Source organism: Anarhichas minor, unplaced genomic scaffold (assembly GCF_050575085.1).
Source record: "Anarhichas minor isolate MPS153535 unplaced genomic scaffold, ASM5057508v1 ptg000045l, whole genome shotgun sequence".
Lineage (NCBI taxonomy): Eukaryota > Metazoa > Chordata > Actinopteri > Perciformes > Anarhichadidae > Anarhichas > Anarhichas minor.
In genome coordinates this window covers 6195854-6266462 of record NW_027466491.1, presented here as the reverse complement: position 1 = coordinate 6266462, position 70609 = coordinate 6195854, and the positions used below count along the sequence as shown (strand labels likewise).

The 70609-nt window shown below is 43.4% G+C and overlaps 4 protein-coding genes and 1 long non-coding RNA gene across 9 annotated transcripts; 1 reads left to right on the top strand and 4 right to left on the bottom strand.

Moving 5' to 3' along the window:
* Positions 1-15843: 15843 nt before the first annotated feature.
* fam3c (FAM3 metabolism regulating signaling molecule C) lies at positions 15844-20594 on the bottom strand. The gene is made up of 10 exons (XM_076111723.1): positions 20492-20594; positions 20011-20062; positions 19800-19904; positions 19472-19498; positions 19074-19197; positions 18682-18740; positions 18360-18410; positions 18189-18273; positions 17927-18053; positions 15844-17434 (listed from the first exon to the last, which is right to left on the bottom strand). The coding sequence occupies exons 2-10, from the start codon at positions 20024-20026 to the stop codon at positions 17345-17347; spliced, it is 684 nt and encodes a 227-aa protein (XP_075967838.1). The 5' UTR covers positions 20027-20062; positions 20492-20594; the 3' UTR covers positions 15844-17344.
* Positions 20595-21480: 886 nt separating this feature from the next.
* LOC142971232 (sortilin) lies at positions 21481-30709 on the bottom strand. The gene is made up of 21 exons (XM_076111897.1): positions 29896-30709; positions 29468-29530; positions 29088-29164; positions 28886-28982; positions 28449-28616; positions 28184-28257; positions 27892-27938; positions 27358-27494; positions 27123-27206; positions 26512-26572; positions 25125-25277; positions 24800-24897; positions 24581-24680; positions 23961-24135; positions 23665-23858; positions 22963-23155; positions 22682-22798; positions 22453-22597; positions 22247-22353; positions 22025-22142; positions 21481-21922 (listed from the first exon to the last, which is right to left on the bottom strand). Exons 1-21 carry the CDS (start codon positions 30142-30144, stop codon positions 21908-21910), a joined length of 2472 nt encoding a protein of 823 aa, XP_075968012.1. The 5' UTR covers positions 30145-30709; the 3' UTR covers positions 21481-21907.
* A 2685-nt stretch (positions 30710-33394) lies between these two features.
* On the bottom strand, positions 33395-35098 carry LOC142971106 (uncharacterized). The gene is made up of 2 exons (XR_012959333.1): positions 34695-35098; positions 33395-33866 (listed from the first exon to the last, which is right to left on the bottom strand). It is a non-coding gene; the product is annotated as an uncharacterized LOC142971106 (long non-coding RNA).
* A 7680-nt stretch (positions 35099-42778) lies between these two features.
* On the top strand, positions 42779-55425 carry impdh1b (IMP (inosine 5'-monophosphate) dehydrogenase 1b). 5 transcript variants are annotated; one of them, XM_076111523.1, is made up of 16 exons: positions 42779-43046; positions 44840-44939; positions 45111-45188; positions 48132-48180; positions 49569-49670; positions 49773-49847; positions 50163-50369; positions 50469-50556; positions 50656-50879; positions 51172-51262; positions 51385-51480; positions 51914-52057; positions 52179-52323; positions 52420-52563; positions 52652-52735; positions 53266-55425. In XM_076111523.1, exons 2-16 carry the CDS (start codon positions 44842-44844, stop codon positions 53285-53287), a joined length of 1647 nt encoding a protein of 548 aa, XP_075967638.1. In that variant the 5' UTR covers positions 42779-43046; positions 44840-44841; the 3' UTR covers positions 53288-55425. The 5 variants fall into 5 exon arrangements, with proteins under 5 accessions (XP_075967638.1, XP_075967637.1, XP_075967641.1 ...); XM_076111522.1 differs by having other exon boundaries at positions 45108-45188; XM_076111526.1 differs by having other exon boundaries at positions 42782-43048; positions 44841-44939; positions 50656-50855.
* An 804-nt stretch (positions 55426-56229) lies between these two features.
* Positions 56230-68742, bottom strand: prrt4b (proline rich transmembrane protein 4b). Its single transcript, XM_076111927.1, has 3 exons — positions 67722-68742; positions 63357-63500; positions 56230-58280 (listed from the first exon to the last, which is right to left on the bottom strand). The coding sequence occupies exons 1-3, from the start codon at positions 68740-68742 to the stop codon at positions 56230-56232; spliced, it is 3216 nt and encodes a 1071-aa protein (XP_075968042.1).
* Positions 68743-70609: the final 1867 nt, after the last annotated feature.

Sequence of the window (70609 nt, the reverse complement as noted above, 5' to 3'; positions counted from 1 at the left end):
AGACTGCAGCATTTGCCTACGCTGATTGCATCTTCTTGTCCTTTTCCGAAACCAAATCAGTCTAACCCCTTCATGCTGCGACACACACACACACACACATTAAACACTCGAGCAGCCCCTGCGCCGGCATGTGATGTATAAACACTTGAAACAGGGCAGATCTGAACCAGTCCAAACTTCCCCTTTCGGCTGCACTATCGACAAACAGGCCAATTTTGCACATGCAAATTTAAAACCCCAGAGGTAGTTAGATGGAAATCTCGGACAATGATGAACTCATACTTTACAGCGCTCCTGTATGCTAATGAAAGGCTTTGTGTGGATGGCTTGTCAGGGGATTTATAATTACAGGGATAAGGAGGAGGGCTAAGGGGCAGTAATGAGCCGTGCAGCCTGGTAGGTCCTCTGACTGGAGAGCTAGATGCTAACATCCCGTTGTTCCTGGTTCAGGAAATGTGAGTGTGTGTCCATGTCCGTGTGTGTGTGTGGGTGTGTGCGTATAGATGTGCCGGTCTCTGGGTAAAATCTGTAGAGATACTTGTGTGATGTAGGTTTTCGTGTGCTGCAACGTGACAACACAGCAACCAACCTGGAGCCTGCAGGGTACTGGTTGGGCAGCAAAATAAAAGAACAAGCTATTCTTAAATGCAACCACAAGAAGATGATTTATGAGTTGACTATAATTGCGCTTGATTGGTGCATGACCTCTTCCTTAAGGAGTGGCTTCAGTCCTCAACGAATGCAATGTAAACAAATTGGACTCACACATTCGCTGGAAGAGTTTCCCACGGATGCAAAAACAAATAAAGTAGTCTGAGATTAGGATCCTGTAGTTCTGTGTAACGTGTTAGTTTGCTCTGCAGAATTCACTCATGTCAAACATGGCTGTTTTCGCCTATGTGATGAAATCATCGTTCACGTTCGTAAAGTATGGAAGTTAGGCAGTGCTCAAAGTTGGCCGGTATTCCCCTGGTACACAGCACTGGCACTACATTTTACTCTTTGGCGTATCGTGACTTTTCTTGGGCAAATTTTGTCCATAATATGCTTTTTGGCCTTATTTTTATCAATAATAATTGATTTTACACAGGACAGGAACAACGGTATCCTGGGTGAAAGTCCCATCCAAACTCCCCTTCCTAAAGCCCTACACATACTTTCACGCTCTTTATACTATGTCACTGGCTCTGAGCATCCAATAATGACACAAGTGTGTTTACATTTGAGTTTAAGCCCGGTGTGTCTCATACAAACGCTAAAGGGTTTCCAGGTGCATCTGTACCAAACACCCTGCGGGGCACCGACCAAGAGGCCGTCTTTGACGAGTTGGGAGGGAGACCTGGTTGGAAAAAAAGGCTGCTGGTTAAGACTTTTGTTCCACATGTGAGTTGATCCAAATTCAGCTGATCACTGAGACAGACGACAGACGGGGAGGAGGAACACAGGAGCTCATTCACCGCACTCACAGCGGCTTGTGATTTGGCCTGTTGCACAGTGACTGACCTTTGCACTGCAAAAAGAGGTCCGCAGAATGCTCTGTTTGGCTGCCAAACACCTTTTAAAATGACATGAGTTTACTGTTGGAGAGAAAAAAAAAGTCTTAGTAGAAGGCAATAATGAGGATTTGTGAAACTGAAAAGGAAAAAAATATTAGTTTTACATCCCCAAATAAAAGCATTATTTTGTCATAGTGTGAGCAACATGAGAAATTACCCGCTACAAACCCTTTTCTTATTCCCCTTTTGTCTCATCCTCAAACTCCCGTCTTCTTTCTATAAATGTATTTACACCACAAACCATAACGGGTTCCCTGACACAAAAATCCCCGCACCTCCCTGAAAGAGGAAACCAGCTCTGTTTCGACTGCCTTACTGCCACCAGACAGAGAGAACTAGGATTGCACCAGAGATGAAAACAACTAGGCCACATTTTTTCACGCTTACGAAAGGGAAAAATGCATACTTTGATAAGTATGCAACCATCCTCTCATATGTCCGATAGGCGCATATGCCTCCTCAAGGGCCTCTTAAGGTGAGAAATGACAGCACCAGGGTCCTTGGAATTTGACCCTGGGTTATGAGTCATGCAGCAGCAACCGGTGTTTCACTTCCTAAATTGCTGGATTTATATTTGATCTTTCAGACAAAATGTGTCTGATGGTATGTTGTTAGGAATAAGAAAACAGAAAGCACTCGAGCTTTATAACACCTTTCTTTATGCCCCAAATAATGTCACGTTGAAACAGGAATTTGCACTGACGCACCCAGAAATAACTGCACTCGCCAACAAAGCCCATGTGCACATGCACACAATGCCACACATGGAAATGAGCCAGCGGGTCAACATAACCTGATTTGAGATATTCAGATCAGCTTTCTCCGCTCGCACCACACATGTCGCAAATTACATCTGCGATCAATCTCGGCTCCTCTTCACTTGCACTTGGCAATCAGATCCAGGATAGCAGCCCCCTCCAATCTCGATAATAACCTGATTTCGTACAGGCACACCGTAACACAATTTACACATCTTCGCCTCGCTGCAAAGACGCTTTCTGTAAGAACCTGAAAGGTTTTACATACATTAGAATACGAAACGCCTCGTGGCTTAATATCGTGTGGTTAGGAAAGCGGTGAAATGTGATCCTAAGAGAGCAGTGTGTCAGTCAAATGCATTGTCTACGATTGGGTGTGTTGTGTCTCTTTCTGCCTTATAGATTATATTTGCATTTGTCCCCTAAAGATACCATTCATGACCAAAAAGAGAAAAAACCCAGGAGGCTTTTTCGGGGGGGGGGGGGGATGGGGCATATCTTTTGAGAAGTGTGTTGTATACAGATTACTGCATATTTCCATTGTTTCTGTATCTATATGAGGACTGTTTGCAATGATAATGTGCTGTATAACTGGATTCTTCTTTTAGAACACCTCAACCAAATATCTTGATGCAGCTCCAGCATGAACATGGGAGCTCTACAAACGCCTATTGTGTTTTTCCTTTTGTTTTTGGGAATATAAAATTCAGTATAATTAGCCTGGACTGACGATATTATAGCCAGACCTTTTTTCCTCGAAGCCCTGTTTTGGCCAGGCGATGGTTGTACGAGCTGTTAACAAGATGCAGAAGCATCCAGAGGACTTACAATGCCTCCTTTCTTCATTTCTTGTCGTGTCCTCGGTGACAAATATCTCCGGGCTGTAGGCTACAAGTTATGGATGATCAAGATGAAAGACGCAGAGAGGGATATTTCTAAAAACGAAAAATGCATCGCTAACTAGCATGTAAATGTTACATCCAAGGATGAGAGTTAGCATATTAGCTATAGCTACATTGTTATGTGTGGTTCCAGGTTATGCTAGTTGCTTGTCCAAGTCATTTCGGCTGTTAAAAAGTTGGGGAAAAAATGATATAATTCTTATAATACTAAAATAGGACTAATAATTAGCTTCCCTAAAATCACGTCCCTCCACTCAAAGGATAATATATGTGACTGTAAACAGTACGCTGTCATCTACATTCTCCTTGGTCTGCTTGCGGTGTTTGATTGCAAACATTGCTGCAGCAGGTCAAGTTTATGGTTCAAATTGTTGCCATCTGAGCTGGTTGTTACATCTGAAATACAGAGATACTGTACATGCACAATCAATGCTCTCACAAGAGAGGAGGTTCTTTCATGTTAAAATGACAGTGCAGTTGTTAGTATTTGTAGGTGCGATTGAGCTAAATTAACGCTGGGGAATTAAAGCCATGGTTTTTGAGTAAATTGACAACATTTTTGCTTATTCAGTGGCAGCACCTCTCAAATCATCTACCAAAGCTTATGGGTACATTGGGTTAGTTATTTATCTTGCAGATATTGGTAAAGCTCTTTAGTTTGAACTTTCTAACAAGGGAATTTACAGATAATCTTAATATAAACTGCAGCAAATTAATCTTTCCAATATAATTGGGGCCCTAATTAAAATAGGAAAACTACTTTCATCACATATTTTGTGAATTCAAAGTTTTCATTTTTCAGATATCTAGCCCCTTTTCCAGCTGTGTGCCCCTGTGTTTATCATCGTTCAAAACAACACAGTCGTTGTTTTGTATTGAGTTGAGGAGAAAAGCACAAACCTCAATAAAATCAGCATTATCCGTTAAGGTCCGCAAAGAGCGAAGGAAGAAAAAAAAAATTATAATTAACAACGCACTCAATTACAGAGGCAGTGACTGGTGTGAAATAGAAGGCAGGGAGGAGGAAGATGGATAACAGCGGAGTGTTATTGTCAGTGTCATTAATCGTAGTGACTCTGGATTTGATGAATGAAAGGGTACGAGGGCAATTGCAGCAAATGGGAATGGGAGCTTGATGAGAATGGGGAAGAGAAAGATAAAACGCCGTGCATAAACAACTTCAAGCTGAAAATCCTCTTCCCGCACCCTGGTTTAATAAAACAGGAACAATTTAACTATTTCTTCTTTTAAAAAAACATGTTTCAGAGATCTTAAACATTACATAATGTGACTTACACACAAAGCAATGCATTGACAGCTTGCATATGTTTTACTGTCACATTCCATATGTGCATTGCAGTGCGGCTGCTCATGTCTAGACTCAGATAAAACAGTGAGAATAAGCCACCTGGAGTTTTCCACGTCTCCAACACTACAAACAGGATCTACTTTCCAGTCAGGCAATTTTCCCAAAGCAAATTAGATTTGCCATTGTTTGTTCTATCGACATAATCACTGGGAAGCAATCTCACCTGTATATACAATGTATGAAGTGGAGAGGGTGTGAGAAGGGAAAAAAGCAAATGACGTTCATGACTTGATCTACAAAGCTACCTAGCAACATTCTAGGTAATAACGCTGCCTCTCACAAGGACACACACGATAATTATAAAGGGTTGATTATGAATGACCTCATGGTGTTTGGTGTTTTGGAAAATATCACGGCGATTAAAGAAGATAATCACCAATGGAGCTGGATTAGCAAGGAGGCCTTTCCAAATCTGAAGACGCCCACTCATAGCTGTGACAGCAGTGAGGTTTCAAATAGCGTGCGTGTGTTGAGTGAGTGACAGACAGAGGATCTGTGTTCAAGACTCCTGCATCAGCCTGAGTAGCCTGATAACGCAGGCATATCTCTTTGGAAATGGAAACGTGGGTCGGAAAGAGCTGATGAACAAACAAGACCTTATGTGGTCATCCAAAGTACACACCATCAAGAGGACAAAATTAGAAACCACGCACACTCACTCGGGTCAAAGGTCACCGAAATGGGCCCCACAGCTGCTCGTCCGCTGCCATTTGGTCGGACATGCTTCAGCTTTTTATAGAGATTCTGGTCTTTAAAGGGTCACCTTCAAATGAAGTAGTTGGTTCAGTATGTTATGATTCATTACTGCCAATGTTTTGTCCTTCCAAGATATTTTACAGCCAATACATTTTTTTAGGAAACATAATGCTGCCCGGATTATATTTTCTATATATACTGAGAATATGTCTGGCATCATTTGTTTTCTTACAATGTCCTGTACAGTAATGCACTCAAGCATAAATACACTCTGATTAAAAGTTGCAATGTTGGACTCAAGATGTACAGATTTCATTTATTTATTTATTTTTTGTATAAAAATTCGATGCAGCAGAACCAGAGATATCATCTTTTTTATTCCACACATTCTCCTTCCTTATCAACACCTAGCTCTTACATTACCCACAATGCAGCTCAATCGCTAATGGTTTGGTCCGATGCTTCGTCCATTTGAACTGGGAAGTCAGAGTATCCGAGTTCCCAGTCAAAAATTTCAACTGGAGCGCTGCCTGAAGCCGATTTCCGACTCAGAAAGTCAGACAAACCTCACCAACCCCGACCTCAAAATCCAAGATGGCTGCCTGCCCAATAGCTAACCTGGCTGAAGCAAACCCCATTAAGTTTCAACTTGGGTGTGTCATCATTCCCGAACCTCGGACTTACAAGGTAAATGGAATGCAGCATGAGATTGTGTTATACTAGTGGCGGCATAGTAGCCTCAGACTACTAGCATAACTGTCAAAACAAATAATGTATAAATGTAAGAGGCGACGTGTCTTGTTTTTCTGATATTTATTTTTTGCATCCTGTCTGTTCTTCTCTGTTGTCTTCTGTTTCTGTGTTGTTCCTGTGAAGTCTGTTGTAATGTCGTGAGCCAGGATCTGAGGGTTAGTAACAATGAGCTCCTGCTGAGGAAGCTGAGCCTGGGCTTTTTATACGGCCTGTAACGATGCAGTGCTGGCCCGCTGACACCTGATAAACCCCACTCCTTAGGAGACGAAGGTGTGGGCATGATGTGAGGCTGGAGCTATATGGACGTGCTGTATCTGTATATAAATGTGCATTTGTATATGAACTCTACGTGTGGAGAAACACCTACTCACATACTGGAACTCACGCAAAACCACAAACAAATACCGAAATGTATTAGCCCAAATGCTGGTAGGCCCCTCCTCAGTCTAAGCTGTTTTACAACCATAGTGGAGCCGCTCCTCTCCCTGCAGGGTTTGTTAGCTATGTCAACATTTGCTAAACACAATGGTTTCTCTGTCACCAATGTCTAACAACACAGGTTATAGCTTACTGTCAAACAATTATATCGGACACAGTCGGCAGCCCATCCCTTCTTTGATTGTGTCTCTCGCTCTACACTAATGCTACCCACCCCAATCACAGCATAACAATGTTTGCAATGAAGCAATCAGGGATTATATGTCTTGTTCAAGTGGAGTTCGAGATTATTTACTGAAGGACAGGAGAGCATTTTGCTTTCTTCCCCCCACATCCTTTCAGCCTCCCCTAGGATACCAGCTATACACCCCCTTCTTTAACCTCTAGGCTACAGCCGCTCATTTATGACAGAGGAATACTGTATGTGAGCATGCGCAGTCTTGTGCAAATAAGTAAGCAATGTACTTCTCTTCCTCTAAGGCAAGGGAGCTAGAAAGTTAAAAAAATAGAGATATATAGGGGGAGTGTGCACACTGCAACCAAACAGAAAAAGCCTATGCAAAACATTAGGAAAACACTCTATAAGGAGCATGTCCCTGTATATCCTCCACATCATCTGCATCCTCCCTTCATCCCTGAAGTGGATTATGGTTAAAAGTAATTAGAGATCATCAAGTTCCAAATAGTTTAAAATCAGGAATGCACTGTAGCATATACTGTACACACTAATGGCATGTAGAAATCCACTTGCCAATTGTCTAAAATGATAAAGCGGTCGTCCAAGACGAGGCGAGAAGGGCAGGGAGATATGAAGACGAAGAAGGGCTGCTTGGGATTTTAAACTGCCAGACCTTGTTAGGTGAAAGACATGTTATCTCTATGATTAAATCACCCTCTAAGTAACAGTCTCCAGTAATGGAGATGTGTTCCTTTTGTTGCTTCATACAATTCATGTGCATACACTGTGTGCACGCATGCAACATGCTAGTGTGCAAGTGTGTGTGTGTTTCTCATTCTTCCCAGTGTCATCCATCCGTCCCCGGTGATGTGTGTACGCCATTAAAGGACGGCAAGACTGCAGCCATTAGCGTAACAGGATCAGACCATTGAGAGCCTTAGAGACTACACACATGCATATATGTGCTGCAGACATTCGCTCATTATGAAGACGGCAGGCACACACACTGATACTGGAAACCATCGTCACTGTTCCCCTCACAGCAGTTAAGTGGGCAGTTAGTTATTGTGTGTGTGTGTGTGTGTGTGAGAGAGAGAGAGAGCATGTGAAAGCCTGACTGTTTGAGTGAGAAAGAAGAAAGGGGATGACATTATGACAGCATCCACTCCTGCAGCCCACTTTTTTGGCAGGAAGTGAAACCAAGGAAACCAGAGGAGTGAGGAGCAGCATCTGTATTGTTTGCGCCCCAAAGTCACCCTCTCAATCCTATCTCCCAGAAGAGAAGCCTCCTTGTGTTTCATGCTCTTTTTCAAACCCAAGAGACGGCGCTCACGGCCAGCCACATCTCTTCCAGTAAGCTATAATCATCACCAAACTGACGCAGATTACTGGAGGAGGGAGAGAGTGGGAGGTGGTTTTTCTTTTAGGCTTGATATTGAGGTCACATAATAAAGGCAAATAGAGCCTGAATGAGTTGATTCTACGGCTCACAAAACATTCCCCGTGCCTTTAGCCGATAGATACAGAGGGGGTTTTGTCCATGGCTGCCATTAGCAATTTGCACAAGATGTGCTGTTGGTAATTACATTCGCCTGTGAAAAAACAACACTTGAATGGTTTGAAAAGACGGAGACGAGAAAATGAGAACCGTCGTTATCCGTCTCTTGCAATGAAATTCCTGTTGATTGAATTAGGAACATGAACAATTTCTCGTGCTAGCCTTCAAGGCAGGGATAGGCGTGACCGAATGGGCTGCGGGCCATATTTGGTCAGCTTTGGGCCAAATGGTGTTGTGTTTCCACGCGGCTCGTGTGACACGGGAGGCCATTTGCAGCGAGGGGCAAGAGATCAGAGATGTTGTGAAAAATGATCTGAGAGGGATTGTGTCCGTTCTGAAGCACACATGGCCCTGTGGTGGTGGGTGTACACACAGGCGATCGTGCAGACAATGAAACACAAACACAGACTTTATACTTATAGGTCAAACACATAAACACACCCACAAAAAAACACACATGTACACTGCATGCAGAGACTCAACAACATTTGGAACCAGTTTGACCCGACCAGTCAACCATCCAGTCACATTCAGAGAGTGTTTATCTCAATCAATGCTGTTAACTATAGCCTTCCTCCACCACACCCTCTGGCACACACACAATAACAAGACGTTGTTTTGCTGAAGCAAGCGATGCGGCACCTCCTCTGCCCTTCTATCACCAGGTATATCTGGATTCTCATTGGTCACCTGAGGAGAGAGATTGCAACACCATCTGAGGGTTCAGTGACCTCCACTGTTTTTAGCAAAGCTTCACCTAAAGCATACATGTACACACACACACACACACGCACACACACACACACACACACTGCACAGATATGATGCAGCTTGCTCTGTTTTCATACAAGGTTGCATATTCTGCAGCTTCTTTGACTTTCAGTTCTTCAAATCTCATGTGAGCATCATTTCCAAAATAAAGCATGCAGAAGTTAACGTGTGTGTGTGTGTGTGTGTGTATGAATTTTTGCACGCATGTACACTTGAATACTAACACCAACACATGGAGGAGTGAAGATCTGTTGACACTCAAAGGCCCTCCAGGTTGAGAACAGCCTGAAGTTATTTTTTGCCAAGATTCACCTGGGAGTGTGAGTCAACACACCTCTCTTAGGGTGTGTGTGTGTGTGTGTGTGTGTGTGTGTGTGTGTGTGTGTGTGTGTGTGTGTGTGTGTGTGTGTGTGTGTGTGTGTGTGTGTGTGTGTGTGTGTGTGTGTGTGTGTGTGTGTGTGTGTGTGTGTGTGTGTGTGTGTGTGTGTGTGTGTGTGTGTGTGTGTGTGTGTGCAGGTTACACCCGCACACCTGCATCCTTTTTATGGAAGCAAAAACACGCAGCAGACAGTCCAGTGTTTGTACAGCGGGGGAAACTGTGAAATACCGTCACCTACAGCGTATACAGTTGGCTTGGCATGATCTCAAAGTCTGCACGCACAAATGGTAAGGCAACATGGCTGCCATTAGTGGACTTTGTTTTCTCAGTCTGCTCTCGACTCTCGAGGTCTTTTCCAGTCAAAACAGTTCTTGTATGGAAACCATTTATTTTTGTCTGTTTGAAAATAGTTTAAAAAAAAAGTAAAACCACAGGGGAGGCAACACCACATTACAAATATATGTAGCACACACAATATATAATCATATATAACAGAGTATATTTATAACAGTGTATATTTTAACACGTGAGAACATTGGAGGGCAGGAAGCGAATCAAAGCATCTTAAGAGTGGTCTCAAATAGCCACATACCATTACATTTAAGACCGTGTGTGACAATCTGATCCGTGTGCCTCCACCCATATGATACAGAGTAAAGGATTAGAAGACAGTGAGAGGCTCTGTGACCCTACAAAGACAGGCAGTAGTACAATATGAGGACATCCTTCCGGCATACTGATCCGCATGAATCATGTCCCCTTGACTCGAGGCTCCGGTTCGCCGGTTCTAAGGCTATGCCCTGTGCGTTATGTCGCCTTTATGTTTAATGTACGTTGTTTCTCGTTGGTTTCTCGTTGACCTCCGATACACAACCGATAAAGAGGGTCGCAAGGAGTGATTCACTACGCTTTGTTCCAGGAGAAAGAAAACCATGCAGTACAGCGAGAATTCACAATTTTACAAGCCCACAGCTAACGTGATTTTCCATGGCTGTGATAGAAATCTACACCTTGTAGAAAATAGGTTTAAATTCAGTGTAAAACTATTTCACATCTGCCTTACCATGGTGACATGGAATAGGATACATAGCTCAATATGCTGCTAATGTTTCTACGATGCTGCGAAAGGACAATGGGAAATATATCCAGAGAAACAACCACTGTGTGTGTGTGGATGTATAAAACCTCTCTCTCCACATATGGACATCATATAACGCATCTGCACAGCGAAACCACAAAGCAGGGCCGACCCGTGGCAAAGAACCCCTCCCTTGTCTCAGGGCTCCCCTGCACACATCTTGTTGTTCCTGGGGTTGCACGCAAGGCTGGTCGTGCGGAAACTGGTCCAAAGTTGAACAATATCCAGCTCTACAAACTGAGTACCGTGTTTTTATCTTCAGGACTTGTTCAGTCCTCTGGCTCTCATCTGTGGCTGTGCACTTTTGGATTCTTGTTGACCTCTTTATGAGGCGGGTGGGTGATTCTGCCAGACTTGAAAATGTCAGAAATAAATAATTCAACATTATTCTTCCCTGAATTCAGGATTCTACATAAAAGTTTTCGAAAGCAGGAATCCTACCCAAAGCCCACTGCAGTTAAAGGCAAGTTATAAGAATCAGTAGGTAACCAACACACCTGGAAAAAATATCTGATGAGCAATTTATCTTTGCTTTGTGTTTATCTAAGCTTTATAAAATCTTCCTCGAAGGCTAGCTTGCTCTATCTACACCATTATTGTTCCTGTGTTTGCACTGTAATGATCATTTACTGATAAGCTACGATGATTTTGTTGTATTGTTGTTTGGTTTTGGTGCCGTTTTGTTTTCTTGTCGGCACAGCCTTTTGAAAGTAGCTCATGAACACTGCGGTATGTGGCCTTGAATCATTGCTCTATACTTGTCCCTATGAAAATAAACATGAAAAGAAAAACTAAATACATTCTCGACATCATTTTAGAGTTGTGCGCAGCTCAGAGTCTTCGGATGATTATCCTCCACTCACACACACACACAGGGCCAACGTCAGAGACTGATAAACGTCGCCTATAGGGCCGTAAATAGGCCATACGGTCGACCCTGCTATTGTGCAAGAGAAATGCATTTCTTGGCCGCAAATGCACCGTGAGTACACCGTGACGACCTGAGCTCACTGCCATGACTTTCAAGCGGCTCAGAGCGGTGCTGTTTATAATGCCGCAATCGGTTTTCATGGTATGCTGTTCTGAAGTAGCTGTTCTGAAGCGAAGGGCATTGGAGATGCAAATTGATGCAATGAAATTCATGAGGTGGCTGTAGCCTATTTATGGAGAAAGGCATAAAAATATAGAGTGATTTTCTGCTCTCGCTGCTCCCTCACCAGCTGGCATGGTTTTGGCTGTGCGAGTAAGCATGTAATCATTCTGTGACTACTTATGCCACATTTGCTCATATACTTATAGAGTACATATACAACATGACTCTCAAAGTCATTGATTTGGGCAGAACAGATATTCTGTCACACGCTGCACATATCGACTCAAACGGAGTTGTTGACAGGCAAGAAGTCACCCAGCTCTCCCCTAATGACATTAATCTCTCTTCTGCTTTCTTTTATAGCCCTCTAAAATAAGCAGAACATGAATGTATATTGTCATTTCAGCCACTTCATAGTGGTGATGCAAACAGGACGGAATCAGCGGAATGGCAAGTGCCCTGGAGCACTGTGCATTACCCTGTGAAGGAATCACAGGTTACGGAGAGGGAAAGTAGAAGAGGGTGTTGTCTGGACTGGAGACGCACTGTTGCATTATGAATGAAGCAGACTTGGTGGTCACAGGAGTGAAGGTCCATCGCCTGCATTAATAACCATATTCTTCCAGACAGCTTTTATATGCTCTAATGTCTGAATGCATGGCTTAACGACTGGGGTAGATGCTGTAGGCGCGAAAACAAAAGGGCAGAAAATGCACTTTGGTCCAACGTGTAATCGGAAGGAATGCCCTGAAAGTCAAAGTCTACATCTGCTACTTAAACACTGCTAAAAACATTAAGTAGAAAACTTGCGTAAATTCTAAACAGCTGTTTGTAAAGATAATATTCACAATGGCTTCTACATATTATTGCAAAGCCGCTGTTGTTACAAAGCCACAAATGATCCTCTCAATAAGTGCAGCAAAACTTTGCATTGCACATTTTGCACCTAAAGAAACACCAGTTTCCTGGACCCTGAGCTCGAAGGAGCAGAAAGTCAGAACGATGGCAATGAAAGAGACTTTTGTTTTGCAGACAAGACCAGAGGGACCCTGTGTGTGTGTGTGTGTTTGTGTATGAACCATGTCAGCCATTAGGGTGAAAAGGTCAGTGCTGTTTCAGCGCTTAGCATGTAGTGTTAAACTTGATTGACCCAGAAAAGGACTGAGTGGGAAAAAAACAACACATGTACTATCATAACAACAACAGAGAAATTGGCCATCGTCAACTCTTTAGAGATATACTGCCATGCAAAATAGTTCCTCTGTCTGTTTCTTTGTGCAAATCGTTCTGTCAAATTTGAGTCTGATCGTGTGTGTCCATTTAGAAATATCGTGTGAAAAGACTCATATGATCAGCTATCGGTCCAGTTAAGGGTCTGTGGCCGGCGTGGTGTTTGTCTGTATGTGCTGAGGTCAGCAGGAAGTTCCCACAGACCCCTTGAGTGTAAAAACAGCTGTGTGTGTGTGTGTGTGTACGTGTGTGTGTACGTGTGTTGGAGAGGCAATTATAGGATTGGTGGTGGGGCGGAAAACAAGGGCAGTGGGTCATTGCTGAGATTGAGGGGGGGAAGGGGTTGTTGCACCTTTTGCACAACCGCTTCGACGCCGTGACTCTGCTTCCCATGGTGATTTCTGTGAGATTGACAACTTTCTTCCTCCACAAAATTACACTTTGATCTTTTGTGCCCCCTTCTTCTGGAACAAGCTCCAATCCACACTTAAAACTCGTCTTTTAGCCTTAACTTTCACTTAGTTGCATATTCTTTCATTACTTCAGTCCTTGTACCTGTTACCATTAATCTATCAAGCCTTGAACGTGTAGTTTGGTCTGTGGTCTATTCTGTAAGACCACATCCATTGCATGTTTATCCGTCCTCTGCAGCTCGCCCTAAGGTTTTTTGGGGGTAGGTTTTTTTTTAAATTTGAGCTCTGTGATATTTGGCTGTATAACTGACTTGACTTGAGTGTGGGGGGGTTGAGGAACCTGAAAGAAACCGTTGTGGAAACGTTTTTGTGCAGAGCTGGGTGTAAACAAGAGGGCTTGGCTCTGTTTGGGGTCCAGTATCGGATAAGAGACAGATTATGGGAGTGGTTACAACCCTACAGACAATATAGGAGCTCACAAATAGCCATGTTTATGCTGAACAAGGACATTCGTTCATACTAAATGATATGGCCCGGGTGGACATCAGAGAGAGCCTGGAGACAAACTCATGGGAGAGAAAAGCATTCTTTTAAATAAAGTCTTAATCTGTATTGTACAATGTCCATTTTAAGGCATTTCAAATTGTATGTCTTCCAAGGCTTTGGACAAAAGTGTCCAACAAATGAATGTAATACAAAATGTAATTTTCTCACACTTGACAAAGCCACCTCATCAGCCACAGACAAACAACAGTTTGCACAGAAATGACAAGTGAACTGATTTTGACGTGGAAAACCTGTGGATTTCTCCTTTTTAAGTCTGCAACACTTAAAAGAAGCTGCAAAGTTTCCTCCTCAGACTGGAGTGAGGAAGCAGCTTTGTGCTCAGTGCTGCCACTGCTGGCCAGAAAGTATATTGCAAGAATACTCACAGACTGTTGTAATGTCGCCCTTTTGCCACCAGTGGTCATGTATGATGTTCCTAAGTTTTGGGTGTTTGAGTCATGTCAATTTTGGGATGCGGTATACGAGTACGTGGACAGGAAATGCATTTACATCTAAAGGTTCATGCTAAGTTGAGGAGAGGAGTTGTTTTGGAGCAAACACAAGCATGGGAGTGGCCTGGTCAGGGGGTGAAAGGACAGAGGTGCAGGGGTCAGAGGTCACACCGAGGCGAAGGGGGAATGAGTTCGTAAGAGGTTCTTTGAGGGGCAAGCGCTTTTGTTTAGCCTACAGATTTATTTTTGCGAAGCATGCAGAGGTTGTTCTATACGACAACATCAACAAAACCTCTCCTGTTTCGTGGGCGCATGTTATCCTCAGTCCTCCTGAGTTTATACAGCTTTGCCCTCAGGATCCCACGAGATGTCTCATCATTAGAGAGGTTTATATGGGATGGGAGATACTCTACGTTCATACATTATGCATCATATATGGCGTGTCTTATATAAGACGAGCTGGAGAAGATTCACTCCCACACTCTTAGCTATAGCGCAGAAACATGGGCGCTCAAAGGGGGTTCAGCCCACACGAGCGCTGACGAACATACACTTTTAAAGGCCTCCCAGGCACGCATCTCTCCGACTGCACGCAGGCAAACAATAACATGACTTCATATGCGAGGCCCACGTATAGGGGAGCATGCAAGGATCTGTAACGTTAAGCATTAATGATATATATCATTTATCATGGGGATATAACATGTCAACATACATGTATCTGTACCCTTATTTGTGTGAACGAAACGCACACAAATGATAGTGAAAGTACATGGCAGAGTTGTCGGATTAGTGCGTTATGTGTGTATCCAGGTAACAGAGACTGAAGTATCGCAATGTTAATGTACTTTGAGTACAGTCGAGAGGATGGAAACATTTCACAACATCGTGTGAGGTTGATGCGTAGGTCGCATCCACAGACACGGCATTAAGGACACAAACTCTCTCCAATGATGCACGCAGCATATCATTTTGGTCATTTTGTCATGTCTGGCATATGCATCATGCAATAGGCACATGTCAAATGTTTAATTTATACAAAATTCCTATTCAACACAGGCCACACTTAGGCTGATGTTACACTCATGATGGCGCAAGTGGCGCTGATCGAATCTCCTACATAGCACTAGCAGGTGATCATGTTGTTGATTCAGTAAATAGACTTTATTGAGAAGGAGAGAGGCCACCGACGTATACTTACTCTACTGTGTTACTGAAGCACACATCCACTGCACATACTGTAGTACAACCCACAGGGCACATAATGTAATGAGACAATGGCGCCCTCTGCCTGTCAACTTAAAGACAGCAATTCCCTGACAGCAGATGTTGCAACAAGGTATCACTTTGCGCAACATGACAGCGTAATAGAGTGAAATTGGGAGACATGGGCTATTGAGCTTTTCTTTTGAAGCATATTAAAACGAACAGAAGGACTGGGAGGGTAATATGCTGAAGGACGGAAGAGGGTGTTGCGAGACATTTCTTGAGAAGTTTGCTTTAATTGTGTATGATCTACTGGAGCAAATACAGCTCATTCTTTCGTTGCACTAATTGTAAGTCAACAACTAAGAATGAACTAAAATGGAGAAAGTAAGAAAATATCCATAACATAATGGAGCACGCAAGAAAATGTGTTTTCTTTTATTTTATCCCCACCTGAGATCACACCTCTCCTCTGGAAAAGAGCTTACTATTGTAGAAACTACACCACAATTACAAACATAGCTGCACAGGTGTGTACAATTAGATTGATTGCCACAAGCGGCGGTACTAGCAACCTGAACATACTTATTGGAGCTTTGAAATGACATGTTGTGCTATTTCTACACAAACGTGGAGCATACTGCAAAGGTTTACAATTTATACTTATACATGTTAACAATGTATCTCAGATTCATTTAAAACCATATCCTATTGTGACACAGGCCCAAACAATCAGCTGCAAAACCTCTGAAGGCAGCTTGATTGGGGTAAAGTCCTCTCAAGCGGAGATGTAGAGAGTGGCTGTGATTTTGTACAACAATCAGTGATGGCGTCCTTCGCTAGTAGGCGGAGTCAAAGAAAAAGGAAAAGGGGAAAACGCTGACCTGGCTGAATGATGAATGTAGGCAACTGTTAAAAGATAGAGAGACCAGCTGCTTAACAAAGCCTTGAAGTCTGGTCAAACTGGCAAAACATTAACAAACTAATCAAACAAAACTGAATAAAAAAATTATTCAAACTCAAAATGAATAATGAATTAGTGAAATATCTGATTACCCCAACTCCAATACTATACATGCACATACAAAAAAACCTACATAGCAGTACAAATAACATTAGCACAAAGAAATAACTACATAAAACCGCTAAATATAACAGAACACACACTGCTACCAATATCATTTATTTTAAGAAATATTATTGTTACAACGCTCATTAAATTAGGATCTTTGAGATTATTCCCTACACAAATATTTACACATTTCACAGTGAATTTGGTACATTTGGTTACAATATATTAATAAGAAACATCCTCAAACCCTGTTATTATTAATCATTTTCTCAGAAAAAAAATTTCCGTCTGAAAGGAATCACAAAGTCATGTCGGTTTAAAACCAGGAATACGATCATGAGATTAAGGCAGGGAACAGGTAATGGAAACTTAGCCCCCCAAAAATGTGGGCTATGATATCCATTTCTGTCAGCAACAGTGCAATTAGGCAACACTATCACAGCCAAGTCTGTGGGCGTTACAGATAGAAAGTTTGATAGTACGCCGATAACCAAATGGAAGTCCATTTGAATCAGTGCACTCTACCTTTTCCTTCCTTCCCAATAAGCGTCTACATTGCAGAATCCAAACAGGAAATGCGAGCAAACAAAAGGTCCAAGCTTCACATTCCAGCTCAGGTCAGACCGAAGTTTCACAGCATCTCCTCTCCTCTTCTCTTGTAGTATCTTCTGGAAGGTTTTGTTTTTTAATTCTAGTAGGCAAATGTGAATAACAAGCTTGGGGGTGAAAGCTATATTAAAAAAAAAAACGACCTCAGCCCAAAGACGTGTAAACCGCTCAAAAGTCATGCGAGTACAGGAATGTCAGGACGCCGGCAATCACAGCGAGGTCTCGGGTCAGTCCTGCCTCTGAGGCACGCAGCCCTCCATCTCCAGCACGTCGGGCCATCCCTCGAATTTGTTGGTGTCTGCGTTGTTCTTTATATGCTGGGGAGGTAAACACAACACATTGTGTTTGCAATGGTATCCCGGTTGGACGGGAACTAAGAGGCAGAGTGTGTGTGTGCCGTTCTTGTGAAATAAAACGATACGACAGCAACGACAACACACTGCCTCAACAACTGGCGTGAACAGAGTTGAGTAAACTTGTTCTGTGGCTTTAAGAGTAATAGATTTTGCGTATCTTTAAAGATCCGTTTTTTCTCCAACCCCCCCCCGCCGCCCCGCCTACAATGTTTCAACACAGGGCTGTGTTCTGTCTGAATGTGCCCTTTAAGGCCCGAGCGCAACACACCTTTTTAAATCCCCTGGCACTTCCTGAGTGGGAAGGAAAATACTATGCCGACATGATACCAGCTCCACTTTGTGAAAACCTCTAGAGTGGTATAGAGACAAGGATACTGCTGTTGCTTGCGAACTGTGTCATACTTCACTTAAGGGAGGAGATGTAAACATGAACAAATGTGGGGGTCTTGTTACCAGCTCAAATGGACTCTTGGTCTTGATGCCTTTCCCCCCCACAAAGACCCAGTTGTCGCGGAAGCCCAGATTACTGATAGCCGTGCTGCCCAGATCAGCAATTAGCTTCTTGGCTTCATCGTTGAGTCTACGGAACACAGAAGACAGATATTATTTCGTGGCCACACAGACAGTATCAGAGAGAACTAAAGCAATTTATATTCGTCCTGTGGCTCTAAACTGTATCAGTCAGCGAGGGCGCTGTTGTGGAGAAAGTCCTTACTTTGTGGATGGATCATCAAATGAGGCCATCATGACGACGGTCCCTTCCTCGATTACCTTCAGGAATTGAATGAAGGGAGCCACATCTACACAAGGTAACACGTGGTAAACACAATGCCTACATTTTCTTTTAATTTCTAAAACAAAAAAAAAGGTTCTGAAATATTCTCACCTCCTCCCCACATATCAAAAAAATCGGTCTTGATGACTTCTCCTGTTCTCCCTGTGGGGAAAAGAAAATCCAATTTAGAACACGTCTAATCTAGTGTTGAGTAAAAGAGATTGACAGTTTTTAATTTCCGTTAGTACAGAATGTGGGTGGTGGTTCTTTGCTATTCATTCGAGGTTTACCACTAGGAGTGGCACATTCTGGTTTTGAAACAGACAAAGAGGAGCCACACCCTTTGCCTCTGATATGAAAATAGCTGCTGTATTATATCGCCATCATTAATCAAAGCTGAGTTCAAGGTGCGCAATTGGGCTGATAGCGTTACCATTGACCAGGGCGATGTTGACTCCTCTCCCCACGTTGTTCTTCACAGCGCTCATTATTCTAAAACGAGAACAAAAGAGGACAATGAGAACAGAGACGTCTTCACACGTACAGCACATGGGGCTTAAAGACACTTCCTGTACAGCCATGGAGGTCCCGCCATGTAGCATTTAGAAGCTCTAGCACACGGTAGAAGCTAATGTTAATGTATTTGTGAACAACTTAATAAAACACAAGAGCGTGAACATGTTTAACAGTTCTGTGTGCGGCAACATCTCGGCTTGCTGCGTAAGCGACGAACCGCATTACCACAAAAGGTAAACACTTGGTACACAATAATAACAACACGTGCTCCTGTGTTTACTAAAAGTTTTAAGATGTTACTTTAATTACAATTTGTCCTCCAGGCAGATTCTGGGTCCCACCACACTGGCCGCTCCACTCGCCATCCTGAAGGCGAAGTGTCCGAGTGGACATGACTTGGACAGCCCACACTTGTACCTGACTGGCTTCGCTGCTGCGAATAGAAAACGGCATGTTAACCGGCCTGTATTCACCGTTTTGTGTCTTCCTCTTGTTGGCGTTTTGTTTTTTGTCGTGTACAACAATGCTGTTCTGTTACTATTTAGTCTTTTGACTTGCAAATACATTTTGCATACCCACTTTGGTATATTGAGATACAGCAACCAGGAACATGTTTTGATGAGTCACTCATTGAAATATGTCTCACAGGGTTGAAAGAATACCAGCTGTCTCTAAAAATGAAATAACAATAATTTAAATATACTTACAGACTTCATTCGATGGCATAGATCTTGCTGAAAAGCAAAGAAAGTATATATTAAATGGGTTTTTTTCAGTGGACACCTCTATGGCAGTCATTTAAATGAAGCTCTGTCGAAAAACTCACTTCCCTAAACACACACATTGTAAGTACGCTGAGGCAGACAACGAGCATATTTGGTTTCTGTAACGTGAACACAACACACAAAAAGGACAAGGCCCACTAAGCCTACTACACAATAACTCAATGCAGGCGTCGTGTTTCCTTTACAACAGTTAGAAACAGTTGCATCGGAGGCTGTGATGAATTTCATCTTGCAAAGAAACGTCACTCACAAATCATGTTGCCAAGCTTGAAGTCCATGTTTATCTCCAGCAGCTGAAAAGCCATGAAGATGACAAGGAGGAAGGCAAAGATGACCGCTGCCAACTTCAAAATACCTGGATGAGAGACAGATGGGATATTTTAAACATTACACTTATAAAGATTCCCCATGGTGTTATACTGTTGTGTTACAGTGCAAACCTTTAAGAGGGACACTCTTACCTCCAGCCCTGGCCATCTTATCCTCCAGCAACTCGTCCAAACGATTAAAAACCTGCGATGATAAAAAAACGAAGCGTCTGTTAACCATTCATCTGTGACCCCGCCCCGCGGTCTCCGGGAGGTCACGTTATAACGGACAGTGGCAGCCCCAGTGTGACGTCAACATTAGCTGGCTGCCAATAATTGAAATAAGACATTTGTCCCTATGCCACAGAGAGTATTCGGGTATTCCCGAGTCACTTTAGCTCAACTACAGGCGGCGGGAGTCGTGATGACGCGCCTCTCTAGCGTTGGCTACAAATTGCAACATTTTACGTCAAAACAGACGCTGCGTTGACTCGGCTGATGTGTTCACTTCCTCGTCTCTGCCTGCGTTTGCTACCAGACAGGGAAATAGCTCCGGCAGGAATTCAGCAGCAGTAATACTTTGGAAGTAACGTAAGAGTGTCCCTTTTTGGATGAACACTCGCGCCCTGCTTACCTATTCAAATGGCCCCAGGTATCTAGGAGTGATTCACAACACCACTGGACGTTCACTAGTTGATGTGGTGGAGATAGCTGAGATGGTTAGAGAGGCGGAAGGATGCTCCACTCTGTCGAAGAAACCGAAGACGAACAAGCCGGCAGACCGGTAGCTTTTTGTTTTTGTTTGTTTCGAACACTGAGCAGAATCTAACAAACAAGTTATAAAGTTTCAAAATTCTAATCTTGGCACGAGATATCACCTTCATAAGGACCAGATCATTAATGCAACTGTAACAAAGCAAAAACATGAATGTCAACAATGTCTCGTTCATTAAAAATTGGCTTTACTGGTTATTCCAGCTTTTACTCAGTTATCTATTGTAGCTTTGTTTGTTATTTTATTTTTTCATTTGCGTATGAAATACGTAATAACTGTTCATCTCGTTATGCTTCCAGAATTAAGCAAATTATAGATACATGGCCACATTTTCTAGACAATTATACCACTGTGGGAAAAAAAGCATTTCTTGGAGATGTATGTATAGAGAGAGAGATCATTTTCTTTCCATTTGGGGAATGAAGAGATCATACTTAATGGCAATGATCTCTTTATAAGCACAATACAACGATTTTATCCCCACTGCATTTGCATGTGAAATTTGCAAAAACTCCCCCAACACAACATAACATAATAATAGAGTTACGTTACGGACATCTTGCCAGATATCAGACAGTATTGTCAGCTCGTTAAATTCTGCCTCGACTAGAACTCGGTGGATATCAGGTTTTTGGTATGCGCATGGTGCCAATGGTCCCTGTGGCCAAATATTGCATAACATGTATGAGCCGTCTCGCTGTATTTTTCTTTAACCTTGCAAGATTGGGTAGGTTTTCCATGAGTGAGACATCTTATTCATAAATTATCTTTGTGTCCGTCACACCGACTTCCTCCCTTTTCTTCTTCTCTGTTCAGTTCCAAACAAACGGGAGACGTTACAGCGCCACCAGTGTTTGAGTAGTTTATTGCGCGTTCAATCCTTACGATTAATCCGATCATGGCATATTTAAAACTGCAACAGGCACATAATGATGTTCTATATCTTCTTTTTTTTTTACAAATGCACATTTTTAGGATTGTCTTGTTTGTTTTCACATTAAACAGAAAGTAAAAAGGTGGCGCAACACAAAGTAAAATTAAAATAAAAAACTAAATACTGTACAAATAAATCAAAGAGTAAGAAAAGTAACACAATGAAATTAAGATAGCTCAATAAATTAGACATTCACATGCTCGGCCTTCAAATCCTCAGAATTTGCCACAAAGGGTGCTCCCATCAAAAATATCGGTGATAAATCCAACAAAAGCCTTTGGCAGTCTTTTTCAGCACAGCTGGCCCCAATCTTGAATATTCAGTGTATCCATAGAATTGTGTCATTCAATAAGATCCTGGTGATATTAGAAGACAAAAGTATTAGTATACATGGAGAAATGACAGGTTTTGAGTTCAGAACAAAATGTTAAAACTGTGATAATAGTGATAATTCCTACATCATCTGATTCCTGCTGGCAGACCGTGCCATTGCTGCTGGTGGCGCTTTCAAGATCGGTTGTGATGTCGTTATCTTCGTCCTGAATCCGGAGGTTGGAGAAACGATATACTGGTGAACTGTGGAGGGCGACATAAAACCAGAATGATCAGCTACTATTGGGTGCATAAAAGGTCTACATGCAGCACAGACGTGTGTGTGTGTGTGTGTGTGTGTAGCTCACCTGGTTCTGTAAACCACCCTTCTGACAGTAAAGACGGCGGAAACGATAGCTACCAGGACGATGACCCCTGCTCCTGAACACACCAGGATCAACACCAGCCTCTCTCTCTGAGGAACACACGCAACAGCTGTTATAGTCATACATACTTCATGAACAACTGAAAGGACACGCACGCACACACTCATTAGAGCAACGCATCTACTGACCGGTGTGTCAAAGTGCGTGACTGGAGACGAGGACCTGGCAGGTGGACCAGGGCTGGGTTTAACACCACAGGGTCTGATGACTGTCTGTACCGCGAGCTGAGGGCTGAATCCCCCCTCACACCGATCACTCGGGACCTTGCGGTACCTACAAACACAGTCAGACGTGTGTGTGTGTGAGCATGCGCAGCAGGAGCGTCTCTTCATTTTAAAAAGGAGTGCCTGTTATTACCCCGCTGTCAGCAGCTCATCCTCCTCTCCATTCAGACAGAGCTCCAAGGTTTTATTTGCAGCGCTGCGTTGTCTCACACACTCTGAGGTGTTCATATGGCGATAGTAACCGTAGTCGCTGTTGAAAAGGTCAGAGGTTAGGGCTTCACGGGGGAATGTTCTTCCATGCTGTCTTAGTTGTTGGCGCCAAAACATGATCTCGTACAAGCTTGAGTTGAGATAAAATTCAATTCTGGATTTGAATAAATCCTAATAACTACATAGACATAGACACAGACTTACCATAAGTAATCTTCTCTGGTGCACAGGCAGGGGCTTTGCTTCTTGCTCACCACGAAGCCTCGGCCATTTCTGCACACAGACGGTTTCTTGAGCCTCCTGTAGGTCTCTTTGACACCCAAGAGACAGCCGTTTCTCTTCAAGTCTCCTCCATCGGTAGCGTGAGCCAACCACTCTTCATAGTCCTCGTCATTACCTGATGAATTAGATGACGACCAATCAGAGACTGTCACTGGCAATCGTTACATATTTGCTGGTAAAGTGAAACCAAAAAGATGTCAAAAAAGTTTGATTGACTTCCCCTAAAAACACTCTCTGTAACGCATATTTTCCATAACATGATAAAAGTTTAGGCACTGGTTTCAGTCCGGCTGATTCCAAATCCAATCCATCTTGCAGGTATTGTTAACAGTTCTGTCAAACATCATTTTAGTAAAAAATCTGCAACAACAACCTGACTATTTTGCGATCAAATTAAATATTCATGACTATAAAACGCAACAAATAAAATAAAAGAAAACGTCAGAATTTAGGCTGTGGAAAGTCCCAGGTCATGGGTTGTTGACTTTCTGTAATAGGAAACTGCTGTTGGGCTCCACCTCACTGGAGACAACTTGATGCGCCTACCACCAGATGGTAACATGTGCGAGCCGGGGGGCGGAGAATAGATATTGTAGCAGACGGCATTATGGCATCTTGACTCACACTCTCTTGTAATGAGGCTCTGGAAATCAATGGTGACGGCCACCCACATGGGCTGGCCGTCCTCCTCGGGACGGAAGCCCCACACGCTGACGTTCATGGCCTTGGTCCCCGGCTCGGACGCCAGGCCTGCAAAGAAGAAGGGCTGGTCCGTGAAGTTGTAGGACTTCCAGCATTGGCCCTCATCTGTGGAGAACCTGGTGACGAGAAATGGTGACAAAAGTATGTTGTAAGTGTCTTTCTGCCCTCCATTGCCAAATACCACTATTGCGCATGAAGTAAAAATATCTGTGTGGTACTTGATAGTCTTGACTTGTCCTTCACGCTGGGTCTCCACTGCCACAATGAGACCCCCAGAGTCCAATATGCTGTAGTGGTGAGGACCTCTCAGTGTCCCCCTCCAGTTATAACCCCCGTCTGAGGAGACAAACACATCTGGGTGCTGTGACGATGACAGAGAGTCACCCACAGTGCCTGGAGGAGAGAGGACATCATCTTAGTCAACGTTATTTTTGAGTTAAGATAAAGGATCAAAAGTTAAGGGGAGACATTCCAGGAAAAAACATTACAACTTTTGTCATGCACTTGTCAATTTTAGGATTTTTTGTGTCTTCTTTTTCAGACAAGTGGAAAGAAAACACTTTTTTCTCAGACTCTGAGCCAGAAACATCTCTATTTCGGTAGCACCTACACCAAACCTTCCAGTTTACTGTCTATATTCTGAAGGTTTTTGAAGAGGGGTTTGTAATTAATGGCCTGATTTATAGAACACTTTATCCCTAAAAACCTGACAAAAATTAAACAACAATTTTGAATTAGGAAATGACATGTGTATACACTTGCAAAAGGGCACATGACTGTATATCTAAACTATGACATTATTTAAAAAATAAGTATAGGAACATTGCTCTTCAATTACCGTGAGCTATAACCAGACCAATAGCCGTTGGCTCCGACAGAGCCAGCATGGGAACGATGCGGATGTTGCGACTGTGCTCTCCATGAATATGAAGGTTGCACTGATTTTGAAAAACACACACACAAGGAATGTTTTAGTAGCAAACACTGACTCATTTGTAGAATATGATGTTACTATGCACATGCAGACTGGAATTCGATATTTCTACATCCAACATACATTTTTGACTTGCTCTCCACATTCCACATTCTCAGGTTTGTTGAGCTGTCTCCACGTCCCTCCTCTATTAAAGGAAATGACAGATCTTATACGCCCATCTGCAACAAAACACATGACCGTGTATAAACAAGCGGTTTGATGTTAGGAAGGTAGTTCAAACCTTTAGATTAAATACATCAGCTGATGAAACTATCATAATAGACACGTCACCTTTCTTTACCTACTCAGGGTCAAAGGATAAGGCTGGCATTATTCTATTTCTTAATTGTCAAAAAAAAAAATTCCCAGTACAACTGAAGGAATAAGGCTTTAAAAATGTCTATACCCTCGTCTAGTTTATTAGTGAGGTAGACTCCTCTCAGTGAAGTTATGTTGGAGAAATCGCTCTTCCTCTGCCCATCAAACAGGTGGCGCTCCAGCGATTTGGAGAATAAGATGCCTCGGTCATCTGATGTGTACATGGTTCCAAAGAAGGTGTCTGTGGTGAAACAGAATGCAGCAGACAGAAACAAGGAACTTTAGTCTCTTACAGTAAGACGGAAGTATGACTACTCTTCTAAAGCCAAGGGTCAAAGTTAGCCAGTAGCCTATTTAGTTATTTAATGAAAATACATTGTTGTAGGATTTAGGAATGATTGTCTTTGGTTAGGGTTAGTAATAGCAATGTCTCTAATTGAATGTAGTGAGGATTTATTGATGTTAAAAAGGTGCAAAAGGCCAGATTATTAGTTTAAAACATTCAAAAAATGAACTAACGTTATCAAAAGAATGTGAAGAAGTACTTTTAAAGGAATGCCAAAATACGTCAATGTATTGTGCTGCAGAGATATCTACTGCCAACCAGCAATGTCCAGCTGAAACGCTGCCCCCTATTTTCCTTTAAAAAAAAAAAAAAGAATTAAAAGGTGGCTGCACATTGCACCTCTAAATACGCCGTGTTACAAAAAGAATCGGCACCTGGGAACAACAGATGCAACGCTGACACAAACCTTTCAACATCAGCATAATAACATCATCATCATCAATCATATTTCTTACTGTGTGACGCTCGCACACGAGTCAGCTAAAGCCATGAAGGACGAGCTCAGCTAAGCGTGTGTGTTTGTTTGTGTGTGTCTGTGTGTGTGTGTGTGTGTGTGCTTGTGTTACACCCTGATCCCAAGATATGTTAGTCAGCTTTTGCAGTGTAAACTAAATCTCCCTCCCTCCAGCCAACAAAAGATAAAGCCCCTCTACCCCCATATCTCCCCTATTTATCTCAGCAGTACAAAAGTCCCAACACCTAACCCACATGGCACTACCTGGAGCACTAGCCAGGGAAACAAATAAATAATACTAATATGACAGGAAACAGAAACAGAGGTGAATGAGAAAGAGAGACTGGGGGGGGGGGGGGGAGGGAGTAAGAGAAAGGAACAAAGACTGGGCTGCTGGACTTGCATGCACAAACACAATCTGGGTATGATGGAATGATTTGTCAGCAACACCAGGAACTTGTGAAACCAGTCCGGTCTTTACCATTGAGCTTTTCCATTACAACAAAAGGGGCTGAGAGAGCTATGCACTCATGTCGTCTTCACAACACAAGCTTTTTGGGAATATGTATCCAGCTTGTTGTTAAGGTGGTTTTTTTAAGGTGTGTGTGTGTGTCTTCTGAGCGGAGGATATGGACCGAGCGATTGTGTGTGTGTGTGTGTGTTTTTGTCTGTTACCTCCTGGGTTGTCCACGTGCATGAAGAGCATATCTACATCTCCATCCAGGATGGAGTAGAACTGCAAACACACATATTGAGAGAGATTAATCAAAAGTGATGATAACATTTGTGATGAGTAATTTACTTTGCTATAAACCTTGTCTAATCGTCGTGAGAGAAGACGGTGTGTTTGTGCTGTCAACAAGGTGTGTATGTGGGCGGGTGTTTCGCCAGAACAGATGTGTGTTCAGTTGGTGTTGAAAAAGGAAATGTTGCCATCGCTGTTTTTACTCAAGGCAAACCAAAAAAAAGCATGTGTGTGTGTGTGTGTGTGTGTCTGAGAGTTTGAAGCGTTCTCCAACCCAAGACTGATTGTATAAATATCTGTACAGTTCCCGTGGTGGGGCAGGTTATCGTTTGAAATATTTAGATAGTGTTGATACGAAAGGTAGTCACATCTCTATTAAATGAACCAAGCTTGGAGAGGGTGGCCGTTTCAAAATGTCTACAAGTTAAAAGCTTACCACCTGGATTTTATTTTTTTTTTACCATAAGTTGTAATAAACTAGAAGCTTTCCTGAAGCGGTTGAGAAGCTCTTTACATGAAGTTTTTTTAATCTCGGTCTCACCTGCTCAGTGGAGGCAGAAGGGAGCAGTGCTCGACTGAAGGTGTCTCCTTGGTCTGATGAGAAGTACATGACCCGAGGGGATCTCTGGGAGCAAAAATAATGCATCACTGGGTTGTTATTGCTTGAGGTTCTCATTTTGATGTATGATTATACCACTACTGGTCTTTTATGCGATTTGATTATCAAATCTACGAACGTGCTTGCGAAGAGGAGGCTTCGTATTCACGCATCTTACCGGATCCTCCATCACAGAGAAGAAGAGAAAGGCTCCTATGTAGCCAAAACTGTAGATGTCCTCGTGGATCGTGGTGAAGGTCTTCCCCAGATCTGTTGTCCTCTTCAGCACTAAGTCCCCTCTCTCTTCTGCCTCAACTGTGGAAGCAAGAGGCAAGACCTGGTGATGTGAGATACTCGCGACTGTTATTGATTGATTTTCCATTTCCCTGAATTCATTTAAGCACTATATTTTATTTTTGTTTTGTCAGATGGAGTGTGGATGGAAGGCACAAGCCATGTTAGACCATCTTCTTCCTAAAATAGATTTGATTAGACTTCAATGTCTTTCTTTCATCACAACATAATAAAAGAAAAACATGAAACCAGACAACAACATTAAAAGGCAAACGTTTGAATTACAGTCTGCCTGGGATGTGATGTCTGTCTTTAGGGGTGTGCTTTCTTTAATTAAGCACCACAGAGGTTGAAATTGTTCGACAAAAGTCATAATCAGTGGTCGCGTGATGGAAGTGCATTTCATATAGCTTTTTACCTGCGTCTGTTAGACTGCAGCTGAAGAACAAATTAATGCCGGCGCCCCTAATGGAAAGAGGAAGTTAAGAAAAATGTCACTAACAGCAAAACATAAGAACCGTTTTGACCAATTACTTTATCTTCTCCAGGACAAAACACGCTGCGTATCGGACATTTAGAGCAAAACATGGCAGTCAAATGGTGATACTGGCCTACAGCTTTTACAAAATACATGGTTCATTTCTAACATGTGCTTTCTTTTGAGGCACACTGGGATTCGGCGTGTGGTTTTGTTTCCTGTTTATTCTCACCATGAGAAAGAATGCACTCCATCATGAACTTTCGTCCACTTGGCGCCAAAGTCCAGAGAGAGCCACAGACCGCCCTGCAAGTCGGGAAGGAACAGAGGAGTGTTTACCTACACTTAGAGGTGTGGGCTTGATGTGTGTGTGTGTGGGGCATAACTCTATACAGCTATTACACAGAGCAAAGGGAAACAGCCGTGGCCTTGTGAATGATGACACGAGAAAAAAACGACAACCAGCGAAACAACATTTAAAGCCGTGTGCGACTCACATCAATGCTGAGGGCCACGAGGTAGTCGGGGTTGAGGAAGTGGTACGTGATCGGCTGAGCCAGGTGGAAGGGCAGTTGGATGAACTTGAACGTCGCACCGGCATCCGTGGAGGTGAAGATGATCCCGCCTGGGTTATCCACCACCGGAATGTCTGCTGTCAGAATCACCTGTCAATTCAAATCAATCACTAAACATGAGCAGAATTTCTTGGTCGTGTCAGAGAAAATATCTTTTTACATAATCTCATCCTCATCCCAGTTGAGGACAAGCACAAACCAACATGGTTTGACAGTGAGGATGTGTAACAAGTTGACCAGACATGTCTTCACACCTTTTTATGTGAGGCAACATCACACACACACTCCTCCCCGGGTACGCGGTTCCCCAACAGAAACCCCCTAACTGCTCACTCACTACACACAGTGTGTCGACTCACAGAGCTCCCTGGTCCGACACGGACTCCAAACTCCTCCCTGATGAAGGTGTTGTTGATCTGATGGGAAATGTCGTGGAAGGATTTAGCATAATCCGTGCTGATGAGAGAGGAAAGAACAAACAGGTTTTCACTGTCTGTTTGAGTTCTACTCGTGGGTGTGCTGCTCCCTCTATTTCCGGTGACATATCAGATACTAGCTCACCTTCGATAGAGTCGTGAGGAGCCGCCTTCGATGAAAGAATCTATCGGAGCACTAAATGTTGACAGCACCAGGACGACCTGGGAAAGGATGCAATGGGATTAACATTTTTTGACATGGCCGTATAAAACAATATCTGAGTCTGGTTAAGACAATTATGGAGATTTAGTAAGTTATCGTTTCCACTTCAGTATGACTTACTTTTCTAATTGTTATTTACGAGGGAGCTTCAGGTAGTTATGTATATTTCTGAACACTTAAAAAAAAAAAAGTAAATATTTTGGAATGGAGAAATCGCATACAGATTAGATAGCAGTATGAATTCTGAAAAATCCCACACGTTTCTGTCTGACCTTGTGCTACAGTAATGCTAAGATACTCACCCCTGTGCCATGGCCCACCCATGTGAGAATTACATAGGAGCCATCATCACCGTTAAACCCTGTCTAGGAGCAAGAGAGAAGAGATGTTCACACATATGACAGCACCGCCTCTGAAGTTAAAAAAAAACTGAACTAAAAAACTAAATGTCATGATATACAATTTCCACGAGCTGTTCTTACACTTCTATTTGTGTCGAGCTCCACTTTTTATATTAAAGTATTACGTTTGTTGTGTTTTAAATACATATTTAACCTTGAAAAAAAGCAAAAAATATCACTATGTTCTGAATTTTCTGAAAGTCCTTTTTCACTTTTAATAAAATCCATAACTGCAAATTAATAAAGATCATACGACTACTTTGCTCCTGTCTATTTACCAAACCTTTCCCAGCTTCAGAACAACGCCACCAAACTCAAACACACCTCACCTCATGCGTATTGTCATCCAGAACCTTGTGCTCGACGGGGGTGAGAGGGGTCCGACAGGCGGTGAAGGGGGGTCCATGAACGGGCCTGGTGGTGCCGGAGGAGCCGCTCGTATCCCTCCTGGGGCGTGCGCGCGCTTGGCCCTGGCTGTCATCCTGCTGAGTCCGGTGGAAAGTCACTGTCCTCCCCCCACGGCTGCTGCTTTCAGCTCCTAGAAGAAGGACGTGGAGGACCAAGAGTCTCCAGATCATATCCGATGAGAAAATAAGGGGTACCTCACTAAAATAAGAGGACCAGAAAGCGAGGTGGCTGCCGACACTGACTGGGTTATTAGTGTTGCGCTCTGAGAGCAAGTGTGGGAGGGACGAGCTTGGACGGGTCCTTCACAAAAAGTGCCGTGTGAAGTAATGCGTCCTCCGCCAGCAGGTGTTTCTGCCCGCATCCAGGTGACCTGAGCTGCTGGGAGGATTTGCGATGCAAGTGTATTTGATGGAAACGTACCTTGTGGCCATTTGCAACCAATGCAGGAAAGGTAAATGTGGGAATCGGTCCGAGGTTAATTTGTGTGCACGGAAAAAAGAAGAAAAATAAAAAAAGAGTGATGGCCGGAATAGAGAAGTTCTGGTACTCGAAGGAGGCGCGAATGCAGCACAAAAGACAACTGTTTCTCCCTGATTGTATTGGTAGTGGCACAACTGAACGCAAGAGGACGTCATGTATTCACCTATGATGCTTCCAGCGGACTGACTCTCAGTCAGGTGCCAAATCGCTTTTACGCACAGCTATGGTAGCATTGGCTGCAGCACAGTTGTAATATATTTCAAACCAATGCCTGAAAGTCAACCGAACAAGTATCCTATGAGTGTTTCAAGACACTTTTTACTAAGAAATCGAAAGACACGCAGCTGTTTTGCCGGGAGCTGATCTGGCACAGCTGTGACCGTCTACTTTATCCTACTATGGGAAATGATTAAACTCAATAGTTTATTTAATCTTATGTTCAAGTCATATTTAGGTTTTGGACCCTTTAAACTGGAATACAGTTTATTTGTCCTTCAGCTACACATTGTTACTTTACATTCTACACATTTTAATCTTATCCAGATGTTTCATTTTTGAAATAATCCATGAGATCCAATTAGAGAAAAATGTACATCATTATAATCTGTATTGGTTAGGCTTCATGCTGTTCAGGGAAGAGGAACCACGCAAACATTGAGGAGCGGTCAAATCAGCCAAGTAGAAAACTGTTACATTGTGTGAACTAGTGGTACATTATTTCAAAACATAAAACTTAATGACTGACTTCAGATGACTGGTCTCTGGCGGTGTGTGGGTGTTTTAATACTACCAGTGTAACCGTCACTGTAACCGCTGTTAGAGAGAAAGCTTTGAAACAAGCTCGTACACTTCCTCGCCCTCGGCACTGAGGGAAAACTGGGAACAGAGGACAAAGAAACATGTTTACTGCGGAGAGCTTATTAATGGAGGCTCAACTGTTCAAGCTCAACTTTTTTTTTTTTCTTTTGTTGTTGTTATGGCAACTTAAGGGCAAAAACAAAACTTCACAACAAGCATACAAACCCAAAGACCTGACAATATTGCCCACATGTGTCATGCTGAATAAATGCTGAATCCTACACTTCCCATAATACCCTCAGTTTGTAACCGGCTCTTTTGGCTTTCCAGAAACAGCCTTGTTAAATAATTGTGTGCAGTTCATATGCAACCATTTTGGAAGGCACTGAGAAATCCTGCCAACAGGGGTTTTGGTTTGTTATTTAATGCTTTAATGTTTTGTTTTGAAAGTGTCGCAGCCCGGCTCCCAGCTGTGTGGGAAGAGGAGAAGTGTAATGGTCTGTCTGCCACTCTGAGACAGCCCATGAGCACAGTATTAGTCAGCACACCAGGCCCAGGTGTGCTGACTAATACTGCCCTGCAGGCCTGGAGACAGAAAACACAGAGCAGCAGCAGGGCAAACCAAGAGGGACTGCTTTTAAAGACAAGGACAGTCGGCCATTTTTGTCCCTTAGTTTGGAAAGCCTGTCGCTCTGTACAGATATGGAGCATTCGTTCGCTTTCATTTGGGTCGTGTTTCTGGCCATGTGATGATACACGGGAAAAGTTCGAATTATTTTTGCTGATTTAAATCGTTCAATCCAAAGATTTGTAGTTGCTGACAGTGCAGTTTCCTCGTGTTCTGTCTAATAAGCGAAGAGATCGCTGCTATAATCACTCCACTATGTCCCTTTGCTTGAGACAGTAATGCACTAATAGTTCAAGTACTATTCTGGTCGTGAGTACTGTTTGTATACTGTTTGCATTGTCATTTTAAGTCTAATTGTTATTTCTTATTGTATTCTTCTTTTTCTTTATATCTTTCTAATTATTCTTTTTTTTCTTGTGTATCTGTATACTAATTTCTGTCCTTGTGTTGCTGCACAACTGAATTTCCCCTCTGGGGATCAACAAAGGCTTATCTTATCATATCTGATCTTACACCAGTAAGCCATTACTGTTCTGTGACACGCTGCTTCTGGCTCTTTAGTTCATTAGTCAATTCAATCTGCTGCAGGTTGATGCTGTGTTTCTGTGGCTTTCACAGTCTTTTAACGAGCTCTTAACCACGGAATGACGTGTTTTAGATCACGGCTGAGTCGATAGCGGTGCTCTCTGTCACCAGAGAGGGGAATTCCACCGCTGCAACCTCCTGACTCAGTCAGCAACACTCATGATTCAGATAGTTCAGCTTGAAGATCCTGTGTTAAAGATTTGTTTGAACATGTAGGCCTACTTAACGGCTCTACGTCATGAATCTACTGAAAGGGCAGTATTAACTTTCCCTTTCACCAACTCATGAAATAACTGGAATTACCGCCTAGTTCACATCCATGTCTGTCCACCAATGTCATGATTCAATTGTTTCATCCCATTAGACAATTGTGTGAAATTGTCATAACTTATGCATTCTTGAGTTATGCCCCAAAAACTCATTTCGGGATGTCACGTTGACCTTTGACCACTAAAGTCTGGGTCTGATGAGAGCAATGAGACTGATCCACACAGAAACTGACTCAGAAGAAAAACAATAAGCTGACAGAGGCTAAACATCAGTGATAATTCCCCGTGGCCTTCATCTCTTTGAGCAATCATGTTCCCATTAACACTGATTCATCCATTCGCTTCATTGTAAATACATACTCATAGACCACAGGGACAGTGATCCAGACAAGCCCTATCACAGCGCTGCTGTTGCGCAACCAGCCCTTCGAAAAGGGAAATATCTCTTGTTAAAGTTTCTATTCCTTCCATGCTGTTTTTTTACTTGTCTACCGGAGAGCCTGGGCTGTGCTGGGACCCATACGGATGAATCAATCCTTATAAACTTGGCATGACTTGACTAGTTCCCTCCAATTTGATTTCCCTTCTGTTTAGTTTAAGTCCTGTTTCGTAGGAAAGAATCATGTCTTCACTGGGAATAAATACTCAAAAGACAACCTCTGGTTTTCGGTATTCTTTATTTCAGCATTAAAAGACTCACACAAAGCGGGTATAGGATTCTTCCACCACATTACTGTTTGATAGTCAACACAAATTCATGTTGTGGGACTGTGCATCCATATCAACGATCTGTCCGATGCATGATAATGATGTCCTGTCTTGTTCATCCATTGTCACAGTAGCCAGCATGTCCATAGCTGCCTTTTAAAAAAAATGGAATCGTGACCAAGATGTTTCCCTTCATGAGCCGATGTTTTTAGTCGGAGGCGATCCTCTCCGGTGGCTGCCCGAGGAGAGCTGCCTCTGTGTCTGCTGGTCCAAGTCCATAATGTAGTGGTGGTCCTGGACGTACATCAGACCACCAAAGGCGTCCACTATTCCATAAATGACTGCAAGGACGCTCAGCGCCGTTCCAATAAAGTACATCTTGAGGACTGCCGCCACCATGGTTCCCGTGGCAAAGGACAACTGGCTGCAAAGGAAAAAGGTTGATCAGTTTCAAGGTTAGTTAGGCTACATTTGGGGTATTTAAGGAGATTTTTGGAGATGTTTTAACTCTTGATAGATAGATAGCTACATTTTTGATAGCAGTCATGCATGCATAAATACATGTTGGTGATTATTTTGGGCCAATTTAAAACAACAGTATGCATGTTTAATTAATTATTGCAGTGCATAAGTATTTTAAGAACAGGAATTGGTCGAAAATTGAAATGACTGGAGTACGCAGAGAGAATATCTGGAAAGGAAGCTACTGTTCCTCAGACCACACTAAACAGGAAGAGCCAGGGTATTGGTGCAGTTTGAGACTGTTGGAAATTTAGAATTTAGGATGATAAGCAACCCCAAAAATAACCTTATTTGATTTGTTTTGTATTTTGACGCAAGAATTGGTGTTTGGTTTGCAGGGAGTGGAAAATATTCAATATTTGTAGTCAAAGTTATGCATACGACTGTTTTTATCTTCCATCTTCAATATGCTTTAAACACGACTCTATACGCTTCTCTTTCCTTTTCCGAAAACAAAAGCCACTAAACACCACGGTTGTTCCAAGAGTTACTGTCGTTTTGTTCTGCGCTTTGCTTGACTGTGTTCTACACAAATTCGACTTGAAACTGAAACCACGGCTAACGAAACTCAAATGCAGACGCTTGGGAAACGAACTTGAATGTAGCATACCAACAGAGCACATGGCTGTGGAGACGGCAGTGCAACACGACGCGGTGTGATACGCTGAAATCGCGTCTTTTAAATCAGTACTCTTGAGACACTCTGTATTTCGTTGGTAAAATAACTTACCAGAGGCTCGGCTGATCTGCAGTGTCTCTTTCTTTATTTGTCTCTCTCGTTGCTGTGTGTGGGCTGAAGGAGCCCGGTTTCCATCAACAAACAGCAGCTTTAAAAGATAATATCCGCTGACATCTGTTGGTCAAAAATGAGTTTTCTTTCTTCTTAATACTCCGAGAAACTGTTGGAACTCTGGAGCTGAAATCCCACAGCTGCTGCCTGCCTCCGTCTCCGCTGCTGTATGAGCTGCTGTATGAGCTGCACATCAAGCAGCCTTCAATTGTAATGCGTAACAGTGACATCACTTTATAAGAAGCAGCAGAGTGTTTCACATGACCGCGGTGGAACTCAGGAGTTTCCATTGGATTATCATGCCATACTTGGAGAGGTAGAAAGGTGGCTTGTTAGTTAGTTTGTGTCCCCTTTCCCCCATTTTTCTTCTTTACTGTTGATGAAAACAACTAATTATTATATTTAATTATATTTCCTGTAGATTTTATCTCCCAAAAGCTTGTTTCCAAGCCAGTTATTTTGTATGCTGCCTGAAACATTTATTTATTTATTGATTAATTTGGTGTAAAATAAGTCAATTTTATACATATTGGGGTTGACCTACAACACACCATAAGTAAGCTATTTTGTAAATTATTATTACAGAATGTAAAAGCACTCCTCTGTGGGGCTGTATAGGCCTACAGCAGTGCTTTGAGATAATGCTAAAGTCAGCATGCTGACATGCTCACAATGATAACGCTAACATGTTGATGTTTAGCAAGCAGGTGAATGTGTGCTATGTTCACCCTCTTAGCTTAGCCTGTTTAGCATGGTCACATTTGCTAATTAGCACAAAACACAAAGTAACGTTGATATATTTGTTTCCAGTAGTCATTGGCTTTTGGTCAAATTAACATGTATCATATGCCTGATGACAACACTGGATGGAAGATTAAAGGGGAACTCTACCAATTGTACACATTAGTGTACGAAAAGTCAGTGGATCACCAATGTCTGTAGGGTTCATCCTCTGGTGACAATGCATGTTCATGGCAATCAATCCAAAAGTGGTTGAGATATTTCAGTCTGGGTGAACTGACTTTTAGTTTATCTTTAGTGTTTCTTTTTAGAAACTTAAGGCATGGTATCGCATGATAGAGGTACCATATCTTACCCCAACAGAAAATGTTTAGAGCTAGATGATATCTCGTGAAATACTTGTTTTTTACTTCCTCATTTTTTTGTCATAAGACGATGACTATTTTGTTTTAAAGGTTTGGTTAACATTTACAGACAAAAGGAAACCGTTGTGGACCGTTGTATTTGAGGTGTGTTCTCAGTGGCTCAAAGGCAAACAGTGAGCAATTAGTGAGCTATATTGTATTTAAATTGCACTTAACCAACGTATCTTCTGGGACTCGTCAGACCTGTTCCTACACCTGGATCCACACTGTAAAAACTTGTTAGCAGGCCTGTTGTCTTTTACCAAAAAAGGAAAAAATAAATCTAGATACTACTAATTTGTTCACATGCCAGACCGGAGATTCCAGATTTTTACTCTGGAAATTTCCCCATTCAGAGGGAGTATAGCAGTGCTGTCCTGGTTTCACTTCCCCTGAGGCTTGGCCCTGTTTTTGATGAAACTCCAACCCAGATAGCTATCGGCACAGTTCACTGGGAGGATAATAGCACAGATGTAGGGCTCGCTCTTAAATCAACACCAACTCTTTGATAGGAGATGCTATGACTAATCGGTGCGTCGTGGTTTACGCTTTCAAGACAATATTACTGTAAGATGTGAGTTAAGAAAAGTTGAGCGTGCTGCAACGTTTTAATCACCCAAGCCTGCCCAGTTGTAAATTATTCCCTCCGTGCGTTGCTTCTTGCTTTTGTCCATTAAGGTTCCTTTTCAGAGACACAAGAAGTGTTGGGATTTTCCCACGGTTTAAAAAAATGCACGAAGTTGTGTAAGCGGCTTTTAGAGTCTGGGTCTGCTCTGCAGTTTTCACTGCCAGATGTTGAGAGGCTGCCAATAGTTCAGATGACTCATCTGCAGCCAGACATTAAATCCTTTTGTTTTTCATTTCACTGCCTCGACTCAAAAGTGCTGACTCTCAAGGAGGAACAACGGTATTTCATCATGATCGATCTTAAGCTGCTGCTTCACTAAAAAGTTCGCAGAGCCAGTGAAACCGGCAAACACTGGGACAGAGAGAAAGACTATGAGTCAAAGGAAACTCTTTAGTCATTTGACATATAATCCACCCAGTTGTTGACTGGTGCTCAACAAAAAATAAAGCAATGAGCACATTATGATATGAAAGAACAAACAAATAATTAACACGATACAGTTCATTTAGTAGTCACTTTCAGTTGCTGTCCATTGGCTGGAAATAGTACAGTACATCTGTGCAGGGAAGTAATGCAACTGCACATAAAGAAATCCCTTACTCAGTAAAGGGGCAATAAAACACTTCATCCACTAGGTGTCAGTGTATGACAGTAAAGAGTTGGGAGCACATGTTTCAGGTTTGGAGAGTCTGTGTATGTTGTTTTTAGTCTTCTAATGTTGAATTGTTTCATAATAGACATTGTCCTAGCAGGTTTGTCATAGTTGGAAAAGCAGACGTGTTACTAATAATATTAAGTCTCTCATTAAGCCGTGACAGTGTGACAGTGAGCCGACATATCAGGACCCTGCAGCTGACGGTTCACTTCCAGTAATGTTGTTAGTTACAGTGCTTTTCCTACTGTCACATGTCATAATGTGAAAAAATGCCTCATGTATATACATTTATTCATACATTTTATATTTGGAACAGAGCAGTTATAAACTGTATTAGCCACACGGTTTCTGCTTTGACGAGTCGACATGTCTCGTGTGAAAAAGACATTCTGCTCCGCACCCACGGCCACACCAGCTGCCTTCATTATTTGGTGAACAGTCATTAAAAGTTTGATCTTGCATTGAAGTTTATTCCTTTGAGTTCCTGGTCTGTGCAGGGACATGTTTTTATAGACTGAGGTAAGACTAAAGCAACAAACTTCCAAACGCAGTTACAAAGTGCTTTACAGAATAAGATGAAGTCGTATGAACAGTTGAGATAAAAACATAAAACCTGAATAAACAAGTGTAAAAACTGGTAAAGTAAAATGATATATGAGTGATTCAAAACTAGACAGCCAATATAATGTAAAAAGAAAAAATAAGCGAGTCAAAATCTGGTTTTAAGTTTACATATATTTGATAAATCAAACTACTGCACTGTCTGTGGGAGTATAAAGAAGCTGCCATGTATAGTCTTTAGTGTGCTTTGTGCCAAATGGTGAATGTGTATATATGGGTAGGTGGCAGTGGACCAACTGCAAATTTTTGCCCCAGGGTTTTTGTAACCCAGGCTGTCCTTTTACTTTCTCTGACTTCACAGAGCTCTCACCACAGCCACAGAATGTGTTATACAACTGATTTTACAGGCTGCGTAGTACTTTCCCTTAACCAGTACACTGATTCTGATGAGTACAATTGAGTTGTGTTTAAATATCACTGCGCTACTTCTGTCTGCTCTAGATCACCTGTGTTCACACGACACTCATTTTTTGATGGAAAATAACTGCAGCAATTACAGAAAAATAAATGTCATGACTAAAAAAAATCAATCCCAATTTCAGTTTCACTTTATAAAAACCTTTTTAAAGTGCGTTATACCCATCTTTTAAAAACATCACACAATAGAGAAAAAGACACATTTATTCCATCGCGCTGGCTGCAGCTCCAGTGAAGGCTGTCACTTAAAATGACGCCTGTGTCGTGTCAAAGTATAGTGTGACGTGAAATGAATTACAACTGAACAGTAGATTCAGATGATCCGATGCATTATATCATCAGCGGCGCAGTCATTCACACGCAAGGAGAAGAGTGCTCTTTTTGTTGGGAATGGTTTCCCTTGTGCTAAACCGTGTGACTCTGATTTGTCTCAGCATAGCCAATAAGTATCCACACTGTGCACATGACATTCATTAGGATAATTGTAATTGAATGAGGAGGGACCGTGCACAACCCGAGGACATGCACATGTAAAATTAAGAGTGTGCTCCTTTGCCTTTTAGTGCACGAGACACAGACCCTTTAATGCCGTTGATAACATGATTTTAAGGCGCATCCGACGCAATGGTGTTCGCTCAGAGCGGCAGCATCTCGTCAAGATTACAAATGTGTTATTCCTAATGTGTCTTTGGTGCTAAAAGTCACTTTCCTTATGTGTTATCTTCACTGTGCGGTTGAGGGGGTTTCCGTTACCATGTATTACCGATGAATGCGAGTCGTAAGTGGGGAACCTCAGTGGACGGGCTAAGAGGATTTTCCATCTTAACGTCTCGCCAACTGTCACCAACAGTCGGTCACCTGGAGGTGATCCCTTTGAGAGGCCCACTTGTGTGTTTGGGTTCGTGTGGGCCGGGGGGAATCCTTTCCACTGGCTAAACTATACGCCAAACCAAAAGAACAACGGAGGAGTCAATGCATACATTCTGTACATTGCACACTGTATGTACATCCCACTAAAGGCATGCGTTCATACCCTTTTCTGAAGTCAGAAAGAGGCGATGTGACTTGTGTAAAGGCTGTTAAAGCCAGTTAGAGTGTTTATGTAACACTGACGCTTTGGTGAGAGCTTAACTCAGCGGCGTCAAGGTACAAGTACATGTCGTGCTAGCTTGTGTGTCTAACCTCGGCCTCTCGACTGTTTTAGGAGGTGGAGTGGTTACACCAGAACTTATTATCGTACACTCAATTTTGCACAGCCCACGATTTACTCAGCAACAGATTGGAAACCAGTGTTTTCCATGAGGCCGGCACAAAGCACAAGACGCAAGACTAAACATCTCTGTGGGTCCTGGTGTGAGGAGCTAAATTTAAAGAGATCAGCACAAAAACATGTGCTGATCTCTTTGCGGAGCTCGTCTCTAGTCCTGTTCATTTTAATTCTGCAATCCTCTTTGTGAAAATGACGTTGTGTCACCGATATAAAGCAGGATTAACCCATACATAGAGAGGGGAGCAAGATGTACAGAGCTTCATGGAGCACTCAGCAGGACAGCAGCACTCACTCCATTCAACTTGGAGAGGAACGCTCGGGGCAATGGCTGCTTTATCCTACATGCATGCACAGTACAGGGCTCGTCTGTACTTTCCATTACCCTCTGCCCCTGTGACAGAAACTCTCCTCCAAGATTTCGAGGACATCAGCACAACAGCCTCTCCACAACAACGGCCTGGTGCTGGCATCATTTCCACGGTGACACCCTCTCAGTGGGAGAATCTCCTAGGTGACGCCCTCTATTGACACGCCTTGGAGGTGGCTGGTTGCCTTTTTGTAGGCAGGTGCATCCTGTGCAGGGGCAGACGGAGGAGCCTGACACAGGTCTTTTTTTTTTTTGGTTCGTGTTTTCTCTCTGTGGGAACATCTATGCAGCTCCGTATCTGGTCTGGAAGGCAGAGTAAAAAAGAGCAGACACTGGAATCCAGATAAGAATAATGTAGAAACAACTTGGAGAGTTTCCATTTGTTTTGCAAATTGTCATTTCATCCAAACTTGGGTTATGAAGTGCATATGATATCCGGGTTTCGAGAGGTCTTCTGTTTTGACACAAATGTAACCTTCAACTGTTGGATATTTTTTCACTGACTGATCTGTGTTAAAAGCAAGCAAGCTGCACAGCAGGGCTCAAGGGCCGCTGGATTCAGAGACTGACCTTGGACGGACGATGGAGGGGTACGGTTATGAGCACTTTGGTGCAGACGGAGCGAGGGAGAGCCAGGAGGTGGATTATCGGAGAATTGTAGGAGACACTCAGCCCCAACGTACCGACGTATCGCCCGGGGAAGGCGAACATTATGTCAGGCAAACCTCACATGGCCACGGACATGAAACTGCAGCCCAGCGATACAGCGCCACACGCATCCAGGCCGGTCTAGGCCCAGAGAGGTGAGTTGCTGAGAAAATATACGGAGAATGAGCCACCTTTTAGGTAGAACCCAAACAGTAACCAGGCTAAAACACATTTATTTTACTATTTACACAGAAGTAGCTATTTTTAATTGCAAATAGTCCTGCTGCTGAATTAAATTGCTACCAGGGAGAGTGAGAGTTCTGCAAAAACCTTTATAAAAATTCAGAATTTTACACACCAGAGGATTAGATTTAAGGACAATGTGATGTCAGTCCTCATGCTTTACTTTCACCGGCTGTGCCTTCATAAGGCTGCACATGTAAATGAACTTCATGCCGTCGGGTCAGTTTACATGTCCACACACACTTGTATTTAGATCAGTTTGCAAATGCCCTTGAGGTTACAACCCCTTGCTTCGGATGACACTTCATTTTTGAGTTGTTTGAAGGATAAGGATACTTTTGTCTCACGAGCAGATGCCGTAACAACAAACAAAAGCGGCTTATCTTAAAATATCAGGTGCTATTGTGAACGTGTGCCCTTTGTGCACACGGATAATTCTGTGATGCAGCATCAAGGCAGGAGTGAGCAGCATGGAGGATAAACATGGCTGAATCAACTGCTCAGAATAGCGACAGTGCATAAAGGAACCGTTGACCCATATCTGCAATGACCCACATTTAATTTGACACAAACACAGAGTGGGGAAACAGATCCCCCCCCCCCCCCCTGAGTCACCTTGACAGACCAATGTAGCAGCCCTCCTTTAAGATTAATATAGAACAAGACAGGACTGTGTGGCATATTAGGTTACAGGGAAGACCACATGGTTCTCCATTGGATTCAATGTCTGAAATGCAATCAGTGAAACATCTCTGCAAGAAATGATCAATATACCGGAAGTGAAAGCCCCAAGAATAGTACTGATGTTACTTAATAGCCTGTAATTCAAAACTTCCTCCTTGGCAGCAAATATGACAAAACCTTTATCGGACGTGAACCATCCTCTGCGTGTTCTCATTCCCCTCAGTGACCCCATGTGTTCATGATATAGCCCAAAATAGAACGGCTTTCTCTTATAGGGGCTGAACTTTCTTTTGTTTCCTAAACAAACAGCACACCATTGAAAGCGGCTTCAAAACTTGGCAGTTAACTGTTATATCTACTTTTGTACTGTGTATATATATATATATATATATATAAAAAGTTATTCGGGGAAAAGAAGACACTGAATTTTATCCACATCAAGAATTTGTGTTCCTCTAAAAGCTGCTTCTCTGCACATCCCGCAATTGTCGTCATGTGAACATTTCAGTGCACTTAATCCAGTTTAGATGAGTTACGAGATGTGACCAGGATTCAGACAGTGCTGCTTCCATATTAGTGTTAACAAGTCGTGCTCAAACACTGTTGACAATTATACCAAGAATACAAGAAATAGAACTATTGACTTTGTGAAAGAAAAACTAAAAACTGCAAAATCACAATGGTACAAGATGTAAATTAGCAATACAAAAATGTAAAAGTACTCAATTACAATTAAAAAAGCCCTGCATTCAACAATGCTACTTAAGTATAAGAATGCATCATCAACAGTATGTACTGTGATGTATTAAAATATTGGGTGACTATTGTTTAACATGTAAGCGGCATATTAATATCGCCACATGGTCTGGATTTGTTTTACACACACACGTTGGAAGGTTTAATACATGACAACAATGCATATTATTTTATTTAGAACAAAGTCTTATATGTGTAGTGGAGTAAAAACAAATAACAGCACATTCATTTTTAAATGTAATGGAAGGATAAAGAAGCATTATGGAAGCAATCAAGTAAAGTACTTTAAAACTGCACTTAAGTAAATGTGCATAGTGCCATCTTTAACCAAAGCAGCTTAAAACCACCAACGCTAAAATGACAAAGTAGAGCCTATCTTCACTCTAAACAGCGTGCCTGGAAAGGCCCATTGGAACGAACCGACAGCTCTGATAAACCGGTGTGCCAGCATGTTAGTAGCGACACGTCCACGTGAACAACTCCAGTTGAACACCAGTTTAACCCTTTTGAGTTCACCCGCCGCCACTGACTCCACAGCAGCAGAAATGTGCAGAGGGTTAAACACGCCTCTGTAAGGAGGAGAGGGGATGTGACGCTGCTGCCAGCACATAGCACCAACACGCACTGTCTGCTGCAGAGACAGGCAATCACTTCTGATTCACTCCACTGCTAACCTACACTTTTACATCTTGGAGCACCGATCCACCTTGCTTTTTTTTTTCCCCTCATCGGTTTTGTTTTTCGCGGTAGAAGGAAATACCGTGTCTGTTGTCGTTTTTTAAAGCCTGATTTCTGGAGCTTCACAGCTGGAAAGTTGCTTCTCTTTTGGTCAACGTGGGCATCAGCTCCAAAAAAAAAAGGTTAGCTAGCCGAACGTAACTCGGTGTAGGGGACATATTGTGTGAGTGTACGCTAGTTTCAGAAGCTACATAGTCCAAACCACTTTATTTCATATTGAACGTACGGGTGGAGACGCGTGCTTTAAGGTCTCGTGAGCGTTTTACACATGTCAAGCCACAAATAACCAGCCTGCTAACGTTAATGCTAACTGCTAACGGCTGCTCCCACATGTCTGCAAGTACAACCTAGTCTGCACTCGGCTCGTGTCTGGTCTGCCTAAAGTTCGGTTGCATGCACATACGTGGATTATTAACACGTCTGCACCAGTCGGGATAGTTTGTTTTTGTAGCACAAATGGGGTTTAAGTGTACCTACTTGTTTTTAAATGAGTAACATGTAGCGTACGGTGATCTGGACCCCGTGACGACACAGTGACGGGTTGAATAAGCTAACGTTAAACTGGGTAACGTGACGTGTATTTGTGTCAAATATCGATGATTTACACGAGGGCTTACTTACCTTTTTACAGTTAATTTGTCATTTAAATACCAGCTGGTTGAAGTAACGTTACCACTGGTGTCTCCATCATTATTACACCAGTTGTGTTCACGAGCCAACGTTATTCGGTGCACAAATAACGTAGCGTTAAGTAACATGCGTGTTTATTTCGTTGAACCTTACTGGTACTAATGCTAGTTACTTGACATTAACTGAAAGTCGCTCACCTGTGCTGAGCATTTATGAAAATGTTATATAACGCCATGTTAGAATGAACCCGACCTACACCTGAACGCAACACCAAAATCCCATCAAAACTCTGCCAAATTAGTTTTGCCTCTGTTATTTAATTGGCGTTATATGGTGGTAGAGAAAGATCTCGGTTCCTCTAGTAAATAAAGAGTCTCTCTTCGATTCGGCATGCTTTGTGTCGGTTTACACAATGATATGTTTAGCCTGTATGGACGTTTGAGGTGGGAGGCTAACATGGGGACTAGCATGGATAATATTGTAACGTGGAAGATGAAGAGCATGGATGTTGCGTTGCCACCTCGCTGTATAAACAAGTAACACTAGTGCATTTTGTCAATTTAACAGTGTGCAACGCAAAAGCAGCTAATGTTTGCAAGCTACTGATAGTGCAATGTAGGTCATCGGGCCGGCAACCAGACGTCACCGTTCAGGTCGAGAACACGTTGTAAGGATATCGTGTTCTTTTTGTGGACAGCGTTTCAACTGATATGCTGGAAGATAGTCCCGGCTATCGGTTCAGTTCAATGTTAGTGGGTCACCCGGCCATGTTTTGCTTCACACGCGCCCATGTGGCGACTATTGCACTGATGTCATACGCCTCATGCGCACGAGAATATGTTTTGAAAATGGCAACGACGTTAATAATTTAGAGACAGGAATTTGCTCGCCACTAAATCACAGTAGAATTTCTTTAACAGTGACGTGTTTGTGATACATGGTGGGATCTAATGTTATATAATGTCCCGTTATGTAGCCGCAGCAGTCATACAAAACAATCAATTAAACGCGTATAACATTGTTTATTACCGGATTATTATTATAGGCTTATTTTTGCAAGCGGATGAAGTGGTCGCATTTTGAGCCCGCCGCGCAGGCGCACTGACCAGCGGCTGGCTGGGGGGATGTTGATGTTGCTATGGTTATGTCTTCCCTGTGAGAAGGTCACTGAAGCTCTGCCTGCAAAGTGGATGTCTAGTGTTCTTGCAGAGCATCCTTTTAGATGCACATCTTGATCCGAGTCTGCACAGTTGATTGAAGTTGCTCCTCCTTGTCATTTGGCAGCATGGCGGATTACTTAATCAGCGGTGGCACGGGATACGTCCCCGAAGATGGACTCTCGGCTCAGCAGCTTTTCTCAGTTGGCGATGGCCTCACGTACAAGTAAGTTCCCCTGCATCACAAACTTTAATTGAGACATTTCGGAAAAAAAATCTCTTCATTTAAATTCATTCAAATTAAGGTCTCCTTATTTTAAAACCTCACCTGCGCGCAATGGTGGGTGACGTGTACGCAGCAGTGCTTTGTAATGGCCAACGCATTTTGAACCAGCAGATCTGACCAACAGTGCGTTGTCTCCGATGGTCATACGGCTGAAGAGCTATGCTCTAAAGGAGATGGGTTGACTTACAAGTGAGTAAAACAGTCATCTTCAAACTGTTTTGAAACTGTGCTGTTATCCTTTGTCTCTCCAAAAAGTGAATTCATAAAGGGGAAGCAAATGACAGTCCTTCCAAAGCAACTTTACTTTGACTGAAAAATGAAAAAAAAAAGCCATGGCAAAATCTCAATCTGGTGCCACGAAAGTGCATGAGAGCAGAAGATAAAAGGAGGGCTTTTGTTGGAATGCTCAGTATGATCTTGGTCATGGGGGATCAAATTTGCTTCCAGTGGACACAACTGCATGAATAACTTCCAACTAACCAATCACAGGGCATGATCTGCCCTGTGAATGCACCATGCATGTCGGAGCAGCTCATGCCCCCTTCTTTAAAATAAAACCACAACACTTTCTGTCTTTGATGAAAGCACTCATTTCTCTCATCTTTCTTAAACCTCACTCAGCTCTGGGATGCATTCTGGTGATGCTTTTGTATTTGAACTCATCGTGTATTTTGTCTGAAATTTTCCTCAATAATCCTTGAAATCACCCTTTTTTTCCCCACTTTCTTAATTCTAAATAACAAGAAGCAAAGCATCGTGTGACTCCGTTGTAGCGCCTTGAACTTTCTCCTAAATCAATCTGTGCTTTACCTCTTGAACAGGCACTAACAACCACTACAATCAATGCTTAAGATGCCCACTCGGCGTTCCCTGAAAGACCATTGGTCAATATATAATTCTCCGTATGGCATAATCGTCTGCACAACAAAACTCCAGTTATCTACACTGATCATGCTGCTCCTGCTTTAGGGAAGCTAATTGAATAGAAAACGTAACCGCGTGTGATTGAACAACCTCTCCACACTGTAATGAAGTGCATCACGACCAAAGGAAGGTTTGCGCACATGATGGCCTGAATTGACATGTGGATTGCAGGAGGAGTTTGGGTCGGGTGGGGTTGCTTCAACTTCTATTGCTCGATTTCTTTGAAGCATGTTTTAAAACACTTTTCACAGGTTCTGACTTTAAGACTACAATTACACAGGATGTTTTTTTTTTATTTTAGAGGAAAAGGAAGTAGGCCACTCAGAGAAAGTGAGACACAGGGAGACAGAAACAGCATTTTGTGTTCCTGCAGCATTTTCACCTTTTAAACTATGCGCGTGTTCTTTTAAAGCTACTTCTGAACTCCATTCTTCTGTCCACACTATTGGAATGGCCTAGAAAGTGAAAGAGACGGCCGACTTTAAGGGTTCCGAGCTGTTAGCTTTCCATTATGGGGCGAGGTGATGAACTGTGGTTTATACACGCAGACACTGTAAAATACATTTACTAAAGATACAAAAGTGAAAGTGCCTCTTATGCCGCGACAGGCTGGTGGTTAAATACTGGGTCACTGCCAGTCCCATTCACACGAGACCACTTCAACATAACCCTATACTTTAAACTATGCACTATATACTACACAGCTAGATACTGTGGGCCAACGCCTTAAGTTACCTGGAAAAACAAGTCTTCCACAGTTGAATACCTCAGACGTGGGGCTGGCATAAGAGCACATAGTTCTCATCGTCGTTTCACTTCTTACAGAGCTGTAGCATATACATCACCGCTGCTAACTGAAGTGTAATAATATTCTTTCGTCAGCGTCTTCGAGTGTTACTCAGACATACAGATGTTACACATTGAGGTTCACCCTGTTACATTTACAAAATACTGGGCGGCATGCACTCAGCTGCTTTTGGATGTTGTTTTTGGTGGTGTTGTTGTTTTTTTTTCTAATGCCCAGCCAACAACAGGCGTCTGCACAAACAGTGGAAGATCAATTATGGCCTCTGGTTGTGCTTAGAAACACTCCCGCTTAGCGTCACGCATTTGTCTACATTTAACATTCAAACGAGAACCACAATAAGGCATCGCCAAGCCAGTGTTGTCTTTTACAATTCAAATCCAACACAATGAGCGCTGAACAGTCAGTAGGTGAACAGTCAGTAGGTGCGGCCAGTGAGCCGCAGCTGTGGTTTGTGGCTGCTGCTAAATGCTAGCAGATGTGTGCTGGACTTCCTGCTTGTCCCCACGCTGATATGTGTGGGTGTTCGGGATCTAACGTGAGAAGAAAGCAACGAACAAACAGGACTCCTCCCTCAGTGTGCCATGTGCGACTATTTCAGACCTTCCTTTTCTCCCACCCACGCAGAGATCTGTTTCGTCCACTCGTACTGCTCCCCGTCTACCTGTTTTTCATACCCACGCTCTGTTTTCCCCCGTCAAGCTTCCTCCAGCGTCCACATGGCACACAAAGCCTCCCTTGTTCCTCCATCTTTCCGTCCGTCCCCTGCCCTGTTTTCACACCCAGCTGTAAAAAAAAAAAAAATCTCTCTGGGCTTCTGGTTGAAAAACAAACACGCCATTCCTGTGTCTCGCTGTTGCACCCCCACTCATCTCATTCTACCTGCTCATCGTGTGTTTATACTGTCCAAGAGCTGAGTGAGATCAACTGTAGCAGGATGCAGCGTGACCCAGCCACACTCGGTCACTAGACTCACTACCCTACTTAGTAATATTCTGGGAACATAAGAGTATCCAACAATAGGTTGCAGGCTTTAAACTGTAGCGTTGTTCCAGTTGAAATTGTTACACGGAAGGAAATGAGAAGAGAGAGATCAGGCTGATTAAATGTCTAACAAATATTGAATTTGAATGTTCTTTTAAAGCTAAATCAGTTAGTCTTTTACCTGTCTTACAGTTTTCTTTTCTTAAGCAGTCTTGTTCAATAGTACCAATTCACCCTGTGAGCTACTCGTAATGCTCAATTCTCTGTTTGTCCTGGAGATGTTGGGCAGAATATATCACAAATATTCATGTTGTTTTAAACGTGAACTCTTTAGCTCTTGGTATTTTCAAAGGATGCTTTCAACCAGCCATGCAAAGTCGCGCCGGTCCCTTACTCTACATTTTGTTTGTGTCTTCCAGTGACTTCCTGATATTACCCGGCTTCATCGACTTCACCTCAGACGAAGTGGTGAGTATACCTCCGTGTGAAGGACATGTGTGAGAATACAAAAGGCCGTAAAGGTCGCTGGTTGTTTCAGGAGATTGTTGCAAGTGTCTGTCGCATCTGAGGAGAGACTCTGCCGGGTATTTCGAAAGACGAGTCAAATCACTTCTTCGGTTTCTTCCACACCCCCTCCACGATAATTAATGCGGCAGTGTCGGCAGACAGACCGTCCTTGGCCCGAGCCGCGTCCTGAACAATCAGCCTTATTGCAGTGGACTCTCTTTTCCATTTGACTATAAACAAGCCTCTCTACTCCCAGACCTCAACCTTATTTCCTAATGGCAGCTCTTACAAAAACAGTCTTGTTTTTGTCCATTTATAAACCGTCTGCATCATTTCTTCTCTCCCCGCTATTTCTGCCCGATGTGGTCACCCACTGGCTGCTGCCTCACCCGTGTGTTTACGTTCGTCTGGTCGGTTGCTCATCCACGTCTCTCGCCAGATGACGGGAGAGTTAATCTCCGGGCTTCAGATGAAATCCCTCTCCTCTGCTTCGTCCATCTCTGCAGACTTTAATTTAACGTATCTAATCTCTAATCTAATCCTTCCCCCCCCCCCTCTTCAGTTACAGAGAGCTCTCGCTGCTGTGCGAGATGCTTGTCTGCCTCGCCATGTTGTCATGGGCTGGTTGTCTCCAAAGTCGTTGCCTTGCCCTAGTTTTTCCACAGGATAGTGAGTCTATTCAAGCTCGAATACCTCGAATGCTTCCACAGTTGGCCTCTGTCGCAACTTTGAATCGTCTAGTTCATATTCACACAGCGACTCAGAAATCTGTAAAATACTTCAGAGCTTTTGCGCACCGTGTCAGGTGACATGAAGAGGGGCCGCGTGTGCGTGGAGGTGTTGTGGGAAATTCTTCGTCTTTGCGATGTTCTTGACCCGCTGTCCTAACTTTAGCAGGTCAGTGCGCAGCTGTGCTCTCTCTAAATGGAGACCTGGTGTTTGGTGATTTTTGTCCTGACTTGGCCGTGAACCCCTTGAGAAAAGCCTCCGTAGTTTATGTCTGGCTCAGATAAGGAGGGAAAGCTTGGGCACCACAGAACTCGATTTGCTGGTTTCCCATGTGCAAAGAATGTCATTATTTTCACACACACACAGTTGGAGATAACAATAGCGGGGATGGCGGTTGTGGGAATCGGTAAGATGTTAAATTCTGAGATACGGTGGTATGGCTCATTTTATTTTTTTCCCAAACACTGTCAGCTTTCTGTCCCTGAGAGGAAGGGCTCTCTTTAATGGACCATGCATCTTATTATTATATTGAATCTGCCAAGTTTAGTCTGCCCCCTGGTGGTTCATGTGCACACCTACAGAAACAAACTTTTCTGCATAACCTCTCTTTGTGTCTTTAGGACCTGACGTCGGCTCTGACCAGGAAGATCACACTGAAGACCCCTCTCATCTCCTCCCCCATGGACACGGTCACAGAGTCGGCTATGGCTATTGCTATGGCGGTAAGACACCGCTGTGCCAAAACTGCTATCAAGAAAGAGCGCCGATTTTTCATTTATTGCCTAATTTTAATTCTGAAATTCTAATTTTGTTTTGTTCGGTAGCTTATGGGAGGCATCGGCATCATTCACCACAACTGCACACCAGAATTCCAAGCCAATGAGGTCCGCAAGGTTAAGGTAAATAATGATGATGAATCCACATGTTCTTCACTAAAGTACAAACCTTAACCAACGTAACTTGACTCTCGCATGAACCATACCTTGACCTCTCGTTATTTTGTACTGTCCCTATATAGGTTATGGTAATCATCTTCCATCTGTATGTATGTGTGTGTATGTTTTGTTTTAGTTGTTTTTTTGTATTTGCTGATTAACATGTACTTATTGTTGTGTGTCTTGGTGTGATGTTTTGCGCTGCGTTGCACAAATAAAGAGGGGAGAGAAAAAAATAATACTTGTAATAATTCGGTTTTGGTTTCTCTTTGTCTCCAGAGGTTTGAGCAGGGTTTTATCACAGACCCAGTTGTGATGAGTCCGCGCCACACAGTCGGGGATGTGTTCGAGGCCAAAGTAAGACACGGCTTCTCTGGTATTCCTATCACAGAGACGGGCAAAATGGGCAGCAAGCTGGTGGGCATCGTCACCTCCCGAGACATTGACTTCCTGTCTGAGAAAGACCGCGGCAAACCTCTGGAAGAGGTGTGTGTTTTTATGTTCTTTTTAAGGGAACTGATTCAGTTGACAAATGCTTGCGTTGGCATCACTCATTCGATTTGCTTCTTGCTTGTCGTCTCCAAGGCCATGACAAAGAGGGAGGAGCTGGTAGTGGCTCCAGCCGGTGTTACCCTAAAAGAAGCCAATGACATTCTGCAGCGCAGTAAAAAAGGTGAATAGAAGGTCATGTGTGACGGCAGCTTTTTCTAGTCGGATTTTGGTCACTCTCGTGCAATTTAATAACCTCGACTTTAACTTTCTCCACCACCAGGCAAGCTTCCCATTGTAAATAATAACGACGAGCTGGTGGCCATTATTGCCAGGACGGATCTGAAGAAGAACCGGGACTACCCGCTGGCCTCCAAAGACTCACGCAAACAGCTGCTGTGTGGCGCCGCCATCGGCACCAGAGACGACGACAAATACAGACTGGACCTGTTGGTGCAGGCCGGAGTGGATGTCGTTGTACTGGTGGGCGATTCGATAGTTAAGGAGGCACGGACCAACGTTGGGTCCTTGTTTGAGCAGAGGTCACCTAGAAATACATGAAACTGTTTTTGACAGTAGATCACAAGGGAGAGTGTACGGTCATAGGGTGGAAATTCCATGACTCGGCATACTATAACTTAGTGGGAACTTTCTGTTAGGTATTGTTATGTTAAGTAGGAAGAACAGAGTTTTGCCTGCCTGTGAAAACTGCCTGTATGATACACACACTGCATGCATTCCTTATTCTCGGGTCCATGTCAGTCTACTTAACTCATGAATGTTTTTTTTACATCCCCAGGACTCTTCCCAAGGCAACTCGGTGTATCAAATCAACATGATCAATTATATTAAGCAGAAGTATCAAGAATTGCAAGTGGTGGGAGGAAACGGTGAGTTTGTTGTTGTTGCCCTTTTTTTTTTGCCAGCCTCCTTTTATAATGCCAACAAAATCTAATAGTCTGCTCACATTTTTTCCACCACTTTCTTCTTCTTCTTCTTCTTTTACCGACAGTGGTCACAGCAGCTCAGGCCAAGAACCTGATCGATGCTGGTGTCGATGCTCTGAGAGTCGGCATGGGCTGCGGCTCCATCTGCATCACACAGGAAGGTACGCAACGCACCTTTCTTTGCTCAACGCCTCATCTCCTGAACACCGTTACAACACGAGTACCGGAAATTTAATTCATCTCAATTTTCGTTAACGCGAATGCGAGATGAGAATTGAGTCCAGAGCTTGTAGCTCATCAGTACTAGCTGTACCCTTAAGGAAAGGCCATCCGTTGCTAATGGTAAAAATAAATACCCCGAGATCCTCCTTGTTGTCATGGTGATCTGCCAAGGCCTTATTCTGGGTAACCATGGGGACCCGCTTCTCGTGCTCAGACTGGGTCACGTTCGGAGGAGACGCGCTGAACCTAAAATAACTCTATTAGTCCGCACTTAAATAGATGCTGCTCTAGCAGGTCTGATCTGGCTTTGTTTGTTTTTTAACTGATCTGTTTCCATGGCGGCCATGTTGGATGTGTTTTCCTATCTTCTAGTCATGGCGTGTGGAAGGCCCCAGGGGACCTCGGTGTACAAGGTAGCCGAGTACGCCAGGCGCTTTGGCGTGCCAGTCATCGCCGACGGCGGCATTCAGACCGTGGGCCACGTGGTGAAGGCTCTGTCTCTCGGAGCATCGACCGGTGAGGCTTCAAAGATCACGACACGGAGAAGAAGGCCTTGTCTGATAGTCTTCCCAGCAGCGATGCTGTTAGATCGGGTAATAAAAGACCACTGATAATTCTCTCCCGTCTCCCACTCCAGTGATGATGGGCTCGTTGCTTGCGGCAACCACCGAGGCTCCGGGGGAGTACTTCTTCTCAGACGGTGTGCGGCTGAAGAAGTACCGCGGAATGGGCTCCCTGGACGCTATGGAGAAGAGCACCAGCAGCCAGAAACGCTATTTCAGGTACGTGGGAGGCTCGAGGCAGTGAAAAGCCAAATTCCAAGAGATTTTAAATGCTGTGATTCCACTGGAGGAATATTGATTCATGTCTTTCCACAGTGAGGGCGACAACGTGAAGGTAGCCCAGGGTGTATCGGGCTCGGTCCAGGACAAGGGCTCCATCCACAAGTTTGTACCTTACCTGATAGCTGGTATCCAGCACGGCTGCCAGGACATCGGGGCAAAGAGTCTTTCTGTCCTTCGGTGAGTAAAGCGTGTGAGCCACTGGTTGTAAAAGCAGCTGTTAACTTTTTATGTGCATTATGTTTTATCAGCTTTCTATCTTCCGCAGTTCCATGATGTACTCTGGAGAGCTGAAGTTTGAAAAGAGGACCATGTCGGCGCAGGTGGAGGGAGGTGTTCATGGACTCCACTCGTAAGTACAACAAAGAGAGAGAACACTTTATTCTGGGACAAGACAGTCTTTACTTTGTGTCCTCTGTAGGGATCACGCACAAAGAAACAACAACAAAGCCTCCTTTTGAAAAGAAGTTGGACTGAATTGTTGTGGTAGAAACAAAATGTCTGTTGTTGCAGTGAGAGGAGCTTATGCCTTCTGTCAGTCCCAGAAGCAGGAATGGAAACTCTTTGACAGTCATAGAGGATTTCATCATTACGTTGCTAAGAAACAGTGTGGCTCCAATATTACTGTTCTTCCTGATGCGTTGGCAAATGCTCCAATGGGAAATAAACCTGCTCTATAGTTGAGAGAAAGAAGGGACAATGCAGCAAATCAGAAAGGACAAATGCTAGTTTCTCTCCTGCTAAATGCATTCAGAAAACCAGTAACCAGTGCAAGTTACTGACATAAAGTGAATCTCAGTTAACGTACTTGTTGCAGTAATACTTTCAATTTACGTTCAAGCAGGTGCTGATTTTTCTCCCGATTTTTCTCTGCCTCCACAGTTACGAGAAGCGGCTTTACTGAGGCTGGGTGGGGAGGGGGATGAAGTGCAGCTCATCGGTGCACGTCTAACAGTGACCAAAATGTTAAAATCGCCACTTCTGCTAAAATACGCACCACCCACTACACCCTCTCTGCCCTCCCCTCCGTCGTATCCACCGTTACTCTCTCTCTCTCTGATCCCAGACGGCTGCTCTTTGGGAGGAACGAGGCACAGTAGCGAAGTGAGAATCCTCAAAACCGACACCCGACTCCTTCTCTGAACACCTGGGATTTTTTTGCACTCAACAAGCGGCGCATTCAGGGTTTTTCGGAGTGACACACCTGTATCTCGAGTACGCAGCCGACCCCAATTTAGCGTGCGTGGATGAACTGTGTGTGTGCGTGCGTGGTGAACCAAGGGTAGCGTGCGCCTGGCTGAGTGATCGAGTTAAAGATGTGTCTTGGGACAATGAAGGTGAAGGCGCACTGTGTTTACTTGTTGATGTTGGAGGGTGTAAAACGGCCATGGTGCAGATCACATCAGCATCTTATCTGGCTTTTTTTGGGGGGATCCACGTTTACCAGCACGCCTCTCACATCCCAGCTCTTAAACACACCAGTACGTACAGAAAAACCAGACAAAACACTTGTCTCTCTATGTGAAATGTATTGGTGTTTCATGGCAATCTTCCTATTGTTTGTTTTGTTCATTTTTAGGTCATTCAAGGTATAAGCTACTTAATGAACAGTAGCTGTTTATATTTCAGCGCATATTGGTTACTCCCCCCCCCCCGTCTTGTGGATCCCGAGGTACGAGATATTGGCCGTGCCGATGTATCCCGTTGACTTTGTATCCGTCAGTGTCTCCCTGCAATCAATAGACCGAACCCAGAACCACTTAACCTTTGTGGGCGTTCATTTTCCCTTCAACGACATCTTGACAAATAATCAGTGTCCCATTTCAGTGCGTAGTGTTCATATGTTGAGCATGGAAGGGACCAGATCAGGTATGTTGGAAGAAAAAAACAAAACTAAAATGTATTGCATCAATCAAGAATAGTTCGAAATGAGGACTATTTCTCCCCGCCGTAATTTGAATACTTTTAGATAAATCAAACTTTATATTAAACCTGTATAGTCTTGGGGGGGCTTTGCATTGCGCATGAAGTGTTTTGATATGCATGTTAGTTTTTTTCACTAAGCCAAACACGGCTGTATTTATATTCTGCGTTATTGTAATTGCATACATACTGCCAAGTGTCTTTGCGCTTCCTCTTGACACTTTTCTTTTGTAATTTCGAAAACCAAAATTGGCGCAAGAAGTTCTCTTGTTACCGAGTCACTTCATTCCTGGTTCTCTGTTATCGGTTTTGTTTTGTTTCTAGATCATGTGTTTCTTTCTACCAGAGGTATGCCTTGAAACGGGGATGGATGAATGCTACACTCCCTCTCGACCCTTTTTCTTCCTTTTAAAACGGTATCGCTTGTGTTTATCATTCAGCTTATGTAGGAGTCGACTTTTCTGTTATTTTCATACTGGATGTCCTTTTGGCCAGATGTAATTTCTTTTTTTTTTTTTTCTTTTTTTTTAAATAAAATTTCCCAGATTGTAAGAGTTGAGTTGGTTCCTCTAACATGCTAATGTATTTACCCTGCACAGGTTTCAGATGACTGAAAAAAAAGCCTTGCAATTGGACAAAATTGCAAAATAAATGTACATGAAAATATATGGAGAACTATATACCTATATCCAGTTTGAAATGACTGCTGCTTGTTTTCAGTTTCCCATCTAAAGAGATAATTCGCGTTTTTATTTGAAATGTCTTATTTGTAAAGTACTGGGTTCTGTTAGTCCATCTAAAAAGCACAAATATGGTCATAAAGTGAGATGTTAGGTTTACATTTGTTTTTATTTTTTTGTGCTGCAGTTTTGTATTATTTCAGCTTCGGGATACCGTGAAGCCGTTGCCAGAACATCGCAGTAGCTTCTGCAACCAACAGCCAAAACAATAAGCAAAGGGCTTTTTAGATGGACAGAAAAGACTCGGTATTCATGAAAACCAATTGGGATGTTTTTGAGGAATATCACTTCAGCACATGTTTACAGTAAAAACACTCAACAGGGGTGTGTTGCTTTTGCTTTCAATATGGTAAAACAAGAATAAATAAATAAAAACATGTATGGACTTATGTCTTATTGAATATGAGCTGCAAAGTCACTTCGAAACCTTCAGTAAAATAAGCCACATTTTTCTTTTTATAAAAGACACTTTATTAAACAATGTGTTTTAGCAAAGTTATGTTTGAACATAAATAAATTAGTAAGCAAGTCATATAGAAGATGCTGCCAGTGTATGTAGAAGCACAGTCCAGTGGTAATAATTGCAGGATAAGGTAACATAGTGTGCGTTCTTCTCCAGTAGAGGGCACTGCTGCATCAGAACTGCAAGTAAGATGTGTGGCATAGTGGTATATAGACAGTTCACAGTTTGACAAACTGAATAGCAATCCCACTTATCTAACATGAGATTCAATGATGATGTTATGCTGAAATTGAAAACCTAAGACGTCAGTAGTATTTAATAAGTGCTTCATTTTAGTCACAGTACAGAACTATTATTTGGAATGTTGGAATGCAATAAAAACATTTGTACAAATAAGTTCTTGTTATCACCACTCAGTAAAATGCCACTATTCTTTTGACTGTATCAAACTTCACCAGCCTTAATCAAACATGTAAAACTTAGAAATGACCTTTTGGCTTTTGACATTCTTGGCACTTAGACCCTCGTAGACATTCACTAATTACCACATAAGAAAGCTCATCAAACCTCCCAAAACGTTATCTCGGCAGCTATAGGTTTTATGGTGCAAGCAAAAGCTACCATGCACTACCAAATAGGCTGTAAAAAACCTTGACAGTCCCCCTTCTGACATCCTTCTTAACAAGTCTTCTATGTAACTGTTTGACCAGACTGTCCTTTTTATAAATCAATAGTCTCGCTGCAGATGCTCAAAGCATCGATTTGTCTGCAAACACCGATGAACTCCTCCTGCGCGGAGCGGTCTGCCTCAGACGACATGTCCAGGTCCAGGCTCTCTTGTGAGGCCGCACCCAGTGTATGATAGTGCCTCTGTGGGTCAGCGCGGCCAGAGGACGCCATATGGCCCCCTTGCTGGAGAAGCTGCTGAGCACGTCTCTCTGGGCTCGGACAGAGGACCAGTGAGGAGCCTCCGAAGGATTCTCGGAAGAGGGAACAGGAGGAAGAGCTGCCCCTCCAACGTTCAGGAGATGAGCAGCTGGAGGATGAGGACAGGGAGGGAGATGGTGGAGCACCTACAATTGTGTCTCCGTGAGATTGGGCGCTTGAGGGCTGGGGTTGCGAGGCCATCTCCACGCAGGAAGAGGTTCGATAAAGTCCAGGGTCGGCTGAGAGAGGATCACAGAGGCCGTTGCATTGAAGTGCACAGTGGTTGTTTATGGATAGATTACTGCAGCGGATGGGCCTGGCAGGGCTAAAGAGGCTCATGGGAAATAGGGCCTCACCGAAGAGTGCCTCGTCTATACTGCGACGCAGGTTGATGGGCGAAGGTGGCCGCAGGTCTGTGGTGGAGTCACTGGTAAACGAGGATCCACCTGAGGGTTCTCCGCATCCTCCATCCTCAGGTTTTCTTGAACCCTGTAAGTCCAAATCCAAGTCCAGGTCTCGGTATGCCAAGGCCCGGTTGCTGTGGTAGAGGAGGTCCAGGCCGTTCAGACTGCTACCGAGCCTCTCATCCACCAGAGTGTAAAGAGGAAGGCTTTCTATCTCTCCAAGCCCAACGGTATCAACGATTGCAAGCTTCTCTTGCTGGCTCAGGGTCCATTGGTAGCCCCCAGGCAGGATGGGCGACTTGGACGCCAACAGTTCAGTCCAGCAGCTTCCTGCTGACGGGAGGTGGTCAGAACAGTAGACTGGTTGTGCTACCACCAAGGCTAAGGTGAGACAAACCCCAAGCTCACATAGTCTGCAGCTAAACTGGAAAGCCCACCAGGGCCAAGGGTGGAAGACCTCCTCTCCACCTGCAACACCCATAGCATTGAGCATTGCATACAACTGCAGTCCTGCGCATGCTAAACAAAACAGTGCTGAAATACAAACGGTTACAGCTGCACGGTCCCAGTCCCGGCTCTCGGCAAAGGGGCAGCGGTTGTAACGTTCAGCAGGTGTTGGAGACGTGTTATTCAGGTGGTAGATGTGCTTCGAATCTGCCCGAACGTAGATGTAGAACACAAAATAGGCTGCAGACAGAAATGTGGCCAGTACAACAAAGGTCCCACGGGAGAGTAGTGAAAGAAAGAGGCAAAGGGGAGGCTTTTGCTGGTAGAGCTTCAGTAATGTCACCGGTCCGAATGCAGCGCCAAAGTGCACGACAACTAGGCAGGCCAGGAAACAGGGTCTCTGGAAAGCTGAGTAGGAGAGCTGCATCCTCGAGCGCATGGAGAGTAGAAGGAAAACCAGACCGAATGCTGCAGTCAAGCAGGGAAACGGTGCCTCGTAGAGTATCAGTGAGGCCTCTGCAGAGGGCAAGCGGTCCTGGTGGCCGTAGGCATCGTACAGGAGGGAGAAAGATCTGGTGCCACCAGCAGCTAGCAGAAACAGACTGACCAGGGCAAAGTAGCCACAGCCGGATGGGCATCGTAGAGGCAAGCAGAGGAGATTGAGAGCCGAGGCTAGCGTTAGCATCGCGAAGATGCAACCGGCGCCGTACACATGAACCTCCCAGGCCAGGCCCCAAGCTGCCATGGCACTGTTCCAGTCGGTGTACAGCGGCACCAGCATGGGTGGAGCTGGGATCAGGAAGGGGTTGGCGGATTGGTTGGTGGCAGTGGTGTTTTGTGTGGGCTTGACGTCCGAGGAGGTTGTTGAGTCCCAGGTGTCGGAAACGTAGCAGATCCCGGAGCGCTCTTTATTGCAGTCTGGAAGCAAGGTGGCGTCATTGTCCACCGGGTTGAACATATAGTCTTCAGTGTCCAGAGGGACAAGGGGAGCTTCTGGGGGAAAGAAAATAGAAAATCAAATTGACATTGAATAGCTGGCATGATAAGCAATATAATGACATTTGAATGAGTAATTAAAATGAGCTGTAATCATCTTTTAATTCCCTTAAAATCATACTAATCGTCCACTCATGACAATGCACAGAAGCATTTAATCAAAGGTTCGAACTGTCTGAGCCATAGAAGACATTGGCTCAGGTCCAGCATGCTGAAAGGGTGCTTTCTGCCTAATGTGCTAATCCTGTTTAGAAGCTTGTATGAAGGCGACTTCATACTGAGCTGGACCAAAATCAGAGGGCGTGTGTGTGTGTGTGTGTGTGTGTGTGTGTGTGTGTTAAAGAACAACCCACTCAGAACCACAGAGCTGGTTTCTCTTGCATTACGTAAGCCATCTGGAGTTTCCATGCAAGTACAGTTAATGATGATTGTCTTAGACGTGTTTTAGCACGGCATTGGAAATGGTTTAGCTTTGGAAGTTAAGGGGTAACCATGTGTGTTTGCGTGATCAAAAGAGACGCCTGCAAAGCTCATCTGCGCCGTACATGTTTCTGTAGTTCAATTACTGGAGGATGACTTGAACAAGTCGCTTCACACAGCATAATGCCTCACAGATGGGCTAAAAGACAAGCATTTTTCAGCCTCCTTGTCTCCGAGCTTCACATCATAGACCTTGTTTTTTCATAAAACATAACCATAAAACATCCCCATCGCACACGCTATCGTTCCACCACAGAAAATAACATATTTCGACCTTCCGTCGAAGGATGGCAGCTAAAAACCCCTCGCCCCTTAAGTTGTCAAATGCCGCAGAAGAGGAGCAGCTTCTAACAGCATCTCCATCATTTGAAGTGTCATTTCTGTGTGAGATCAGAAACTGTTGGTGTATACAGCCCAAAAGTAATGTAGCTCTCGTGTACAACAGTGAAAAAGAAGGGGGTTTATTAAATACGTCCAGCGAAGCCTGGTGAATACATTATATCTGGTGGTGATGTTATGTGCCGGTTTAAGAACTTAAATGTGCAGACGTCAGCACCGCAAAACCCCTACATCTTTGCGTATAGATTGACGATGTCTAATTCGTTTCCTATATATAACTAAAAGCAGGATCTGTGTGGTTTAGCATTTTTGTTTTAAGTCTTTCTCATCTGTCTTTTAATGTTTTTTTTTATGGGTTGTATTCTGGTGTTTCCCATCCCACCCTGTCCCCCAATTCGCTCCTTTTGTTTATGATTTTCCTTACACAGAGGGAACAGAGGGAAACTCCCATAGGTGGGTTTGTTATTTTTAAACTGGGGCAGTTTTCTGTTCTTCTAGACTGCCCTGATTTTTACAAGTCTCTTCCCATGCTTTATGTTTTCTGCCCCCCCCCCGCTGCAGCTTCCATTATGTTTAAGATGTGACAGTCTGCAGCAGAGGAGAACGAAATGGCACTCACTCTGTGTCTGTGTGTTCATATTGGAGTGTCCACCGTTGCCTTTGCATGCGTTTACACTGTTGACACTTGCTGTTTTCTAGTACCCCTGCTGGACAACGCCCTTGCTCTTTTCCTGCCTCTGATCCTGAAGAAGATTTTCACAAGTGCTTTAGCACTGTCCTGCTGTCTGCCTGTTCTTGACTAGGTCTTTATCATTTTCCCCTCATTCGTCTCCTGACCCCCGGAGCTGTATCGCTGTCCCAGCTTGTGATGAAAACGTCAAGCTCGAGGAAATATGACTGCACTGCCAGATGCGGGGTGCATCTTTTACTGTAGCACGACACAGCAGATTTATTTCAGACATCCGGAGCTGTCTTTTGAAGCTTAATCGCGTCCTCAACAGGAGGAAAAAACAAAGACGGAAGAGTTTCTGAGAGGCTTTGTTTTCGCATAAATACCCTGTTTTTTAATTAAACCCTGGTGGATCTTGAATAGCAAAAACCTGAAATGCTGTTGAGATGGCTCCCTTGTGCATCATTCTCATAATGATCCTTCAGCGCAGAACTAGACTGTTGTTATGAGCAAATATGGCAGGGAAGAGAATAAGGCAGATATGTGTGAACACCAGTCAGTACATTCAGATGTGCCACACATTCACAGGCTGCTGCTCTGCCAGGACCTTGCAGGCTGTACAGTCATTAAGTCTGTTTAGCAACTGGACTAAACATGCTGTTCCATATTGACATTTAATATGCCAGGAAGGAAGGACTGAATTATATAAACACAGTGGTTCATTTAATATCACAAGTGCCCGGAGGTGATTTGTTGAAACATTAGCAGCTTCAAATGAGGTCACTAAATATGTCAGTGCTCCAAAAAAACCTGCACTGTCTCACTGCACTGACAATGTCACCCTATCAAAACAGACCGTAGCGGTGTGGGAAATGAGGCTGGAGTGTAAAATAAACACACAGTTGCAGGCCTTCTGCATGTGAGGGCCACTGATAAAGTAGGTGGGGTTCAGTACAGCGTTGTTGTGCCAATGACTCGTCCGTCCATTTGTTTACTTTCCAGGGCGATGGCCATGATTTGGATGCCTGTCGGGCCGAGTGGAAAACGTGACGGGTATTGAATTAGTGCCATGTTTTTGTCGATAAATTCACATCTGAGCTGCCCGGCCGAGCGGCCTGCACAGGGTTTGGTATGTGATGGCTGCAGTACAGGGATGGATCAGAGCGTTACGTTCCAATGCATGCTGCTCGGTCATCTGACACATTCCTGTGGGAACGAGTCTACCATGCAAAGGGACAGTACGCACAGCAACAGTAGACAGACGCAGCCTGAAAGCAAAGTGCCGGTGGACATAAACTGAGAATAAAAAAAGGCTAAAATATCATCTTTAAAGACCTGGAATAAGAGTTCCACTGACTGTACACTACCTGCCCAGCAACAAACGGCAGACAGACACAGTTAGCGACTAGCTGGGGAACATAGTGGAGCATTTAACAGCTAAAGAGACAGATATTTCCCTCAGGAGTTGGTTGACCAAAAGCTAAGCTTAAAGAGAGTCAATATTGGACACAGCAGTGCTTTCAGCAAAATGCTAACCCTCGCATGGCAACACAATGTTCACCATCTTAAGTTTCATTCGATCAACATGGCAGTATTCATCTTTTAACCTTTCTTTCATAAAGCCCGCAGCTAATAAGTGATGATCGCTGTGAATATCTTAAATCAAAAGAATTTAAGATGCTAGAGCTGTCTTAAGATGATTCACTTAATAATTAATAGCCTCCAGACCGATAGCACACAGTCTAAAAGACAAATTAACACACATTTTCTGAAACTGAGCAAACCCACATGAGATGACTTGCTTCAGAAATCATTAATTTTGAGGAGTGGTTTCATTTCGGTCTCAGCGGGAACACAATTAGTGCACTGGGGCTTTATTCATGTCTTCACTTCTTTGGGTTTCAATAGTAAATCTTCAAAGGTCACACCAGCCAAGGTAATAAAGGTGAATGATTCTTCTGATGTTAAATGAGCAACAGCCCCACGCACTCATCTTTAATTGGCTGCGTGTTGATTCTGCATTGTGAAACTGAGAGCTCCATGTAGTTGTCATCTGATTGCCGTCATTTTCAATTTGGCTCACTTCAGAAAAAAAGCAATTTAGCCGGAGCTCATGGAGAAGTTATATCATGCATACTGAGCAGCAGCCAGTTGTGTGTGATGGGAAGTGTTTGGAGGGTTTATCTGCATCCAAAACACTTGATGTGGGTCCATTAAAGCAAATGGGAGAGTTCGTACGATAGCCGTAAGTTCTTTTATGTGCAGCCAATATTATCAACAACAGATTTTTTGCTTTAGGCAGCAAATGACTGGCATGACAGACTGCTAACATTATTGTTTCACTCAGTCACTTGTGACACACCAAGATAGAAAGAGATCCGTAAGCGCTCCACCATCAGCCAGTGGCACATTTGACAGATCTATTTTTGAAAATCACTTGACAACGTCTGCTATTCTAGGCGAGGTAATGTGGGTTAAATCTGCTCCTGTGAACTGGGCTAAAAGTGAATCTTTTAATTAATATATTTTACCAGAAGTCAAGTTCATGATGATGGACTAATTCATAATATAATAGAATAATATGTAGTATTTTGTACATTGATATTTAACAGTGGGATTAATATAACCTATTCGATTTTTCTTAAAGGTGCACAACATTGTTTCATTAATAAACAGAGGCACTGTATTGTATTTTGAGTCAATCCCGCATACAGAGCTCTGTTGCCGTCAACACTCACTCGTACACCTCCTGTTTGATTGATGTTTGCTAAATACTACAGTGCCCAGTAGTGTTCGTAAATTACTATAATATAATATACTATGTGTATGTGTGTGTGTGTGTGGGTGAGCAGTTTTTTAAATATTTACATCATCAGTGAGCCAATGAGTTTGGGGCTGAGAGCTAAAGACAGGATACATACCGTAGGTTTGTGTGTTCATAAGTATTGAGAGATGGTAAAATTCTTGGTTTTACTTTCATGGGATTTGATGCATAGAAACAGGTGGATGGAAACACATTTAATAACACAAATATAGAATATGGCCAGCCTTGATTTTCGTCTATTGTTATATTATCTACAGTATCTATAATAACAATTTCACACCCTGCCTTAATTACTTAATTACTAGATTTCAAAAACGGAATGAAGACAAATACTGACGTGAGCAGCAACTCTTCATTTAAAAGTACTCTGCTGTCATTGGCCAGCACTTTAATCAATACTTGTTTTCAGTTTTTTTTAAAGGCAGCTATTGTCACGGGATCAATGACAATGTAGCTGAGAGACATATTTGTTGGCATTGTACCCTCTCTCTTCTGCTCCAAAATCACAGCTTGAATGAGCAGTTTTCGCCTCCCGTTGGAAGCAATTAGTGGCTTCAGGCAAAGGATGCAGGGTAATTGTTTCTCCCGTCCTCCTGACAGATTGACTGCTACTGAAAAAGCTACAGGACGGCTTATGAAACAAACAGCCTGCAGTCCATTTAGCGGTGCCTCCTAACAGCATGGCAGTGCAAACACAAGCTGAAACATTGATGCAATTGTGCAAGTTTTTGTTTACATCTCGAGGGATTTGTTTGCTCACCTGTGCTCTGTGGCGGGTACGTCGTTAGCAGCTTAGTGGATGCCGTGGAAACGTCTGCCAACCCGGTGTCACTATCCCCGTCTGCTGAAGGAACCACACCTTCCTCATCCTCCTCATCCTCCTTATCCTCTTTGCCGGGCGGCTCTGGGAAGACACATGCAATTTAACCTCTGAGCGATCTCAAAGCGATCAGGACCGCAATTTAAAGAACACAACACGGTGGCTTCAAGTAAAAAACAGATTAGCAAGTTTGGAGCGTGCCAAGATAAAGTTGAACCCTCTGTGTTCTCTGCACACAGCATCTCTGAGGCTTCACATTGCAGAACATGGAAGGACTATGTTTCTTAACCCAGTTATGTCAGATGGATTGGCCATCGCCCACTTAGTTGTAGCCAGTCATCCATTGCTCAGTAGTCTGGCTCTCTGTAGTCTAATTACATTGACATCCTGGTGTGTGTGTGTGTGTGTGTGTGTGTGTGTGTGTACGTCTGCAAGATAGAGCCACATCACTCTCTGTTCCCTTTGGTTCACTCACAAAGTATGTGTTCACAGTCGGCCCTCTGCACAGCATTTGTGTGTGTTTACAGTTATAAATGAATGATGGACCAGATGAGACTTGGGACAATATTCAGTGAGTGAATCTGTTGGGGAAAAGCTGATGAGCTGACTCTGTGATGAGGCCAGGGATAGCAGGTGCAGTGCTCATTTATAACTTCAGAATTAACATGAATAAAAGACGCAGAGGTATGAGGCTAGTGGGAGGAATAATGAGTTAGAAAAAAAACCCAGCTAGGAGGCCATGCAAGCTACTATCGCACACGGCATAATCTAGGTCATGCTCACAGCACCCAAGTTGATCGTAACTTTTAAAGGTCTCCAAAGCAAAATCTGGGATCAGAGTGATCTGACTTATTGAACAGCTCAACACTACATGCTGAATTGCCATTTTACTGTTTACCTAGTACAGAGACATTATTTCTTTTAGCCTCCGTGACCTTAAAGTAGGATGTTCTATCCATTGTTTTTCCAGTTGAAGAAGAATCTTTCCTTCTTCACTTCAGGCTCTGAATAGACATTTCTTTAATTTCGGTTTCATCCAGAGATACAGCCTGAATTGTATTTAAAGTAGCATCCACAATGGGCAAGACTTTTGAGGCGTGGTAGTAATTCACAGTGTGCAGTGTTTCAGAGGCTCCTCATTATCTTCAGCTTCCAGAAAAAAAGATGATGTTGCACTCCATTACAGCCTGCGTTATCTATGCAGGCCCCGAGTGAGTTTGGAAAAGAATACATGGGCTGGTAACAAACACAATGAGCCTAGAGTGATAAGACAGAAAAGGAGTGGGTTGGATAGCCTCTCAAATGTACTTGCACAAAATTGCATCACGTTGTTACTAACTTGGCTCAGTTTTAAGAGAGTTACTAAGGGATCTGTGGCATTTTCAAACTCCATTACCCTTAAAAATCAGTCTGAATAAAGGTGAGAAATAATCCAGATTGTTCTATATTTGCATGTTTGCATTACTCCGTTTAATTCAGCCTCAGAGCTGTGGGTGAAATCCTAAAAACAAACAGCCTTTATCCATCAATTATTTTTTTTAAACTCATGGACTCTGGCCAAATGAGTCAGAAGATTAACATAATATTAAAGTCACCACAGTTTTCGATTTGCGTGTAAGCCCCTTTCCCATGTACATTCTACACTGGGGCATTAGATATTCGTGCCACATGCTCTGCCGTGTAAATCCATTTCCTTAATCAATTAATCTGTCAATGCCCGTGCTTTAGCAGTTTGGTGTATAGCGCCTGGATCACAGGGACAATATATCCTTGCAGGTAATGGAGTGTGTTAAGGGTCTAGTCTGGCCACCGCCTATTAGTACAGCATACAGTAATGGGAACAGTGGGAGGAGGGGAAAGAAGGAGCAGGATAAAGGAAAGCTTTTTGGAAGACATTTTACAGCAGTGGCTATCTGAGAGGCTTTAGAAAACCTACATTTACAACCCCCACATCTCTTCAGCTTCAACCCCCAGCTCTTTCCGCTCTCTCTTGTCATCATTGCCCTTGCTACGAGACGTTCGGAGTGTCCCTTAGTAGAGAATTTGACACAGATGCAGAGCGTTGCTGTTTTTTTGTTTTGTTACACCTAACAGCCTCCTCAAGGGCAACGCCACATTCAGCAAACGCTGTCTCGATCAATTAAAACCCACTCGGTTGTGTGGTGAAGATGTTCCACACCTCCAGTGGGGAAGTGATTCACCCTGTGCATTACAGCACACAGATAGAATGTTCATATTGGGATAATGTATGGTAATGCAGGGGGGTGCCGTGCTTTCATTTTCATTTAAGTCTCCTCCTGTGTCCTCACTGCGAGACCCCAGCGCAATGCCACACCAAGCAGACTACAAGGGTGCATGAAAGCACCATATTTTTGTATTCGTTTTTTTTTTAATTTCTCAGCTGGATGACTAGAAGATTTCTCTGATTCTCGTCAGGATATTTTCACCCTTCAAAGCAGCCATAGCTGACAAGTCTGTCCATGGAAAGAAAGTGATGGGGATTTGTTTGTACAGAGGCAAAAAATATTGCAAAAGGAGGGAGGGAGGAGACTAAAAGGCAAGAAGCATGTTCAGCATCCATGAACAGCGACTGGCGAGTGGATGGTCCCAGTGGAGAGGAGGTGGTTTCGCTGAGTGTGCGTTTGGAATACTGATACACGGTCACAGCAGCCCCTCCCCACCCGGACCAAACCCCCTTTCTTTTCTGTATGCCGCCACACGGTGCACAACTGACAACAAGTGCAGACACAACACCCGGGCGCTGTAGACATAACAGCACCAGTTTCAATACAAGCAGCATAAGCAGTGTGGGAATAGCGGCCTTGGAAACAGCAGTCGACAAAACAATCTGATTTCAAGATCCATTCAGTAGCTGATCTCAGATGAAAAAGAATTCCAATGCTCAAAAACAGAGGAAGATAGTGTCATATGATTGAACGGCTACTAAATTGACCTTAACGTGAGACTTCGTCTAGCAGTAAACTAAAAGTAGTTTCAAACAATAGAAAGCCAAGATGATTTACGAGAAATCTGTACTAGCATTAAGAAAATGTGTATTTTAAGAGGTGAATTTATGGAACAGGTGTACTATTTTTCTTTAACTTTAGTGCGATTGCTTCATTATTATTTTTACATAATGCTTTGTGTGAGTATCTATGAACTTATTTAAATTTCAAAGATTGTATTTACTGATATTAATGGACATTTGGTGGGACGGCAGCATTGTCTTACATCAGCTTATCAATGTGCAACTGCAGAATATTAATGTCCATATTGCAGACTGTGTGTATGAATTCACCCAAACAATCAGATGGAAACTGAACCTCCCCGGCAGAGAATAATCGACTCATCATTTTCTTGCCCGACCTTTGAACCGACATGATGAATGCGTCTGTACCTGCAGGAGGACCTTCCTGTGAAGACTCATTAAGCATACAGACACCAGACTGCCACCAGTGTTGGGGGGGATGGGCTTTGAAGAAGGACGTGTTGCCTCAATGTCGTGTCAAAGTCTTCTGAAACCAGCTGTTTTAGCTCATCATCTTTCCCCTTTCCGTAGAAAACAAAACACCCGTCCAGCAGCATTCCATCAAATACTCTTTCATTCCATTCGCTGAGGTAAAGGCTTATGAACTGTCGGAGTGGAACTCATTAAAGATTGTTCAATTTTTTATTTTTTTGGATTGGTACAAATGACTCACTGGTGGCGATTGTGAAATGCTAAATTAACTTATTCAACAACAACAACAACAACGCATCTCTCAAAAATGATTTTTAACGATCCACAACAGACTTTGATGCTTTAATCTTTATTCCATCTTCTCTGTTTGATGGGACTGTTTTATTGAATCGTTCAAAGTCTGTGGGAAGTGAGCATTGGAAATCTAATAAAGATGTTTCATTGTGTTGTACATGGTTTTGATTTCTGTATTGTGCAACAACTCCCATTTCTGAAAGCTGTCATGTTGCCGAAATGTGTCCACAGGGTTAGGAGCCTGAGAGATTAAAACCAGCACAGTGTAATAGACTACCACATTATATCAAACAATCCTAACTATACCTTTATGGTACTCTCTCTGAGCAAGGTGCACAGAAACTCCATCACACAACCCATCATTGTAATCATGTGTTGACAGGTTTTCAACAAAACGGACCTTTGACTACTCACCATGTCAGAAATGTCTTCAATCGAGCCGGTCTGCAGCCTTTTGACAGCCAGCTATTGAACACTTAAGACCTGCTTGCCCATGATGGATCACATCTATAGTCAATCCAGCCACTATTGATTGGTTTAACTTTGCTTACCTCCTGCTATTGGAAAGTTAACCCATTGGCTCTTAGTTGTACTTGTTATGGATTCCGGCACTAGTTTGTGATCGATCCCCATGGCAGTGGTGATTACCCCCGGCTGTTCCTCCACGGGCCCTGACCTGGCCTCAGAGAATCCCAGATCGGCCTCGCTCTGCGTGGGGTGAAGTTCTGTCATTGTTGCCTCTCCAGCATGGAGCGTAATACCAAAAGTCGAGTCTTGTGGTTTTCTGACAAACGTGGTTTCTGAAGACGTAGAGGGGGTAACAGGCCCCAGAGGGTGTCTGCTGGTTAGAGTGGTCTCCACCAGTCCTGGGGTTGTTGTTGTGGTTTGGACTGCTGCCCATGTCAAGGCAGTGGGAACTGTGGTTTCTGGTGCTATCGTCAGAAAGATCTTTTCTGTAAAATCTTCAGCCTCCTTATCAGTGTGTTCCTCTGGGAGCTGTTGGGTTGTGGCTGGTGCGATGCCCCTCGGTGGGTGGGTATGTGTTGCATTTTGTTCTGGAGTGCTTGTGCTGGTGGGACTGTTGGTGACCAGAGTGTTTCTGATAGAACTGCTTGCGGGAGAGTAGGAGTCTAAAACAAGAGCTTCATTGTCGCTCTGTGCTATGCTGCTGTGTGGAGAATCTGATGTCCCTGTGGGAAGTGATTCTGTACCTATCTTTGTCACGCTGGTTAGGAGCCCCTGACTCGAAGTGGTGGATGGTTCAGAGGCCTCCGAAAGGCTTTCTTCCCCTGATCCGAAGTGGTCTTGCAAGCCATTGATTTGTTCCGTCTGCCCTTTGGCGGTTGTGGTCAACTCAGTAGCCTCGCCGTTCACGTCCGAGCTTCCATAAAAGGGGATGCGGAAGGGTAGTGAGAGAAAGGAAGGGAAATTAAGAGACCAGTAAGAGCTTTCAGGTGGGTTTTCTCTTGATGGCGTCGGTCCCCAGAGGGCCTCTTCGTCAGCCACAGCCTGCCTGTGAAGCAGCAAAAAGCACCAGAAGCAGAAAGCCAAGGTCTGGAGGAGGCAAAGCATGCTGTCGACAGTGGCGCATGGGTCGCTCACATGTTGTTCTCCATTCTCCTGCTCCCTGAGGCGGGTTTGGCTCTCTCTCCGGCAAAATGGCCTAAAAGACAAGAAGACACAGGTCACCGTGTGACACACTTTCCATCCACTCTCCACCAGCTAAATTTGAGTTCACGAAAACTTGATAGAATTAGCATCTGTTCATCAAACATTCTTGAGTGTGACCTGCTTTTCAGCTTCTTCTTTTTTTCTAGAGCGTGAAGTAAAGCAAGTATGGAAACGATGCCACCTATTACAAGCGACTGCTGAAGTTAGCAGGCTAAAAAAAAGATGTCACCCACCACATATCACAACAGGAGCTTAAGTATTATGGACACCCCGCAATTTGTGGTGTCCCGTTAGATGCGGTGGTCAGTATTTATGTCATGCTGTGTCGCAGTGGTTGGGCGGCTACACAGACTGACCAATTAGAGAACTTCAACTTAAAGGACTTCCATCCATATGTATTCTTTTCAGAGAAGAGTGGTCAAGAAATACTGTGCGTGTGTGTGTGTGTGTGTGTGTAGGGTTGGGGGAGGATCGTAAATTAGGATCCGGGTTGCCAATTTAAGAATGGAGGGACCTCTTTTTCTTTTGTGGAGCACCGAGTGGTTCAAAGTCACTAGCCTGTTGCCTCAGTGAAAAGGCTGGAGCACCAAAGGAATTTCCCCTGTGAGAACAACAACCTGTATGCTTTAGCTGTACTCCCCCCCCCCCACACACACACACACACACACACCCCACACCCCACCAACCCCCCAGTTCGGCCTCGCTCTCTTTCAATCTCAGATTTATTTGTTCTTTAAAGCAGAGGGAGAAAGATCTGTTTGTATGGGAGAGAAAAAAACCCCAATATTCACACAAATATCAGAGTAAAGTTCTCTCCTGCTCTCATTCTCTTTATGAGTGTTATTTCAAACTTTTTCTGCATCGTCAGCTTCCGTTCTCCTCTCTGACAAGGTTATTATTATTATACAAGTTTAGTTTGCTATTTGCTTTCATACGCACACACAAGATCAATCAGCCACTACCATGAGAGTCTCAGGCAGGGACTTTGCCTGCCGTCTCCCCCTCCATTCCCACCTGGAGGGATGAAACGGGCCTATATACACAGTCAGATGATGCCTGGATAGGAAGACTGACTACCAGTGGGGGGTCAAGCATAAAGCTTCCCACACACTCCCTAGTTTTGGCATTTTGACTGAGCAGCATGAAAATCAGTTTCCAATGAGGTGCGGTTGTTTTTAGAAGGCTGAGAGCTCGAGCTTGCAACAACCAACCCACACATTTCATACGTGCAGAGATATTATTGTCGATGGATTCGGTTCTGACTCTGTATCTTAGTTGTGTGCTTGTTTGCCCACATTTACTGTTCTGTCGTTACACACACCCACGCATGCACACTTTCTTGGCTTCTTCAAGACATTTTGACAGCTATTTCTAAATGATTACACAAAAGGCCAATAAACGCAAAAACGCTTCACTTCACAGTGTGTCTTCCAGCATGTTTTTAAGTTTATGATCTTAGAATCACTCAATCAGAATCAGAATGATGATTTATTTTAATATTTTGAAACAACATCACACGGCTTTTCGTTTCTTACTTTGTAACAAATGATCTACAGTGCTAGTGCCAGTAATGAATCAAAAACCACAACACATCTTGTGCTTTACTCAGTTCCAGATTGGGGCTTTAACTTTCTTGTCACCACATCAAATACATGGCTGTTGGTGAAGGCATTGTCTGCTTTGACAGGCAACAGAGCAAGTGGAAAGGAACTATAAAAAGTGTCTGTGGGGAATTTACAAGTCCCCTCTATTATTTCCTTGGCGTTTT

Coding starts and splice junctions, on each gene's coding strand:
- fam3c (XM_076111723.1), bottom strand. Junction 19,499..19,799: donor CAAGCTTGGCAACATGATTT/GTGAGTGACGTT, acceptor TTTGCTTTTCAG/CAAGATCTATGCCATCGAAT. Junction 18,411..18,681: donor CAACATCGCCCTGGTCAATG/GTAACGCTATCA, acceptor TTTTCCCCACAG/GGAGAACAGGAGAAGTCATC.
- impdh1b (XM_076111522.1), top strand. CDS start 44,842: ATGGCGGATTACTTAATCAGCGGTGGCACGGGATACGTCCCCGAAGAT. Junction 48,181..49,568: donor ACTTCACCTCAGACGAAGTG/GTGAGTATACCT, acceptor TTGTGTCTTTAG/GACCTGACGTCGGCTCTGAC. Junction 49,671..49,772: donor CTATGGCTATTGCTATGGCG/GTAAGACACCGC, acceptor TTTGTTCGGTAG/CTTATGGGAGGCATCGGCAT.
- prrt4b (XM_076111927.1), bottom strand. CDS start 68,742: ATGCTTTGCCTCCTCCAGACCTTGGCTTTCTGCTTCTGGTGCTTTTTG. Junction 63,501..67,721: donor TAACTTTCCAATAGCAGGAG/GTAAGCAAAGTT, acceptor GTGTCTTCCCAG/AGCCGCCCGGCAAAGAGGAT. Junction 58,281..63,356: donor GTACCCGCCACAGAGCACAG/GTGAGCAAACAA, acceptor TCTTTCCCCCAG/AAGCTCCCCTTGTCCCTCTG.
- LOC142971232 (XM_076111897.1), bottom strand. CDS start 30,144: ATGATCTGGAGACTCTTGGTCCTCCACGTCCTTCTTCTAGGAGCTGAA. Junction 27,939..28,183: donor GGAGTGCATTCTTTCTCATG/GTGAGAATAAAC, acceptor TCTTTCCATTAG/GGGCGCCGGCATTAATTTGT. Junction 24,681..24,799: donor GTGGAGAGCAAGTCAAAAAT/GTATGTTGGATG, acceptor TTTCAAAATCAG/TGCAACCTTCATATTCATGG.